Source organism: Ailuropoda melanoleuca, chromosome 2 (genome assembly GCF_002007445.2).
Source record: "Ailuropoda melanoleuca isolate Jingjing chromosome 2, ASM200744v2, whole genome shotgun sequence".
NCBI classification, from domain to species: domain Eukaryota; kingdom Metazoa; phylum Chordata; class Mammalia; order Carnivora; family Ursidae; genus Ailuropoda; species Ailuropoda melanoleuca.
The window spans coordinates 87,550,568-87,618,649 of record NC_048219.1 but is presented as its reverse complement, the minus strand read 5'-3'; the positions used below and the strand labels follow the sequence as shown (position 1 = coordinate 87,618,649).

Genomic DNA, 68,082 nt, shown 5'->3' with positions numbered 1-68,082 from the left:
ATCCGTCGCTTCTTTACTCCTGATGATTCCTTGGAGATCTCAGAGTCATCACCAAACACTTCCTAAGGAAACCCAAGACGAAAGAAGAGTTGTCTCCCTGCCCATGGAAGAAGGGAAGAATCATCCTAGTCCCTGTCAGCATTTTGTGGCTTTTCCCAGAGTCCTCTAGACCCTCCACCAAATGGACCATTTCACCCAACTTCATCATTCTCCTACTCCAGTCAAGCAAATTTCATCTTCATGTCCTTATAAGTGTTCCCATCTCAAGGTCTTTACAAATGCTACTGCCTACATTTATAATGATTTCCCTCAACTTATCCACACCCTTATTCCAAATCCTGCCTGAAACTCACCTCCTCCAGGAAGTTTTCCACATAAATAATCTCATCCCACTCTGATCAAACTGTTGTTTCATATCCTCTTAGCACTTAAGACCTGGGTTCATACTACATAAAATTACACTGCTGATATTCTGCTTGCCAAGTGTTAAGTCTTTCAATGTTAGTACTTTCTCCCAACTAGAGTCTAAGCTCTTCCAGGACAGGGGTTTTCTCTTTCTTCTTCAGTATTCCCCAATAACACTTGTTCTCATCAAACAATGGGAACTCAAATATGTTGACTAATTTGCAAGGTGAATTTAACAGGACCAAGAGTGGCCAACTGGAAGGGACAATGGGAAAAAGCAAATGTACACACCGGTGGTAGGCTTTGGGTGACATCCCCTCTTCACTAGGAGGGCTCGTGTTTTGCAAGGACATATCCTCGGCCAGGGGCGAGCGCTTCCTGGAACTCCTACAGTTCAAGAAAAAGGACTCTCCCATAATATATTGTGTGGGGTGGGGACTTGAATGGACCAAAATGGGACCCATATCCCAAGGCTATCTAGATACCTCCTTCAAGAAACCATTTTTATTAATCCCACCCAATGTAGTCACTTCATTCACAGCATGCCTCAGCACTTACACAGCCACATGCCCTATTATAGCATTAGCTTCACTCCACAGATCTGTGTATATTGTGGGTCAAGCATTCCCCCTTAAACACAACAAATTTAACATCAGTCTGACTCTACAGTCAACTCTAAAATGTATATGAAACTGCTACTTAGATTTTATAATTTGTGACTGTATTTTGTTGTGCCCCACCTTAAATTGCAAATTGCTTTCAGGCAAGGACTATTTCTCATTCCTCTGAACACCTTACAATGCCTTCAACACAAAAGGCACACGGTTCTCTACTTCTCTTGGTACCATAGCCTGGCCAGGGACCAAGCAGACATTGCTTATTCACTCTCTGTGCCTCAGGAAAAGCAATAGGATAGCCGAGGTATCAAATACACTTTGGAAGGTTTGATGGGAGTCACAGAAAAGACTTTTTTTAATGGAAGAGACAGAAAAGAGATAGAGAAATCAGCCACATGAAGCGCAATATTGAAAGATGGCATGACGAATCAGCAATTACCAAATAAAAAGGGAAGGAGGTAAGACAGTAATGATGGTCCTTTTAAGTACTCCACTCATGGAGCCCAATGACCAACAATATGCTATACAGCAAACAGTAGGCTCTCAAGACACACAGTAAATAATAATTTTTCTTAGGTATCCCATCTACAGGTCCATTTCAGAGAAACCTCTAAAAGGAGCAACAATGAGGTTTACAGCAGTGAAATCACATTCTGAATCAATCTATTAGTTATCAAGTAATCCAAATAAAACCTTAGAGCAATCAATTTATAGGTAGTAGCAAGGGGGAGGGCGGAGGAGATGTAGGGAAACCTAAGAACCAAAAACTCCTAACTGTACATGAAAAAGGACAAAGCTATCAATTGTTTCCTTGGAGTATTTCAACCCATGAACTTCGGTAGTTCATCACCACAGGACGGTGATAATACAAGTTCACCTCCTCTCCTTTAATGTCTAAGTACCTCTCTTGAATATTATGTATTCTAATAGTGGATATCAAAGTGTGAGCCAGGTAAGCTCAGCAACTTTGTTACCATTTAAAACACTGTCAAGCTCATCAGATAGTTAACTGGAACCTACCTTCAGCTCTCTTTTTCTGCTCCTGTCACTGCTAGACTTGGAATGTCTAGAGCTTCGGCCTTCCTCCACAGCCTCAAACAGTTTGTCCACAAATCGGAGAGTAGAATCATCAAGAAAAGGTTTCAGATGATCTGACAGGAAAAAAAAGATGTGGAAGGGTTGAAAAAGTAAGAGTACTTGTCCAATACGAGGCATATAATAGACACCAACACTGAAATTTTATCCCTAGGAGGGAGAGAAATGTTTTCCTAAGTTCTTTGTAGGATTCCCATAAATCCTTTTACATTGAATGACCTTACCTTTTGAGGTAAAAGTACTGTTAGAATTTTTTGCAGTAGGAAGTAGCATAGCCAGAGCAACCTATTCAGGTTGAGTATCAAAGTTTATGATGAACAGGGTGCTTGGGTGGCTCAGTTAGTTAAGCACCTGCCTTTGGCTCAGGTCATGATCCCAGGGTCCTGGGATTGAGTTCTGGGTCAGCAGGCCCCTGCTCAGCGGGGAGTCTGCTTTTCCCTCTCCCTCTCCCCTTCCCCCTTGTTCATGCTCTCTCTTAAATAAAATCTTTAAAAAAAAGTTTATGATGAATAATCACCCTAACTCTTCCCAAAGAACAAGCTATAGGAGACTACCATAAACAAAGTCTACCTTCCACCACTTTTTTCATGTTTTTTTTCCCCAGAAAATCTGGTATCAATCTGAATGGAATATACCTATCTACTTTAGCATATTCCTTAAGTAAATATAACTTAGCTAATTCAATGCATTGGTTAAAGGAAGTTAGTCTGAGGTTCGAAATAGATCACAAATGGGGTGCCTGGCCGGCTCAGTTGGTAGAGAAGGCATCTCGATCTCAGGGTCATGAGTTCAAGCCCCACGCTGGGTATAGAGGTTACATTAAAAAAAAAAAAAAAGTAAGTCATGAGTAGTATAAAAAATAAGAAAAAAAGCAAAATTAGTCACTTCGGCTATTTCCATTATAATGCAAGAGAAAATAAAATGTGGCTTGATCTTTTCAGATACTCGCAACAGAGATTTGGGGAAATTCAAAGCAGTGTTTGGGATCACACTATATGTTAAGTCCAAAGATTCATCGAAGGACATACCAGCTGCCTTCTTCTTGTCCATGCCCTTCCCCACACAGTTCAGTGCTGCTGTGACCACTGTGGGCTCTGAGAAGCCCAGCACCCTCTTCACTGTCTTCTCTATCCATGGTTTCAGCTCATCCAGCTCCCTCTTAGACAGTGCCATTCTTCAGGAAAGGGAGCGTAGCTCAAATGGATTCAGTACTGCACCTAAAAAGAAACCAGGAAAAACCTCTTTTAGAGGGTAGGAAAAGACCAATCCAGGCAATGTTTGGTATATCAGGAATGCCATCTCCACCCCTATTCTCAATCAGGCAAGTGCACTTCATTTCAAACCAAATACTTTCCCTAAAACCCATATTTCAAAGCAGAAAGAACCACATTCTGTTTGTAACCCTAACTCAGTATCAGTGGATCAGCAAAATCTGTGGAATAAACAAGGAAACCCTAGGAATAATCTAGTCTGAGAAATGAGTTCTACCTTCTTTTTTGATCCTGTCATAACAAGGACTGGAAAACATATAACCTGAAAACAAGGCTGAAAAGTCCACCCAGAGACCAGCTTTTCTATTCCTCCTGCTTCTAGGCAGGCAATTCCTTAACCCAGCCTAGGCTTGTAGGTTTCCCTTCTTCTAAGGGATGAATGAAAAAAAAAGAGGGCTTATCCAGATCAGTCATCCTATATTAAAGCTCATAATCCAGGGCGCCTGGGTGACTTAGTCGGTCAAGCATCCAGCTCTTGATTTTCGCTCAGGTCATGATCTTGGGGTTATGGGATTGAGCTCCTCGTCAGGCTCCACCCTGGGTTTGGAGCCTGCTTGAGATTCTCTTTTTCCCTTTCCCACTGGCCTTCCCCCGGCTAAGAAAAAAAAAAAGCTCATAATTCTGGGGCGCCTGGCTGGCTCAGTTGGTAGAACATGCAACACTCAATCTCAGGGTTTTGAGTTCAAGCCCCACATTGTATGTTGTGTGGAGCCTACTTTAAACAAATAAATAATTTAAAAAAAAAAAAAAAGCTCCTAATCCTTAAGAATGTGTCACATTTCTCTATAGTCATATTCATCCCTGTGGAAATTCTGTACCCAGATCATTTTCTCTCATGTTCTACAGGATCTGTCAGCTGACTTCATAAAACTAATCCCTTAGCTCAGAAAAGAATACCCTAATTTTGTATGTACTTTCTCTCTCTCCCTTTTCATCTTTACACTTCTACTTTTTAGCTTACCAGAGAAAACACTATCATAAAGGACCTTCTACAACAAATCTGTTATTTAATGCAAGTTAGTATAATTCTTCAACATTATTCATGTTTATATTTTGCTCTCCTACTTAAATAGCAAAGCTCATGAGCATAGAGAAAATTTTGTTTCTCTGATTTTCTCCATAAGTGCCTAAAGTCAATAAACAGCACTGACCTCAATTTCCAAGCAAACTTCCTTCCAGCAGTGCTATAAATCAGGGTCTCTGGGAGTCAATCTTTCAAGATGTTTTAAGACATCTTTTCTCCTAAAAGATAGTCTGATTAATTTCTACTTTCTAGGGAGGTTTATCTTCTGCAAGACCTGTTGCTAAACAGTATATTTAATTTTGGTATAACCACAGGAAACTAACAGATTAAAGTCATGAAAACAGGAGTGAAAGATTTTGCGACTCAGGGACATGCTGTATGAATACTTCTGTGGCAGCTCTTCACCTCTCATGAGATAGTATAGCCTATAAATTTGTACATATTAAATGTGCATTACTCAAAAAATGCATACTCAGACACCAAAGAGAGGGAAGAAAGAGCTCATGCTGAACATTTGGAACACTGAACTCTATTTACCAGCTTTGGGGCAAGTAATTCCCCTGTGCCTCAGTTTACTGATCTTACAAAATGAGGCCAATTCCCATACCTAAATCATCCTTCATCATTCAATAAATACTTATTGCATAATTACTAGGTCTCAAGTAGTGCACTGTGCGCTGAGGATACATACAACAGTGAACATAACAGACAATCCTCGCCTTAACGGGTCTTATCTTTCACTAGAACTGAATCATGGGATAGAAAGTGTAAGCAATTTGAAAATCCAAAGCAACAAATGAGGTGCCACTCTATCAGATGAAAAGTGTGCCCAAGTACCATGTTAACAAATGTATTCAACTTCGACCCAATACTCTAGGACACTAAACAGCCAGTGAGCAAAAAAAAAAAAAANGAGAAAAAAAAAAAAAAAAAAAAGTTTCCAACAGTAACTAGCTTTGTCACTTGACAATAACTGCCTGGGGCGGGGCGCGGTGGGGTGGGGGTGGAAGAAGAGGAAGGCAGAAGATCTCTGAATGAGCAGGTAGCAGAATCCAATTTTCTGAAGAATTTCCTTACTCCGTGCTCTTCTTTGCTGTAACCCGAGTTTCCCCCCTGCAACCCCCATTCTTCTGTTTGCTCTCTCCCTATCTCCGACCGCCTCCCTACCCCACCTCGTTCTCCCCAAACTCATCTTAGAGCTAGTCTCCCCACCCCGTCCTTCCCGCCCCCGCCCTTTTCCTCCCTATAATCTCACTCCAACCCATTCTCCCTCAGAACCTTGTACTTCTTTCGGCTTCCTTCCCACTGAGCGTTCCCGCCTCGGTCCTCCGCTTGGGCTGAGCCCTGGCCCTTGCCGCTCAGACCCGAGGATACCCTCCGAGGGCCCGGGGCCACTACTCACCTCACAAACTTCAGCCCCTGAGACGGAGCCCGAACGTTACACCGGAACCGGAAACCCTCCGATCGCCCTACGGCCTGCCGTCGCTACCGCCACAGCCGCCGCCACGCCGCGGTCCCCCGACATGTGACGGGGAAGGGCCGGGCCACCGGTTCGCGCAGCCGTAGTAACCACTTTCTCCTCGGCGAAGCGCATGCGTGCCGGAGCTGTAAAGTTTGCGCATGAAAGTTCCTACTTCTTTAGGTTTCTCCCGCGAAATCTGGTAACTAGATTACTGCGAAGTTAATGTTGCCTGAAGCAGAAATTGGGCTGCTTGCTGTACTCGTAGTGCGAATAAATGCGCTAAAAGCGGAGCTTCTGCGTTCGGGTTAAACGAGCCTATCTGGTAGAAACTAAACCATCTGAGAATCGTTTGTTGCTAGCATTAGCCACCCCTCTTTAATCTTTCTCCCTTAAGCGTGGTGCCAGAGACCACCAAGAAAAATGACGAACACAGGAGGACTCTGAAGATAGCAGCCCCCCGATCTGTGCCTAATATTTATTGTTTCATTCATTCACTGACGTAATACTTGTTGACTGCCTACTATTATGTGCCAGGCATCCTCTGAGAATCTATATTGCTTAATGATTAAGACCATGGGCTTTAGGGGCGCCTGGGTGGCTCAGTCCTTAAGTGTCTGCCTTCGGCTCAGGGCGTGATCCCAGGGTCCTGGGATCGAGCCCCGCATCAGGCTCCCTGCTGCACTGGGAGCCTGCTTCTTCCTCTCCCACTCCCCCTGCTTGTGTTCCCTCCCTCTCTCTCTGGCTGTCTCTCTGTCAAATAAATAAATAAAATCTTAAAAAAAAATACTATGGGCTTTAAAGTCAGACTGCCTAGATTTGTATTCTAGCTCTCTCACTCATTAGCTGTGACAATAGGCAAGTTACTTAAGCCCTTTTTCCTCACCTATAAAAAAAAATCCACTTCATAGGGCTGCTCTGAGGACCACAAGAATGAGCACAATGCACTTAAAACAGTGCCTCTCAGGGTTCAATAAAGCTACATTATATATAATAATAATAAATTATCTAAGTGTGTAACAGACATTTCAAATTTACATGATGAAAACCAAGCTCCTGATTCCACCCCCCCCCCAAGAACAGCTCCCAATCTTCATCCTCAGTTAATGGCACCTGTATTCTTACAGTTATGCAGGCCAATAATCTTGGAATCTTCCTGGACTCCTCTGTTCCATTGGCCCTACTTTCAAATATATACAGACCCATGTGCATCTCACCACCTCCACTACTCTCATTTTTATGCTTGGATTATTTTAGTAGCCTCCTGCTTTCTCTCTTGCTTCCACTCTGCCCCTCTTTAGTCTCATTACCTAAGCGTAATAAGCAAATTATCTAGTACTAGAATGGCAAGTACTATAGAGATCATGTAAACACATCAGAAAGGTCATTATCCTCGTGCTTAAAACCATCCCTTGGCATTCCATATCACTGAGTAAGATGCCCTACAAAATGCCCCACTCCGTTACCTCTGTGATCTTATCTACTATCACTCTTCCCCTCACTCATTCAGCTCCAAAATCCTAATCCCTTTTGTTCCTTGAGCATGCCAAGGATAATTTCACCTCAAGGCCTCTGAACTTGATGCTTTCTGCCTGGATTGCTCTTAATCCAGATACAGGATTTGCTCCCTCCATCCCCTTCAGATTTTTATTCAAATATGACCTCAGTGAAGCCTTCCCTGATCACCCTATTCAATTCTGAAGACTGTTTGACACTCTGGAGTCCCGATTTTTTTTTTCCTTTTTCCATAGTACTTATCATCACCTACCATACTGGTACTAGTTTATGTTTATTCCTTATCATTTCACTCCCTCTGGTAGAAAATAATCTCCTTAAAGAAAGGAATCATTGTCACTGATATATCCTAAATGCCTACAGAAGCAGCCGGCACAATTAAATAAATAAATATTTGTGTTTCAGCAGCGTAAATTCTGTTTTTCACCTAAGGAATGGAAATGTCTTAAGGCATTTTGTGTCACATTGTCTTTGTATCTCCAGGACCTAGGATAGTACCAAATAAAGTAAAGGCTCAACAAGTGATGAATGAGTAAGACCTCCCCGAACTGGTTCTCTCATTCTATCAGTAAGCCTGTATTTTTTCCTTTCTTCAAAATGAGGCTCTAAACTTTACTGACCCTTTAAACCACTGCTTCTGAAAAGCATGTATGTGGGCAAAGTATAGCTTGGAAAAAACACACCCACTATTATGGTACAGTTTCATAGATGATAAACTATTCTGCTGTATCAGATTACAAACTACAGAAACTAAAATTCCAAGGTGTCTTCTCAGAGGATAGGCTAACCAGAAAAATGCAGTTATTCTCTGGGAGGTTATTAGAATGTCCCAGGTTAGTTAAGATTTTTGTTTCTAAAGGCTGGCTTTAAAGAAGTGTAAGAAATACATACCAAGACCCACCTTCCCTGATGGTGCAGCATGACATAATGGAATAAAGCTTGGTTTTGAGTAACAAATTGAAGGTGCTCCAACATGTCACTCAAGTTATTCATGCCTCAGCTTCCCCATTTTACCTATAGCACCTAACACCAATGTCTCTCAGAATATTCACTCAAAGTCTGCTGAATGGGTTAATGATTCCAACTCTGCAGATTTTTAAGTTTATTCTGTTTCAGTGCTTTTAACTATCTGGGTTCAATTCCCCAGAGGGAAATGTTTTCTAGGAACTGATTTTGTTTCTAATGCTTGGAATTAGCTGTGTTTAAATCCTTAGTCTCCCAGTTACTAGTTATGATTCCTTCAGGTAATTAACTTTTCTGAGGTTGTTTCCTCAATTATAAAATAATAACATTCTCTACTTCAAAAGACCATTGTGAGGATTAAATGCAATGTATAATACACAGTTACTGTGGTCCCGGCATAAAGGACAGCCATGTAGACCAAACAAAACAGAATAGAGAGCACAGAAATAAACCTCACATAATGGCCAGTTGATTTTTGATGAGGGTGCCAAGACTATTCAATAGGGAAAGGACAGTCTGTTCAACAAATGGTGCAGAAAAAACTGGGTATCCACATGCATAGAATAAAGTTGGACCCATTCTGCACATCATATACAAAAATTACACAAAATGGATCAAAGACCTAAACTTAAGGACAAAAACTATAAAATTTGTAGAAGAAAACAAGGGAAAATCTTCATGACATCAAATTTGGCAGTGATTTCTTGGCTATGGTACCAAAAACACATGTAACAACAGCAAAAAATAGATAAATTGGACTTCATCAAAATTAACACTTTTGTGCATCAAAAGACACTATAAAGAGAATGAAAAGACAATCCACAGAACAGGAGAAAATATTTGTGAGTCATATATCTGATCAGTGATTAATATCCCAGAGTGCATAAAGAACTCCTATTGTAACTCAACAACTTACAAAAAACAACCCAATTCAAAAATGGTTCATGAAGGACTTGAATACACATTTCGTCAAAGATACACAAATGGCCAATAAACACATGAAAAGATGCTCAACATCATTAGTCATCAGAGAAAAGCAAATCAAAACCCACAAGGAAAAAAAAATGCACAAGGAGATATCACCTCACATCCATTGGAATGACTACCATCACAAAAATCTAAAAAAAAACAGGGGCACCTGGGTGGTGCCCAGTCAGTTAAGCGTCTGACTGTTGATCTCAGAGTCGTGAGTTCAAGCTCCACGCTGGGCTCCACGCTGCGTGTGGAGCCTACTAAAAACAAACAAACGACCCTCCTCCCCGAAAATAACAAGTGTTAGTGAGGATATAAAGAAACGGGGGGGGGGGGGCGTTGGGAGAAACTAGAACCCTGTGCACTGGTAGTGGAAATGTAAAATGGTGTAGCTGCTATGGAACACAGTATGGTGGTTTCTCAAAAAAATAAAAATAGAATTACCATAGGATCCAGCAATTTTCCTTCTGGGTAAACACCCAAAAGAACTGAAAGCAGGGCGTCAAAGAGATATTTGAACACCCATGTTCACACCCATTATTCAAAATAACTAAAAAGTAGAAGCAACCCCAAGTGTCCACTGACATATGAATGGATAAACAGGGCGCCTGGGTGGCTCAGTGAAGCGTCTGCCTTCGGAGTCCTGGGATCCAGCTCCCTGCTCAGCGGGGAGCCTGCTTCTCCCTCTCCTCTCCCACCCCAGCTCATGAGTGTGCTTTCCCCCTTGAGCGCTCTCTCTCTCAAATAAATAAAATCTAAAAAAAAAAAAAAAGAATGGATAAACAAAATGTGGTACATATGTACAACAGATTACTCAGCCATTAAAAGGAATGGACTTCTGATACATGCTACAACATGGATAAACCTTGAAAATATGTTAAGTGAAATAAACCAGACACAAAAGGATAAATATTGTATGATTCCACATACAGGAGGATCTAGATAGACAAATAGAAAGTAGAATAGAGGCTACCAAGGGCTGTGGAGAGGAGGGGTGGGGAATTATTGCTTAATGATGACTGACTTTGTTTCAAGTGGTGAAAAAGTTTTGGAAATAGATAGTTGTGATAGTTACACAACATTGTGCAAGTACTTAATGACACTGAATTGTACACTTAAAAATGGTTTAAACAGTAAATTTCACGTTATGTATATATTGTTTCAATAAAGAAATAGTACAGTGCCAAGCACACAGTAAGACTCAATTGATCATTGCTACCGCCACATGTTCCTTCAAGAAGTATTTATCGAGGGGTGCCTAGCTGGCTCAGTCAGTAGAGTATGTGACTCTTGATCTAGGGGTTTTAACTTTTGAGCCCCATGCTGGGTGTAGAGAGGCCTTAAAAAATCTTAAAATTTATCGAGCATTTATTTTTTTAAAGATTTCTTGATTTTGGGGGTGAGGGCAGCAGGAGAGAATTTCAAGCAGACGCCCCACCAAACGTGGAGCTCAATCCCAAGACCTGATGATCATGACCTGAGGCTGAAATCAAGAGTTAGACGCTCAACCAACTGAGCCATTCAGGTGCCCCATTTATTGAGCATTTAAATGCTGGGCACTGGGAATATAGTGGTTCAAAAGAAAAAAAAAAAAAAAACCAACCCAACAACAACAACAACAAAGACCTCCAGGTAACTGAAAATCTAATGGAGAGAGAAAGGCAAATAAGCAATACATCACAACAAATTACAGAAATAAACTATTACTGGGTCACCTGGGTGGCTCAGTCAGTTAAGCAGCTGCCTTTGGCTGAGGTCATGATCCCAGGGTCCTGGGACCAACCCCCACCTCAAGCTCTCTGCTCAGCAGGGAGCCTACTTCTCCCTCTCCCTCTGCCCGCTGCTCCCCCTGCTTGTGCGCTCTCTCTCCAATAAATAAATAAATCTTAAAAAAAAACTACTATTATAGAATTAAGCTAATAAAGATAAATTCAAGACACAAAAAAGAGAATAGAAGAAGAAATGTTGGTAAAGAGATCAGGGAAGTCATCTCAGAGAACATCCAAACTGAGAGCTGGTATACAGGCAGAGAGAGAGAACAGCATGTTCCAGAAGTACATCGGAGGGGACAAGCAGCTAGACAGAAAAGCATGATTCAATCATGAAAGGCCTTAAATGCCATGCTAGTAGTTTGGACTTTATCTTGAAAATAATGGGGTGGGCACCCGGGTGGCTCAGTCAGTTGAGTGTCTGCCTTCAGCTTGAGTCATGGTCCCAGGGTCCTGGAATCAAGTTCCGTATCAGGCTCCCTGCTCCTGGGGAGTCTGCTTCTCCCTCTACCCTTCCCCCTTGCTCGAGATCTCTCTCTCACTCTGTCTCTCTCAAATAAATAAATAAAATCTTAAAAAAAAAAAACCAAAAAAAACCCCAATGGGAACCAATTACCTACTTAAGCAGGGAAGTGAAATGATCAAGGTTGCATTTTAGAACAATCATTTCCACCTCAGTGTGGAGGGACTGAAGGCCAGGCAACACTGATGCAAAATGGTTAAATGACTGTTGTAATCCAGAGTTGTAATCCAGAAGGGAGCTGGGACTCGGGTTGTAGGCATTTAGTCCTCAAGACAGGAATTAAGTGAATGCTAGTGATGGCTGAGTGTGGAGGAGGACTCAATGATCAGGCTTCTGTCTGGCACAACTGAGGGATTATTGCTAACATTTAAATTCTGTGTGCCAGAAACCATGCTGAGCATTTGACATGCATGATCTCATTTAATCCTCACCACAAACCCCTATACACAATTATTCTCATTTTATAGGGAAACTAGATTTTATGTTAATTTGCCAAGATCATGATTAAATCCAGATATAAGTAAAAAACTACATGTGTAAGATAACTGGCACATAGCGGAAGTCCCAATATTTTCATCGCCCTTCAAACACCTACATTTAACATATCACTCCATTATTTATTTTGTCAGTATTCAGTGAGTTACTACTCCTTAATGTTTTCAGTTAACGTAGAGACAAACTCTCATCTCATACTTAATGTACTTCTGAAAACTTTAAAGTACAATGTCAAAGTTTCACAACAGAGTCCCAATTTAAAAGGGATACCTGTTTCCAGAGCACTAAACATTATAAGATCCTTAAATTATGATTGGAATGGACCTGTCAGAGGAAACCCAGTGGACACCTAAGAAATGTCACAGGTGCCTAAGATCAGGCTAGGAGGTACCGCCATCTATCATTCTACAACTGAGTCAAACACTAAACCACCCCTCTCTTGAACCCAAGGCAGGGATAGAAGGACTGGAAATTCCTATTCATTATATAACCATGAGGTACCTTCTAGCTTCTCAGAGGAGGGAGTGGAGGTCTTTTTCCCTGCCATGACAGCACAAACTGACTGGACTTCAGGCAACCAGCCAATTACCATACCCTTTATACAAGAGGCCTCTCAACTGGCTATGCCCTAAAACCCATCACTGTTCACTGCTCTGGGGCACATGAGCAATGGTCAGGAAAATGACTAGAGCAAGCAGGGGATAATTTCAGAGATGAAAGAAATTCCAGATCTTAAGCCACCCCTTGGTATTTCGGAGGGAGCCTAGGAACAACTGTAATCTCAGAGGAATACTGCCAAGTAACAGGCGTGGCTCTACCATCACAAACATCCCCTACCATTTTGGCAAAGGCCAGGCCTTTACTCTTCAGCAGTAGCAACTGGCAGGAGGTGAAACAATGCCATGGCTCGAAGTCACTCAAAAGTGATACATTAAAGAAAAAAATTCAGAGATTGAAAAGGGATTCAGAAGTATCAATGTCTAACTTGAAAATGAGGTTGTACAAAGGTAACAAAATTGAACACTGTCTGGATATAGAATTTCTCCAACCACAATGTAAGTTTCTGGAAGGCAAGGGCCAGATCTTCTATTTCTAAGCTACTTCTATGCCGTGCCCTATAGTATGCTTTATTCACCATGGGCTTTACTGATGAGGGTAAGAAAGATGATCAAGCCCTGAAAAGCAAGGAACCGTGATTCCAGCATCTCTTCATGCAGGCCTGCCTATCAATAAGTATGATAACTGTGAAAGGGAGAAACGATATTGAAAAGACTAAATTAAGACCAGAGAAATCGGATTTCACGCAGCTATTCCACAAGGGGGCAGTGTTTGGACACTAGTAACCAGGAGAGCCAGGGTGCTTGGCAGTCCGCTGTTATGTCTTTTTTTTTTTTTAAGATTTTATTTATTTATTTGACAGAGACAGCCAGCCAGCGAGAAAGCGAACACAGGCAGGGGGAGTGGGAGAGGAAGAAGCAGGCTCCCAGCGAAGGAGCCTGATGTGGGGCTCGATCCCCGGACTCCAGAATCACACCCTGAGCCGAAGGCAGACGCTTAACAACTGAACCACCCAGGCGCCCCTGCTGTCACGTCCTTTTTAAACACCATACTGAGGGCTGGAGCCTGGGTGAGGAGAGAGGGGCTAGTCACTCCACCTACCCACTGTGTTCTCCCACAAGGGATGGCACCAACTCTCCTTCTGCTAGCAGTGTGGCTGTCAGGGGAGCAAGGCCAAAGGAAACAGTAGGAAAGGAAGCAGAGAGGCTAGTCTTCCCACAGAGATCACATACCCAAGAATGCCTGTTGAGCAGAAGTAGGGGTGACAGTGGGGACCTCTGCCTGGAAACCACTTTGACTAGGATGGGGCAGGGGTTCTCAAACTTTAGCAGGCACCAGAATCACCTGCAGGCCTTATTAAAATAGATTACTGATGGTGCGCCTGGGTGGCACAGCGGTTAAGCGTCTGCCTTCGGCTCAGGGCGTGATCCCGGCGTTATGGGATCGGGCCCCACATCAGGCTCCTCCGCTATGAGCCTGCTTCTTCCTCTCCCACTCCCCCTGCTTGTGTTCCCTCTCCCGCTGGCTGTCTCTATCTCTGTCAAATAAATAAATAAAATTTAAAAAAATAATAATTACTGGGCTCTAACTCCAACTTCCAATTCAGAAAGTCTAAAGTAGGTCCCTGAATTTGCATTTCAATCAATTAACTGGGTGATGTTGATACTGCTGATCTCAGGACCACACTTTGAGAATCACTGCTATAAATATTTCTAGCCCTTATATCTCTTAATACTCACCCATTCTTTCTTTTCTACCCTCCACCTATTGCTTTATTTCTTCTCCACTATCCCTTCATTAGCCTCCTTTAGGAAAACTAAAGGAAAGACAGAAAACAGGAGTGAATGTTAGATTTCTCTTAAGGATTCCTCTGGATAAGGATTCCAGCACTCTAGTCTGGTTGATGGATGTTTCAGTAGCAAAATTCATTCCAAATACAGATGCCTCTTCTTTGATCTAACAGTTGGTGTGAGGGGACAGTTCAGTAAAGAGTAACAGATGCTTTTCCAATAATGTCTTGCTTTGGGTTTCATAAGAATTGAGTAGGAAGTGGTAGATATGGGGCGCCTGGGTGGCTCAGTCGGTTAAGTGTCTGCCTTTGGCTCAGGTCATGATCCAGGGTCCTGGGATCAATCCCCGTGTCGGACTCCCTGCTCAGTGGACAGCCTGCTTCTCCCTCTCCCTCTACACCGCACAGCGCCCCCCCCCCATCACGTTCTCTCGCTCACTCTTGCTTGCTCATGCTCTATCTCAAATAAATAAAATCTTTTAAAAAATGGTAGATATATTCCACTACATTTTAGAAAAGTTCCTCACCTCTCCTAGATTACTTAAAAACATCTTATTATAGCTAAATATATATAAAATTTGCCATTTTCACCATTTAAGTGCACACAGTTCAGTGGCATCAAGTACATTCATATTGCTGTGCAAGTATCATCACCATCTGCCTCTAGAACTTTTTCAGCTTCCCCAACTGAGATTCTGTACCCATTAAACACTAATTCCCCATTCCCCAGTTCCAACCAGCCCTTGGCAACCACCACTCTACTTCTAGACTACTTTTTGACTTAGTTTCTCTTTCACATAATAAAAGAGAGGGTCCATTGCTAACTACAGGATTGCTTCTATATATACGCAGGCCTTCTTGCATATACGTGATTGAATTTATTATGAGAGGTAAGAGAAAATGGGATTGGAGGAAGGAAAGAGATAGCTGGATAGGGATTTTCATACTGGGCCTACTATCCACAGGCCTCAGCAGCCCTGCCATGGATCCGGCCGATTCTTTCGCATTAAGAAGTTGATCTTTCGAGCCATTTCCATGTTGTAGATCCGCCGACAGGTTTCATAGCTTTCCCGCTGTCGTCGGCGACAAGGCTTTTCATAGTACCGCCGTCGCTTAATGTCCTCGATGAGCCCATCCATGGTGAGGATTCTGTATAAAGGGAGGCGATAAAGTTAGAAACCTGGGCTCATTATTATTCTTTTCCAATTCCAGAGATGGCCAGAAGTCAACTGACCAAATGACTGGTGTCTATAAAAATTATAAAATGAAATGGTGGTTGCATAGCATTAATTGCCTACCTATAGAGGCCCCAAATAGGAATTTGTGGGAAATAACAAAGCAGTTAATTACACAGTCCTTGCTCTTGGGGGATTTATAGTCAGGGTCAGGTTTTCAACCTTTATTCTCCCACAGCACACCTGAGGGATGTGACACAGTCCTTAAGAACAGTGGCTCTCTATGGCAGTGATTCTCAACCAAGGGATCATTTCAGAATCCTCGGATGGGGTCATTCATTTGTAGTAGGAAAAACAAATCACTAGGGGTGATTCCTACTTGGTCCTTAGTGGTAAATGCTCCCCCATCCCTATAGTTTAACTGATACAGCTGAAGTCTGTAGGCTTGAGATATCCCTGGACCTACTTAATACAAGGAAAGAAGAGGCCTTTATCAAACCAATGATACAAATGGGAATATCAATAGCCTCACCCAACAGTTCCCCAGGTACCACATGCTCCAACCACACTACCTTGCTGACTATTTCCTGAACACACTCTGATACCAAGTCTTTACTCACGCTGCTTCCTCAATCTAGAATGCCACCTCCACCTCCAGTTGCCAACCTTCTGAGTAAAATTTTCCTCATCTTTTTGATGCCAAACCTAGATGCCACCTCTCCAAAAAGGTTTCTCATCTTCTTAGAGAAAATCATTTCTATTATTGTATACCTACTTAGTAATTATTTCATTCCTCCATTCTGTTAGTTATTTACACAAATGTCTCCCTCATTAGACTGAAAATCCCTGAAGGAAGAAACCATGTTTTATTAATCTTTAAGGGTCTATAAAATTGAGCTCGCTCTGTTTTTTCCTGCCTACCCAATTCCTTGCAATGCAGTTCCTCTTGCTGGATATTTTTTTTCTTTTCAAATTTTTATTGAAATCCTAGTTAGTTAACAATTAGTATAATATTGGTTTCAGGAGTAGAACTTAATGATTCATCACTTACATATAACACCCAGTGCTCATCACAAGTGCCCTCCTTAACGCCCATCACCCACTTAGCCCGTTCCTTGCCCACCTCCTTCCATCAACCCTCAGTTTGTTCTCTATTGTTTAAGAGTCTCTTATGGTTTGCTTCCCTCTCTCTTTTTCTCCCTTCCTATATGGTCATCTGTTTTGTTTCTTAAATTCCACATATGAGTGGGGGTGCCTGGGTGGTGCAGTCGTTAAGCGTCTGCCTTCGGCTCAGGGCATGATCCCAGAGTCCTGGGATCGAGACCCACATCAGGCTCCTCCGCTGAGAGCCTGCTTCTTCCTCTCCCACTCCCCCTGCCTGTGTTCCCCCTCTCGCTGACTGTCTCTCTCTGTCAAATAAATAAATAAAATCTTAAAAAAAAAAAAAACTTAAAAAAAATTTCACATGAGTGAAATCATATGGTATTTGTCTTTCTCTGACTGACTTATTTCACTTAGCATAATATGCTCTAGCTCCACCCACATCATTGCAAATGGCAAGATCTCATTCTTTTTGAGAAACACGCCCCCCCCAATCTTCTTTATCCACTCACCAGTCCATGGACATCTGGGCTCTTTCCATAGTTTGACTATTGTTGATGATGCTGCTATAAACATTGGGGTGCATGTACCCCTTTGAACCTGTATTTTTGTATCCTTTGGTTAAATACCTAGTAGTGCAATTGCTGGGTCATGGGGTACTCTTGTTGGATTTATAACACATCTAACTCAAACTTACCTCTTTGTTCTTCCACAAAGACATTGGAGCTTATTCTATCAACTACTCAATCCGTAGGCTCCTGAGAACTCTGGCTCCAATCTGTAATTTGTTGCTTCCTCTTAATCCATCACCAGTTGGTCCTAAGGAGGTCTAGAGGCATCTGCTGCTGTTTCCCTCCATTTCTGGCATTGTTTACATGGCCCCTTTCCTGCTCACTCTTTCTTTCATTACAGGTAAAAAGTAAGTCACAAACACAGTTGGAGATAAGGAGGTTAAGTGGAAGAAGGGGGATAGAGGAAAAAGAAAATCAAAATAAGAGAAACCACCAGCTACTTCTGCTCAGTGAGAAGCCCTATTTGTTGCTGCTATGTTATACCACAAAGCCCGAGATAACAACTACAGACTGAACGTGAACTTGAAAAGATGTGAGCTTTGGGTAAATTACGAATGTGAATAGACATGGGAATCACTGTCCTATGGGATCCCCTCCCAGGTTCCTGCTATTTAATATCAAGAATGCTTTATAGGCTCTAGAAAATCATATTGGTATAAATCAGTTTGTCTAGGTGTTAGTGGTAGGAAGATAGGAGGCAAGGGAATTGCTGCAAATTCCCAGAAGCAGGAGAAGCAGGTAATTCAGGATCTATTGGAACACAGTCATGCCCAGAAGTCATGTGGATCCAACATCAGAATCTTATGATAGAGAAGTAAGGCACCGAAGACTAAAAGACTCCGCATCCTAGCCCACCTTTGCTACCCTTATTCCTTAATTTACTCTTAAATGTTGGTATCCCTCCAGATTCCTTTTTTTTTTTAAAGATTTTATTTATTCTTTTGACACAGAGAGAGAGACAGCGAGAGAGGGAACACAAGCAGGGGGAGTGGGAGAGGGAGAAGCAGGCTTCCTGCTGAGCAGGGAGCCCCACACAGGGCTTAATCCCAGGACCCTGGGACCATGACCTGAGCCGAAGGCAGATGCTTAATGACTGAGCCACCTAGGAGCCCCGTATTCCTCCAGATTCTGAATAAAAACCTCCTTCTTTCTGGTTCTACATGACTTCCTTAAACTTTACCAGTGAGCCTCAACACTAATGCACAATGAAATCATCCCCTAAAAGGTTTTAAAAAAGTACTGCTTCCTGGGGTGGGGCCTGGATGGCTCAGTTGGTTGAGTAGCCAACTCTTGGTTTTGGCTTGGGTCATGATCTCGGGGTCCTGGGATCAAGCCCTGCACCAGGGCTCCATGCTCAGTGGGAGTCTGCTTGGAGATTCTTTCCTTTGCCCCTCCCCCCACTTGCACAGAACTGACACGTTCTGCACACACTCGCTCGCTCTCTCAAATAAATGAATGTTTAAAAAAAAAAAAAAGTACTGATTCCTGGGCCCCATTCCTCAAAGATTCTGATTTAATTGCTCTAGCATAGAATTACGGAATTATTCTAGCACTAGAAATGTTTGAAAAGACTCCCAGGTAATTCTAATACAGAGCCCCACCTGAGAACTGACACAGACACTGCTGACTCCTGAATCTTTACCTCTAGTCCCAACCTTACCTTAGTTAGAGCTAGACTGTTATTTCCAATTGCCTCAAAACCTACAAAGACCATGATCTGTGATCAGTGATTATGACTCACTGAAAACGCAGATGATTTCTGAGAAATAAAGTTCTGTACATTTAAAAAACATTTAAAAAACAAACACACAAAAAACCCTACAAAGACCAAAGTTATTGTCTAATAAATAAATAAAGTTCTGTACATTTAAAAAACAAACACACAAAAAACCCTACAAAGACCAAAGTTATTGTCTCCTCCTAAAATCTATTTTTCCTCCTCTATACTATTAATGACATCACCAGCAAGCTAAAAATATCAGCATGTTCCTGGACTAGGCCTTCTCTTTTATTTCCTACATCCACACTCACCATATCCTATAAATTCTATAACCTGAGAATTCTATAACCTTAGATCTCTTCCTTTCTCCTTTCCTATGGCCACAGCTCTAACTATGGTCCTTATCTTGTACTTGGATTACAGAAATAAACTTTTAACCGATCATTTAATCAATAAATGTTTATGGAATCCCAACTTGGTACCAGACGTTGTGTTAAATGCTGAGGACAGAAAACAAACTTAGACATGGTTCCCTACCCTTGTAGTCTAGTAAAAAAGATAATTATACCAGAATTACAATAGAGTGTGATCACTCCTTCCTTCGGTTCCCAAAGCACAGTGGTCCTCAAACTTCAGCCTGCAGCCATCTCCCGAAAATCCCATTAAAACACAGATTGCTGGAGTGCTTAAGTGGCTCAGTCGGTTAAGCACCCGACTCTTGATTTTGGCTCAGGTCTCAGGGTCCTGGGACGGGGCCCTGAGTCAGGCTCTGCACTCAGCACAGAGTCTGCTTGAGGTCCTCTCCCCTCCCCCTCCCCCTGCTCGCATTGTCTCAAATAAATAAATAAATAAATAAAATCTCCCTTATTGGGGTGTGTGCTTTCTAAGGTTAGAAATTATTTTGTATTCATTTTTTTAAATGAATTCATTTTTATATTTAACATAAGGCTTGGCAAAGAGCGTAGTATCTGTAAATATAGGATAAAAATGGATCTTCTAGGTGACCAACAAATGTCCACAGCTCAGTGGATGAAGTGACTTTATAAAAGACACAGTTTTGGGGAAAAATAACTCAGAAAGCCTCAATAATGTTACCTTTCCTAAGATGGCACATTAGAGTTTAGACAGCATTTTCACATTCATGATCCTAATACAATCCCATAAAATTAAAGAAGCAGGCAATGTCATCTTTTTACAGAGTAGGAAGCAGAAGTCCAGAGAGGATAACCTGCCCAAGATCACAAAATGGAGCTAGAAGTAGAATCCAGATAAAAAGATGGGAGCCAAAAAGATATGGCACACTGTGGGAAAGGAATGATCCAAAGATTTAAGCCTTTGTCTAGATCTTGTTTACTGCTGTCTAATAAAGGCCATGTTTTGGACTAGTCTAGTACATTAGATAACAGAAAAGTCTCAGAAAGAAAAAGATCGGATATATGATATAAAAAGGACATGGAAACTGGGTCTGAGAGAGACTATTAAAAAAACAGGGACACTGGATATGACTTCACTAGGAAGAGGATCCTACTGGAATGACAAAGACTGTTTATTTTTATTTATTTTTGACAAAGACAGCTTAAAAGTGCGATGAAAGAAAACTGCAAAAGGAAGAAGGAGTTTAGACATATACTCAGTTAGGTATCCTACTGGAATTTTAGAGTTTGAAACAGAAATGATCACCTTACCAGGTGCCTGGGTGGCTCAGTTGGTTAAGCGTCTACCTTTGGCTCAGGTCATGATCTCAGGGTCCTGGGATGGAGCCCCACATCAGGGCTCCCTGCTCAGAGGGGATCCTGCTTCCCCTGTCCCTCTGCCCCCCTGCTCATGCTCTCTCACTCTCTCTCTCAAATAAATAAAATCTTAAAAAAAAAAAAAGTTATCACCTTACCAAGTAAATGCCTGTGTGGTCAGGCAAAAAAAGAGCAAAACAGAGATGCCTGGGTGGCTCAGTTGCTTAAGCATCTGCCTTCGGCTCACGTCATGATCTCAAGGTCCTGGGATTGAGCCCCTCATCGAGGTCCCTGCTCAGCGGGAAGCCTGCTTCTCCCTCTCCCACTCCCCCTGCTTGTGTTCCCTCTCTCACTGTGTCTCTCTGTCAAATAAATAAATAAATAAAATCTTTATTAAAAAAAAAAAAAGCAAAATAAGAGAAAAGTAACAGAAGGATCTAAGAGTGGAGGAAGGGAAAGAATGAAAAGATCATGGTCCCCAACATAATGATGGGGTTGCTAAATGGTGTTCCGGGATGGTTCTAACTACTCTAGTTCACCCTTACCCAGTTCTTTCCAGTTATCCTAAAAAAGCACAGATTACCTTCAAAAACTCCAGAGTCCCTATAGTAGAGGCATCTACTCAACTCACTTCTAATAAAAAAGGATGCAGAAAGAGCTTTGTAGAACGAATGAAGTAAATAGAGAGGTGTTACTAATGATGCTTCTGCTTCCAAAGGTAGTTCAAGGACTAGCAGACCAAGAGCTTTAGAGTAAACAGATCAGCTTGGAGTTTGGGCGCTTGGCAACCTAACACTGAAGGAGAAATCAGCAGCCAATTTTAGTTAAATTTATCAGATTATGTAAAAGGAGCTGAGCTGCCTGGGCTGGGGGAGGTTGGAAGTGGCAAATTCACATGTCAGCGTAGCCAGCCTACGTCAGGATAACATATGCACAAGGACTCACTGGGCCCAGAAGCTCCCCTACCAGGAATAAAAGAAGTCACCTGGGCACACTTTCAGTGTGCTTGCCTTTCCTTGCTTGGGGGCCATCCAATCATACAGGGCTTCCTAACAACCCCCACTCTCCATCTCCTCATCCCAGGGCAGGAATGAGGGCCCTTGGTTATATAACAAGCATTTTGTGGTGGTCTCATTGGCTGTTTCCTTTTTAAGACTGTCTTTGTGCTCCGAACACGCCAAAGCTTTAACCAACTCCCTCTTATCTCATTTGCTCTCCTGCCTACTGTTGTAATTTAGGACATGCAACTAATTTTTAAAATACCGACCATCAGAAAGCTGGGAGAGACAAGGGGAAGCCCAGGATGTAATACAGAATACAGAAAAGGTGTAATACATAAAAGGTGGCCAGAGAGGACATTAAGAAAAAGCAGAGAAAAATAAGAAAAGTGCATCAGAAAACGTGTTTGACAGACAGGAAGACTACGATACTCCAGAACTAGCTGGCTCACATTTTCATGCTTAAAAGTCCTTGCCTAGGGGCGCCTGGGTGGCACAGTGGTTAAGCGTCTGCCTTCTGCTCAGGGCGTGATCCCGGCGTTCTGGGATCGAGCCCCACATCAGGCTCTTCCGCTACGAGCCTGCTTCTTCCTCTCCCATTCCCCCTGCTTGTGTTCCCTCTCTTGCTGGCTGTCTCTATCTCTGTCAAACAAATAAATAAAATCTTGAAAAAAAAAAAAAAGTCCTTGCCTAGAAAATTATTCTAAGAGCAAAATATTTGTCCATTTTCTCCCCCTGAAGCTAAAATACAATTTATAGTATATATATCTAATACTCCAATATTAAAAGGAAGAGAAATGTAGCTTCTTAAAGACTGAACACAAATTGACAAAGTTAGTATCCTCCTGAAAGACTATAAAAGTCACTACTGTAACACTTGCTCCAACCTGGCACCTTCCAACAATGTGCACTTCTTTTTTTTTCTTTCAATTTTTTTTTCAAAGATTTTATTTATTTATTTCAGAGGAGAGGGAGAGAGAGAGAGAGAAGAAGCCGGGAGGGGGAGGGGCAGACGGAGAGGGAGAAGCAGGCTCCCCTGTGAGCAGGGAGCCTGATGCAGGGCTCAATCGCAGGATTGTGAGATCATGACCTGAGTCAAAGGCAGGTGCTTATTAACCAACTGAGCCACCAAGCACTCCAACAACATGCACGTGTTGCACTGCTTTCCTAGATAATCCCAGCCACAAAGTATGAATTTTCTAAATTCATAAGGAAACCGAAGAGACAATAGCACTTCAGTCCCTGAGTCTCTGGGACTTGAATCTTGTTGTATATTTTTCTTTCCAACCATTCCTCTTCCTTCAATCACATTCCTTCCTTTTTAAATAATATATAGTTTTTCCCCAAAAGCTATTCCTAAATTGGTGTTTTAATCCCTGAAATGAAGAAAAAGTAATGCCACATTTCTTTTTTCTGTACAGATTTATTGATTTATTTTGGGGGTGGGGAAGGAGAGCGAGCGACACCAGAAGTGGAGGGAGGCGGAGAGGGAAAGAGAATCCTCAAGCCGACTCTCCGATAAGCAAGGAGCCTGACATGGGGCTCAATCCCAGGACCTCGAGATCATGACACGAACCAAAATCAAGAGTCTGCCACTTAACCGAACAAGCCACCCAGGCCACCCAGGCTCCCAGTAATGCCACATTTCTTAATTAGGACACTTGACAGTGTGCCAAGGGTATAATCAAGAGATAAAAGTCTCTGGATAAATTTGATGCATTTGCCCAGAGCACCAATTTTAACTTGAACAGGGGTGGAGGTACTAGCCCTAGAACAGATGCAATGGCAATGAATTAAAAAAAAAAAAAAACAAACAAACTCCTAAAATCTTAATTAAAAAAAGAGAGACTTCAAAGAGATTCTTATAGTAGCAGAACTCCTATAGTTCCTTCACTCTCCTTTGCTGTTAAGGATACTTTAGTGGAAAGGTTGACAAACACTAAAGTAAGAGATTGAAGAAGATAAAGAAACATTTACATTTATTAAATAGACATTTACTGAGAGCTTTCTATGCGCCAGACGCTTTGGCAAATGCAAGGGACATACAAATGAAAATGCACAGGTCTCTGCTCTTAAGAAGGTTATTACAATACTGGGTCAACATTAAAATCTCCCGGGACGTTTTTAAAAAAATTTTTTCCAAGATTTCATTTATTTATTTGTCAGAGAGAGAGACAGAGAGAGCACAAGCAGGGGGAGCAGCACGCAGAGGAAGGAAAAGCAGGCTCCCCGCTGAGCAACGAGCCGGAGGTGGGACTCAATCCCAGGACCTGGGATCATGAGTCAAAGGCAGACGCTTAACCGACTGAGCCACCCAGGCGTCCTCATGGGACATTTTTAAAAATGCCGGTCACACACCACTGCCCAGACGTGGTCTCAGGCTGGGCCCTGGCATCAAGAGTTTTTTTTTTTTAAAGGTTCCCCAGGTGATTCTAAACTGGTAGCCAGGGTTGAAAACCACATGGTGTCACACTGACCAGTCTCCTGCTGTTTCTGACTAAAATTAACACTTATACCTAGGAAAAAAGTATGCATAAACTGCCCTTCACGTACGAAAAGAGAATCTTAAAAGAAGTATGGGGATGCTGTTTAACAAAAAGAACGAACGAAAAAGAGAAAGGGAAAAAAAAGACAGAGGGATGTAAAAACAGATTCCTAAGAACGAGAACTGAGATAGTACCAGGCCAGGCCAGGTGGCAGAAAGAATCCAAACGTGCCTCACCTTCTGCCATTTATTTATTCTTCCCTCACCTGCCACCCACTTGCACCTGGAATCAGGAAGGATTTTTAGAAAAAAGGGAAAAAAGGAAAAAAACAGGAAAAGAAAAACTCTAATGTTGATTAAAATAAAAATATATTGGATTTTGGAAGATGCAGATATATAGAGGTTTGGTTCTAAGTTAATTAGTATGACCCCAGGCAAAGACACCAGAAAAGTCTTCTCTCAGGAGGTAGAAGTCCTAATGTTTTCTTCAGGTCTGACATCAACGGAAAGAGAATCAACTCCTTCAGGCAGGAATTAGAAATATTTTGTTTTATCAGGTTTTAAATTTTTGTAACTGGAAATGGAAATGAAAGAGCAGAACAGCGGCGCCTGGTGGCTCAGCTGGTTAAGCATTTGCCTTCAGCTCAGGTCATGATCCCAGGGTCCGGGGATTGAGTCCCACATCGGGCTCCCGGCTCAGCGGGAAGCCTGCTTCTCCCTCTGCCTGCCGCTCCCCCTGCTTGTATGTGCATGTGTGAGCTCTCTCTCTGTTAAATAAATAAATAAAATCTTAAAAAAAAGAAAGCAAGCAAGCAGAGCATACAGAGGGAATAAATGCTATTCTTTCAAAATGAGATTAGCAACAGGATAAATAGAAGAGCCTTGGTTGGAAAGTATCACTGTCCATAAGAAAAGTCATTCCAGTATCGGCAGAAAATTGGATCATCCTGACAAAATAAAGCTTAATTTTCTCATTTTTTCATCTCCAGGCCACCTTGAGCATTAACCTAATGATCAAGGAAGACAGAGAAAAAAACGCTAAACTCTTAATCATTCAAATAAAAAAAAATAAATCACCCACAAGCAAAACCAAAAGGGTAAAACTTCCTTACAGTTAACTTCCAACTTACGATCATAGCTACCACTATGCCTACCATGTGCCAAGCACTGTTCTAAGCAATTTAACCGTATTAACTAATTTAATCCTCACATCAACCCCAAGAGGTAGGTACTATTAGTTCCACTTTACAGATGAAGAAACTGAGGCAGAGAGAGACATTAAGTAGCTTACCATAGATCATGCAGCAAATAAGTTGCAGAGCTGAGATCTATCTGAACCTGGCAGTTGGCTTCAGGGTCTGTGCTTTTTTTTTTTTTTTTTTTTTTTTTTTTTTTTAGATTTATTTACTTTATAGGCACCCGGGCGGCTCAGTCAGTTGGGCGTCTGCCTTTGGCTCAGGTGATGATCCCGGGGTCCTGGAATCGAGCCCCGCATCAGACTCCCTGCTTGGCGGGAAGCCTGGTTCTCCCTCTCCCACTCCCCCTGCTCAGCCCTCTCCCTCCACCTGCTGCTCCCCCTGCTTGTGCTCTCTCTCCCTCTCTATCAAATAAATCAATAAAATCTTAGAAAAAAATAGATTTATTTGAGAGAGAAAGAGAGAGTGTATGCAAGCAGGGGTTGGGGGGGTAGGGGAGAGGGAGAGAGAAAATCTCCAGTAGACTCCCTGTTGAGCGCAGAGCCTGACTCGGGGCTCGATCCCATGACCCCAAGATCATGACCTGAGCTGCAATCAAGAGATGGTCATTTGCGGGGCACGTGGATGGCTCAGCCACTAAGCGTCTGCCTTCAGCTCAGGTCATGATCCCGGGGTCCTGGGATCGAGCCCCGCATCGGGCTTCCTGCTCCATGGGAAGCCTGCTTCTCCCTCTCACACTCCCCTTGCTTGTGTTCCCTCTCTTGCCGTCTCTGTCAAATAAATAAATAAAATCTTTAAAAAAAAAAAAAAAAAAGAGATGGTCATTCAACCGACTAAGCCAAACACTCAGAGGGTCTGTGGTCTTATATTCAAGCCATGACTTTGGTCAAAAGTATTAAAGTTGTAGCTACTTTCTTGATACAAATATAAGAAATGGTTCAATAAATAATCCTGCACGACAAATTGTTTTTTCATTACTTGACAAAGTAGCTCATTTCTTAAAAATCAAATTTTTGCTTGTATGTTATTTCCAATTTTAGGAACAGGGGAGGTTAGGGAAGCTAAATTTGTTCTACCATCAAGTAACAGCTGGTCTTTGACATGCCTCAGTAATACAAACATCTCAATCACCCTGGCGAATAGACCCACCTAAATCCACCAAAATAAATCATACAAAGACTTATAGGGAAAGATCAGAAAAAGGGTGGAGGAATCTGCAAGACTTCCTTTTCCCAAATTCAGTACTTCATCTCACTAGCTAATTCGCTACTGAGTCTACAAAGACATTCATTTTGTGCTTACAGGGGCAAAGAAAGGTCATTAGACATTTTGACCCTCTCACAGACATGCCACCAGTTCTGAAACAGGAAAGAGCTGGGAATGAGCAGTGATAGAAAAAAATGATATAGGGTATCTTACCACACAGTACCTAACTGATTATCTTTAGGGAACAGCTTCTGTGCAAGGATATGACTGGTATGCACAGACATAGAATGAGATAACGGGGCTGACCTAAGACCAGATCCTTTTAAAAGACACACATCTTGGGGCGCCGGGGTGGCTCAGTTGGTTAAGCATCTGCCTTCGGCTTGGGTCATGATCCCAGGGTTCTGGGATCGAGCCCCACATTGGGCTCCCTGCTTAGCAGGAAGCCTGCTTCTCGTTCTCCCTCTGCTCTCCTGCTCCTGCTCTCTCACTCTCTCTCTCAAATAAATAAATAAAAAATAAATAAAAGACACACAATCCATCTTGAGCCTGCAATTGCTTCTCAATTACACAGCTTCTTTTTTTTTTTTTTTTTTAATTTTTTTTATTTATTTATTTGACAGAGAGAGACAGCCATCGAGAGAGGGAACACAAGCAGGGGGAGTGGGAGAGGAAGAAGCAGGCTCATAGCGGAGAAGCCTGACGTGGGGCTCGATCCGAGAACGCCGGGATCACGCCCTGAGCCGAAGGCAGACGCTTAACCGCTGTGCCACCCAGGCGCCCCTCAATTACACAGCTTCTGACAGCATCTTTGCCCTCATTTACTATGGTCTTCTGCCACCCAACACTCCACACCTAAAACTCTTTGCTAAGAACTAGTTTCTCTTTCATTTACCCTCTCTGTCCCCAAGAACCCCACTAATAAACCCAATCAAATAAAGATTATTAACTGGAAAATGACTGTCGTAGTTGTCTACATTTCCAGAGGAACTAGTAAACAACCTAGTGACATAAAGCAAAGAACACTGCAAAGGAAAGGTGTGTTTTATGCTCTCCATTATTCAATAATTGTGTGATCCAAGAAATGTAATTTACATGTTCTAAGCTTCCCTCACTTGTGTAAAGCTACCATCTTATTGGCCTTAAGGCAGCTCATATATTCTCTTAAGATCTTTTTCATACAATTCTTTGATAATTCAACTCAACAAGCATTTGTTTCTTTCACACTGGGGAAAGAAAATGATGAAGCAAGCCTGAAAGTCAAAATCCTTACAACCAGTGGTAAGGGCAGACTAAGGAACTATTGGCCTAAGAAGGTATGAAGGTAGGGAATTCTTTATTACAGCCCTTCTACAACTCAGTCTAGCATTCAAAACCTTTCAAAACAGCTCTTCACTCCCAGTTCTTTTCCACCTTTATGTTTTTGCTTATGCTGTAACCTTCCCTTCTAAACCTGATACACTTTTCCATCGCTTGCTTGCTTCTCCAAGATCCCAAAACTGAATTCATCTTTCCATTAGCCCTGCCCTACACCCATCCCTCCCTCGACCTTCTCTTTATGATGTACTACGTTCCTGCTTCCCAGAAACTTTATATTTTCATTTTCCCTTTGGGTTCCTTAAGTCTTGGGGGATAGAATTCAGGCTCTGTATAAACAAACCTCATACAGTTAGGTTTTGGGGAAAACTTCATTTTTAAGATAATAAACTAAGGGGCTGAAAAGTTTCAAGAGACTGTGAATACCTGGGCTGGCGGGGGTTTGAGAACAATCTATGACAGGGGAAGGGAGAGAATAACCACCCAAGCACTTCCCAAGAGAGCTTGTCTAGGCACGATTCTCGTTACCTGTTCAGGGTCCGGTATGCACCTTCCATGTTCCCTTCCTGTACCATCACAGTTCTGGCAATGAACTTCAGATGTTTTGCCATTATCTTGGAATTTAAATCTTCACTCTGCAGGATCTAAAGGATAATGGATAAAAGGAAAGTGCAGAGACCAGGTAAGAAAGAGAAACACAGCAGAATGCACACCCTACCGCGTGGCTTACTCAGAGTCTGGAAAAGCAACGTCCCCAGGAACAAGGGACACAGGGGCACGTAGAAGTCTCCATAACCTAGAAAGCATAAGCTAATCATAATCAACACTGCCTAGTTCTCTTTGCCAATACAACCCTAGCATAGGGAAGAAAAGAGATGGTAGCAGGGCGTCATCACGGAGATGTACTTGGCCGGGCACGGGAGGATCCGGACGCGCCACAGGGTACTCCAGTTACCGCTCACAGCCCCAGGAGAGTCTGGAGTGGGCGTTGGGTACGAAGTCTTTCTCGGTCTTTCTCGCGCAAGCTTCTCTTCCCGCCACACCCGCCTTGCTTTCCCCATCCCCAAACGCTCACCCTACGCCCTCAGGAACCAGCCGCCGCAAAGGAGCTCGCGGCCGGAAGCGGAAAGACGTCATCTTCTGCGCCGCGTGAGGAAATCCAGGCTGGAACTAGAAAAACTGCTTGGAAAGCTGGGCAGCTTTCTTTCTGGCTGGAGTCGTTGGCTTCTCCACGACCCCCACCCTCACGGCCCCCGCCAGACTCCCCACGCCTCCAGCCCGGACTCTACACCTGACAAAGCAAGATATTCGTTGCCTTAAATTCGCCCGAAACAGGTTCCTCGTTTTCTCATCCTTCGGTCTTTGGGAAGGTCAGCGCGATTCCGTACCCCCTAATCCTATCAAATCTGTAATAAATATTTCAGCCCCCCTCCTTTTTTTTTCTGGAAGGAAAATGAGCGAAATAGGCAAAGCTTCCTGAACACGCTTCCTGTTTTCTCAAAGGACAGAGATTCTTTGAGATCTGCTCTCCGGAAAAAACAGCTTCACGCCTCTCATCTGCTTAAAAACTAAGAAACGAAAGGAACATACCATGAGTTTCCTGTAACATCATCTGTCCAGGCATTTCATTAAATAAAGTGAAATTACTAAACAAGGAATTGGGAAATGACTGCAGGTTTTAGAATTGAAGGGTTTGTTTTGTTTTGTTTTTAAGATTTCGTTCTTAAGCAATCTCCACACCCAAGGTGGGGCTCAAACCCACCACCTTAGATCAGGAGTCCCGTGCTTCACGGACTGAGCCGGCCAGGGGCTTGTACTGAAGACTCTTTAATGTCAACTTCTACCCCTTTGCCTCCCCCAGTAAGACCTAGTAGAAATATCTTCTTCATTTCTTCTTCACTGTGGAAACAGCTTTTCTTTTATTCGTATGTTACTTCTACATATCCATCTGTGGTTATTCACATAAAATCAGATCTAGTGGCTACTGGAAAACAGTAGAGGAAGGCTCAAAAGAAGAAAGGTACACAAGTACACAAGGTCCCGCATAGGGCACTTTGCTCAGCGGGGAGCAAAGTGCCCTATGCCTGCTGCTCCCCCAAGCTTATGGTCGCGCTCTCTCTCTGACAAATAAATAAAACCCTTAAAAAAAAAAAAAAAAGAAAGAAAAAAGAAAGGTACACAAACAGGTACATGTGTTATAAGGTAAGCCCGGTTCAAAGTACCAAAATAGAGCTAGACTGAGACATCATTATGCTTATTAACAAACTTTTATTGAACGCCTACTCTTTGTTAGGTTTTTTTGTGTCTTTTTTTTTTTTTTTTTAAGATTTTACTTACTTATTTGAGAGGGAGAGAGAGAGCGGGAATGCACAAGCAAGGGGAGGAGCAGAGGGAGAAGAAGATTCCCAGTTGAGCAGGGAGCCCAACGTGGAGCTGGATCCCAGGACCCTGGGATCATGACCTGAGCGGAAGGCAGACCATTAACCAACTAAGCCACCCAGACGTCCCTATTAGGTGTTTCTTTTTCTTTTTCTTATTAGGTGTTTCTGATACCATTCCAGTGCCTTGGACCACCAGAAGACTGTACAGTAGACATAAAAGTTAAATAGTAAAACAAGTTAGCATATGATAAATGCAAAATAAATTACATAGGCAAAAGAATAATATGATGGAAAAGCACTGGATTGAAGTCAAGAGATCTGATTTCTGTCCAAATTCTGATATTCATATGTCCTATGTCACTTAAACCAGTAGTCTGAAGTCTATTGTCTATAGGTCGAATCCAGTTCCACTCCTGTTTCTGTAAATAAAACTTTATTGGAACACAGTTGTGCTCATTTGTTTATATATTAGATATGGCTGCTCTGGGCAACAATGGCAGAGTTGGGTAGTTGTCCTCAATCACACAAAATTTGTCATGGGAAAAAAATTGTCATGGAAATCAAATGGGATAAAATATAAAATTATTTTTGAAATGAGGGAAATTAACAGTTTTGAGAGCTTGTTATATACCAAACCTTGTATGGGCACTTTATGTGCATAATCTCATTTGACGGAGTAAATGGCCAAAGACAGCTTATATATCATGTTAGTGGAGAGAATAATTAAGAGAAGGACTTGAGTGAGTCTCTTAAAGAAGGGTAGGGCTTAATTGATGGAAGCAAGAAAAGCTGGGCAAGGTGAACATCATGAACAAGAGTTTAGAGTTAAAAGTCTTACAGTGTTCATCAAGGGCAAATAAAAAAGGGAACAGAGGGATCAAGTAGGGGAACAGAAGGAGAAACAAAGACTTGACTAAAGGCTTTGAACTTCTCAAAGCACTGAGGAGCCATTGAAGGATTTGAATAGGAAATGACATGCAAAACACTGTTTTAGGAAAAGTAAACTGGTATCAGTGACAAGGGATCAAAGGTAGGAGAGACTATTGATGTAATTAAAGTTTAGGCCAAAGAAGAGTAGGAAGGAATGGTAGGAATTCTTCCTTAAATAGGAAGAAATGGATTTTAAGAGACATTCCAAATACAGAATAAAAAGGATTTGCTGGGACACCTGGGTGGCTCAGTAGGTTGAGTGTCTATCTTGGGTTCAGGTCATGAGCCCAGGGTCCTAGGATCAAGTCCCGCATCAGCCTCCTTGCTCAGCCGTGAGCCTGCTTCTCCCTCTGCCTGCCACTCCCCCTGCTTGTGCTCTCTCTCTGGCAAATAAATAAAATCTTTCATATATATTATATATATATATATCCTTTATAAATATATATAAAATATATATTATATATATTATATATGTAGTATGTATATATTATTATATATATTATATATATAAAGGATTTGGTGACTGAACGGCATCAACTTTTAAGTTTAGTTATCTAGAAAAATGACGGTAGCACAGATAGTGTTGACAAAAGAAAAAGAGTATAAAAAGGAAGAACAGGACATCTTTTTTTTATTTTTTATTTTTTATTATGTAAGTCACCATACAGTACATCCCCGGATTCTGATGTAAAAGAACAGGACATCTTTAAAGGAAAGATAGTATTTTCATTGGTGACCACTGGAAAAAGCACTAGACTGGAAACCCAGAGTTCTTTACCCACATTGTGGGTAAAGCCACCTAAACTTCCTCATCTAAAAAATTAGGAGTGTGAATGATACCTCTTGACTCTAAAATGCTGAAATTTTCAACAATATTTAGGTGTTAATAACATGTAAATAGAATTGTTCAGCAGAGATGTAGACTTTCAGTATGTCTTCTAGGGGAGAGAGTGGGGCTAGAGATGGGGATTCAGAAATCTTCAAAGTTGAGGCAACAAAGCCATGGAAGATGAAATCTTTAAATGAAGGAATGTAGTCAGAGAAGAGTAAAGGATCAAGGACTGAGCTTAAGGGAACACCCACACTCTAGAGCAGGCAGAAGTGGGGCCATTAAGAGATACAGAAGTTGCTGCCAGGTAGGTAAGAGGAGAATTAGGATAGTGTGCTGTCATGGGATCCAAGGGAGGAGAGTTTCAGTAGGCAGCATCAAGAGTGTCAAATGCTACAGAGAGCATGAAGCACACAGCCTTTGTGCTTGGCTCTAGCTACTGATTTGGTGGAAGCTACATTAGAGTACCTGATCCTGGGGGCCCCAAGGTGGCTCAGTCCATTAAGCAAGTGCCTTCGGGTTTGGGTCACGATCTCGGGGTCCTAGGATCAAGCCCCCTGCATTGCGCTCCCTACTCAGTGGGGAGTCTGCATCTCCCTCTGCCCCTCCCCCCTTCTTGTGTGTGCAACGCTCTCTCAAATAGATACATAAAGTCTTTTTTTTTAATTTTTAAAAAAGATTTTATTTACTCATTTAAGAGACAGAGAGAGAGAGAACATGAGCCAAGTTGGGGGGTGGAGAAGGAGGGCAGAGGGAGAAGCAGACTCCTGGCTGAGCAGGGAGCCCGACGTGGAGCTCAATCCCAGGACCCCGAGATCATGTCCTGAGCATAAGGCAGATGCTTAACCAACTGAGCCACCCAGGCGCCCCCAACTAAAAAAAAAAACAAAAAACAAAAACCTGATTCTGTGCGATAATTAGTGACTCTGGAAGTTGCACCAGAGTGATAGTAGCTAAGCTGCAGGAGGTATAAAAAGGCGGTAGAAAGTGTCAGAGTGGTAAAAAGGAGTCAGAAAGATGAGACTGTCAAAAATATGAGGAAAAGATGAGGAAGAGAACAATCAGACTCAAGAGAGGTTTTCCAGAAGGGGGAGACCTGATCCCACTTGTGTGAGAAATAAATATTATTTGTAGGAGAAATAAATAAATAAATAAATAAATAAATAAATAAATAAATAAATAAATAATTCAAGAACAACATGAAGTCACAAGACCAAGAGGGGATAAGTGATACAGCAAAAGTTCCAGAGGAGAAAGGTAATCAGGAGCACAAATGGAGAGGTTTGCCTTAGAAAGGAGGTCATGCTGGGCACCTGGCTGACTCAGTTGGTTAAGCATCTGCCTTCGGCTCAGGTCATGATCTCGGGGGTCCTGGGATCAAGCCCCATGTGGGTCTCCTTGCTCAGCAGGGAGTCTGCTTCTCCCTCTCCCTCTGTCTGACCCTCTCTCTGCTCATGCTCTCTCTCAAATAAATAAAATAAAATAAAATAAAATAGAAGAGAAAGGAGATCATACTCTCGGAAATCAAGAGACAATTATTCCCTGAGAACAGGGGACTTGAGAAATAGGGGAAAGATGTATAACTAGTTGTGAGAAACATGCTAAGTAGCCAATAAGCAATAACTAAAGTGACCTAGTAGTCTGCTACACTGCCAAGGCTTAAGATGGGAGCAAACATGGTTTTGGTGGAAACTGGGACAAATGAGTCCGAGTGATAAACAGAGAAGGGCAGATGCAGATAATTCATGGACTTCCATGTCTGCCTCCTGATAACACTGGGCAGCTTTCCTTAGTCTGCGTACATTTAGCTGCAGCCTTTTTTTTTTTTTTTTTGAGATTTATTTATTTATTTTAGTGGTGGAAGGGCAGAGGGAGAAGGAGAGAGAGAATCTCAAGTAGGCTCCATGGCCAGCATGGGGTTTGATCATGACCTGAGCCAAAATCAGGAATCGGATGCTTAAGCTTAACCAACTGAGCCACCCTGGCAGCCCTCCTGCAGCTTTTTGAATAAAGATGTGGTCTAGTGTCTGAGGAGACTCCCCATTTTGACAGTTCTAGGGCACCCCCTCCTCTTCAAAGCTGGCAAGCACAGTGGCTGTTCTGGCTCTTGTGTCCCTCCTCTGGCCGCAGATTAAATATGCACTTACCCACAAACATCAGCAGCTCCCACCAAAGCAAAGCAGACCCCAGAGCAGAAGAACCTGCTAGTCTGGGCCAGCTGGAAGATTATAAAAGGGAAAGGTACTAGTCTCTGAGGCTAAGTGAAAACACAAGCCCAATTCTGAACCCTGTTACCGTCCCACGGGTGGTCCCTGGGAAGCCAGCAGCAGAGTCTCATTTGTTCTCCACAAGATTTCTATCACCCCATCCAGACTTCTAACTTGGTGGAGCTCACTGTCACAAACATTCCTATCCCCTTTCTTCTTCTCTGCTGCTCAGAGGATCAACAGTGGTATTTGAAACCGAAAGTTTCAACTTCCTTCAATCAACAAATTGTTTAGGTATAAAATTTCTTTAATCAAAAAGGACTTCTCTTCCCTCAATACAAATACACACATTAAAAGTAAAAAATATATATGAGAGAAACATATATTTACACAAATTAGAAACTGCAGTCTCAAGTCCTGGATTAGGGGTTGAGAGAACGGACCTCAGGAGCAACTGGAGGATGGCTTCTCATCTGCTCTAGATGTCCCACAGTCATCTCTCTGGTCATGGTGGGTAGACCAGGACCGGACAGGGTACAGGTCCAGTCTGATGGCAGAGTTACTGGCAAACTGTGGCAATGAGGTCCCTTTCCAGAGAGTTTCTTAGGATCACCAGGGATGACAGCAGACGCTGTAGTAGGTGGAACTGGAGTGGCTGGGACAGAGTGGGTGAAGGGCTGCACTCCATGCTGAACAAAAAGGATGACACCAATGCTGGCTCCAGTGCCTAAAGGACCATGGCCAAAGGAAATGGTACCTGGGGAGCTGAGGGGAGGGTTGCAAATTGGAGCGGTGTGGATCCAAGTGAGGTGCATAGCTGGCCATTCAGTGAGGTGCCAAGGCTGTTTTGGTTTCAACAGTAGATGTCCTAGCTGTGTCTGGTCCATCTTTTCCATGGGAGGTGCAGGAGAAGAAGCAGCTAAGTAACCGTGGTGGCTTGGAAAATGCTAGAAGGGGGAGATAAGAAGAAAAAAAAAATGTGAGAGAGCTTTCAGATTAACTCCACTTGGTTGCTTAAAACTTTTCTTTTCTTGGGGACTCTGTTTGCAATGCAAACATACCTAGTTTTATGCAACAGCTCATTTTCTGCCAGGCCGTGATTAAAAGTTTTAGTCACCTAATTATACTTTCATTCACTTAACAAATAATTGAAGGCTTTTTATGTACCACACACTATATCAGGCACTGGACATCCAGACAGGCACAATAAAACAAACAGTCCCATAGGTTCTCACTATTTATAAAATAATTCATTTTAGAACTTCTTTTTTAAAAGTCTATTTTTAGTTGGAATCATCATTTCCCAATTTCTGTATTTTAAATTTTAAATTCCCTTTGTTGAGTTTCTTAAGAAATGTAAATTAATATGCAGGCAAGATCCTCCTGCTTATTTTTTTTTAAGATTTTATTTTTATTTATTTGACAGAGATAGAGACAGCCAGCAAGAGAGGGAACACAAGCAGGGGGAGTGGGAGAGGAAGAAGCAGGCTCATAGCGGAGGAGCCTGATGTGGGGCTCGATCCCATAATGCCGGGATCACGCCCTGAGCTGAAGGCAGACGCTTAACTGCTGTGCCACCCAGGCGCCCCCCTCCTGCTTATTTTTAAATGAGTTATTCCCACAGCAATAATAACTGTGGTTGATTGACTACAAGAAGGACTGTCCATTATCTATAGGAAATTTTACCCTCCCTGTCATTCAAGTACCCCATAAATACCCTATTATTTGAAGGCAGAAAAAAATAGGTCACTTCCACACTAGGTCTAAGAATCTATCCAGCACTCCTTCTATGGGTGCCCCATGGGTGCCCTCCTCCCCTCCCAGTGATATACTTTTTATGACCAGTCCTTGAAGCCCATACTTCCAGAGGGTTTGGTACAAGGATACTTGGGTCAGAGTAAAAAGAGGGAGAAGGAAGGAGTTTTAGGGCAACAGAGGAGAAAGGATTTATACAGAAAAGCTAAGGACTCTTCCTGCATGACTCATCTGGCCAGGTAAAAAGCCTTCTGTATCTGTGCAGAAAGCAGATAAACTCCAACATGAGGGACAGGGTTAAACTTCATGGAGTTCTTTGTAGTGATCAGAACAAAACAGAACAAAAACCATACAGGAATCAAGACAATGAAGGAAGGTGAGGCATTCCCTCCCCTGAAAAGAAACCTGTTTCCCAGAGAAAACAGAAGAAATACCCCATTTTTGCAGGTACACTTCGTTTCCTTATTTCCCCATCTCCCCCGCAGTTTTATAAGATCTTACCTTGGTCAGCTGGTACCTGCTACTACCCAGTGATGACTTCTGGGCAGTTATATGAGGAAACCAAGTCTTTAACATCCCTTCTACCTGCAGCAAGGTTCCTAGGTAACGTTCCCTGTTAAAAAGACATTCCTTTAAAAAGCCATTAAGTGTGAAAAAGCAACAAGACAGGATTGTAGATATCTCCTTTTTTATGAAGTACTGAGGAAAGGACCAGGGGAACTTACCCCATCTGTGGCTTCTGCAAAACACCGACAATACGCTGGATTCTATCCATTGCCACGCTCTGTTGGAAACTGCTCAATCCTGGGGTCAGGGAGAGAGAAGGACATCAAAGATTGAGATTCAAGAATTTAGTCAGGTAAAGGAAGGACAGAACAGGGTTAAAATAAATTCAAAGAAATTAAATCACAGAACCAGAAAAATAATAAGGTAGATGGTGAAGATTTAAGAGAAATACACATTTAAAACATTAAGAGGAAGAGATGAACCTAGCCCAGAGAATTGCAACTAATCAGATGATTACCTCTCTCAAATCGACCCATCTTCAGCCCATTCAGTAGGTCTGTGAGAGGGCGGATGAATCCTTGAAGCTCTTTACACTGTAGGAAAACAGGACAAAGTCTATGAGAGGACTGAAAATTGCCCATACAGTACTGTTCTTCCCCACCTCCAAATCTGGGAACCCACACTGCCTTCATAGGGTCCTTACTAGCCAGCTGGGTGCTAAGCCATTCCAGTATTGTCTCCTTTCCCCTGCTTTTCCTTACCTTCTGAGCAAAAAGCAGGTCTCCTTCTGTGATACAACCCTGGATGTTTACGTTGGTTTGTAATTCACCATCTCTTGATCTTTTGACCCCAGATCCTGCCATAGGAGAGGCCAAGCCCCGCTGTTTCAAGTGAGATGCTGTACGTTGCTTGCTGGAAACCTTGTGCCGTTGCCTGCAGCGGATAGGACCAGGGCTGGGCCGAGAACCTCCCCTCTGCCCAACAGGGTCTGACCTGGGGCCATGGGTCCCCTTGTCCTCCCCTTCACTATCGGAGGGGAAGCCAATGTCACTGTTCACTGGGGACGTGGAAAAAGAGGAAGAGAGAGAGTAGGAAGAACAGGAAGAAACGCTAGCTGGAGAATCCATAGGTTCAGAAGCAGGGGCTGGAGAGCAACGCCGGGAGCACCCAAAGATCGGAACCTGCAACTGAAGAGCAAAGCGAGGGAGTTTGTAACCTTAATCTGGAAATTAGGAAATGGACTGGGAGACTGGGGGTACTGTATGGGACGATAATACCTCTTCTCTCCTCCCCAGTATTACATGTCTCAGAGACAATAGAAAAACTCATTTCCTCCGCCTGCCCACCCTCAGTTAAGAACCTGGACTGCCTCTCTGGCCGCCACTGAACAGCTTCTTAGTCTGACAGAGACTCTGTTCTTTCCTCCCCTCTGTTCAGAGTAAATTACATGACTTGACACCTTCCCCCGACAGTTGTTCACCAGGTCTGTTCCCAGCCTGACCCCGCAGCTAGGGCTATTGGCGAGCCCTAAAACTCCGGTAACCCACCCAGTGATCCTGTAGGGACCACTCCCCACAGGGACCTCACGCCTCTTCCCAATCTTTCTGATCCGGATCCCTGAGCCGGGACCCTCTACAGTCGCGCCTGCCACGTGATACTATCCTTCCCAATACCACGATCTGCTTTCGGTCCCTAAACCTACTCCCTCCGGGTCTGATCCTCTCGCGCGAATCGCTTCCTTATCCTGCAAGCCTCCTCACCTGTGTCGGTCGGCTCAGCCCAGACTGCCTCCTGCTCCTGCTCCTTCTCCAACTCTGCGGGTCTGGCTGCCCACCTCCGCCTCTCTCCCACTGGGTCCCGCCCCTTCTCCCCCCCCAGACACGTGCGGCTGGGCACGTGCCTTCCCCCCTGCGTACACAGACCTCTCACCCTCATTGGCTATCTAGCCGGTGGCACGTGACTCTTGTTACTGAAGCTCACATCCCATTTGCTATAGCCTACAGGGGCTCGGCCAATAGAGACCCAGGTAGGTGACGATTGGCTGGAAGGGAAGCATTCCGTGCCCCGCCCCTACATGCGGCTTGCGAACCGGACCCGGTGATGAGAAAAGGAGGAGGATGGAAAAAGAGTGGAAAAGGGCGGAGCCCGTGGCTTTAAATAGAATGATGGTGGGCAGGAGACGTGCGGTTGGAGTGTGCAGACTGGTTGTGAGATCTGAGGCGCGCGTGTTGAGATGTGGGACTCAGGGCTCCTCCTCGGTAGCAGACCCCCCACTCGGCCCCCCCTTCTGTTTGAGCGCCGCCTCTCACGAGGGCAGCACGTGGAAGCCATCAGCGACTTGAGTTCGCAACGTGTGTGAGAGAATGTATGTATGCCACTGTGTATCCTCTCCCCCTCAGGGGCCCGGGGCCCTCGTGACTCTCGGGTCTCTGCTTCACGCTCTCCGCCTCCTCCTTCTACAAGTTGGGTGCCTCCTGCCCTGCTGGGTGAGGAGGGTGGGGACTGCCGCCGAGAACACCGCGTCCTCTCGCGCACTCCCACTGGGGCGGCTCCTCCGGCCCTTTCCTTACATAACCCGCCACGCACGTTACCAGCTCAGATGCCAGCCAGCCACAACTCTAGAGGTCAAAGCCGAACTCGGTTGTTCCTGACTTTTCTATCTGGGCTCCTCGCGGCCTGCGCCCCGAATTCTGTGATTCCTAGCGCAGGGACCGGAGTATGGGTAGGTCCCTGATTTCCTAGATTATACCTTTTGTCCAGCTTCATTTCTTTTATTTGTTCCCTGGAGAAGATTCGAAAGTCTTGGAAGGAGGGAAGGTGGCAAGTCCGGAGTTGAAAGAGTCCGGAATTTACTATTCAATGACCCTTGCAGTACTGAAAGGGGATAGGGGCTCAGGGACCGTGGGCTGATTGAGGCTGTGACACCGAAGAGACCGCAAGGGGGCAGCCCAGTTCTGATTAGGGTTTCGAGTACAGAGAGAGAGAATTAAAGTTTGTCCCTGCCTGCCCTAATTACGCGCTGGAAAAGGCGCATTGTTGGGGGTTGGGGGTGTAAGTGGAGGAGGGTGTGAATTTTTAAGATCTATTCGAAGTAGTTTTTAATATTTTACATATGCTTAACAATGTGCTTATTTTATAAAAAGAAAAAAGTGTTCTACATAAACCTCAACTCTCTTTTCCCAAACACACGGTCTCAGCACCATGTGTAATAAAATATTAGAATTAGTCGAAATTAACTGTCTGTTGGTGCTCTTATTCTTCACATTTCAGGTTTATTCACAGTCCTAAGTATTCCCTCTAATTCTACTGCCACCTACCTCCCTTTCTAATCTACCCTTCCTATCCCCATATCCTGGTGCTCTCTTTAGTGTTGTGAGATTAGAACAGACCCTCATGAACGAGTAGACAGTAACCAGATTATTTCATTTATTTATCTTCCAATTTCCTCTTCCCAAATCCCCATCCAAAGAGTTGTAGCAGCCTTCTTTCTCCTAAAAAAGCAAAGAAAGGGAAAAACACCAGGCTCAGGTGGCTCAGAAAGCCCCTCCCTGCCCCCCACCTCTATGAACACTCCCCAGATTTCATTCTCTTGACTAGACTTCCCCAATCTCCTGGTGGATGTGTCCCCTCCCCTCCTCACTCTTTCCTCTCCTAAATCTCTTCCCCCGCCCCCATAGTTATTTAGAATTCCAATTTTAAATTCCTTTCTTATAGCACAGGCTTCTGTTCCCTCCTTCTTGCCTCCACTATCTCTCCTCTACTTTAGGGAACCAACCACCACCCCTTCCGCCTCTAAACTTTGCCTCTTGACTCTGCCAGGTTGTAGGGCACCTCCCACTATGCCCTCTGGCAACTGCCATATCTTAAACCACCTCCTGGCTGGAACCAGCTTTGATTCCTCAAAGCAGACTGGAAATCTGGAGAGGTTTCTTCTCTGTTTTACCTGCTTCTGTTGTAGGAGGTTCTGAAGTCCTCCCAGTTCAGAAAAAGTAATGACTCTTGTTCAAAAAGTCTTTGCCTCAAATCTCCTACACCTCTTTAAAATTAGATAAGATTTTTCTAAATGGGACCCCTTGTCCCTTAAGCCGCTGAGAATTGACCAGGCTGGAAACACTAGCCAGAAATATTGGTTAAAAAAAATTACTTCACTGACTCCCCCAAGGCCAGTGGCTGCACTCTCACCTTCTACATGAAATACATCCCCCCCTGAACGAGGGCCCAGGACAGGAGGAGGGGAACAGGACTCTGCAGACTGGATACAGCATCATTCAGATCTGGACTCTGCTAAAATACAGACATTCCCCCACGGTAGGCCAGTGTCATCCTTCCTACCATCCCTCCTCCCCCTCTGGAAGGATAGCCATCTCTTTATACCAACCTTGGTCTTTCTTCTGAGCTTAGAGAAAGATCCAGCTCTCCTCCCCATAACTATGAGGAGTCCTTTCCTCTGTGCCTTTCAGCCTCCTGAGCATACCAGGGAGGGTCAACTCAGTTCGACAATGTGTATTCTTTATCTGTTATATGCAGGACACTATGCTTAGTCACTGTGCTAGGTGCTCCAATGGGGATGTAAGTGTGATTAAGACCTCACGCCTTTCTTCAGAGAGTTTACAATCTAAATGGAGTCTACTATATACTTAAATACCCTAAGATATTTCCCTGTCCTTGTCATCAATCACCAGATTTCATTCCTACTGACTCCTCCCATCTGTGTTCAACTATATTCAGGCTACACTTTGGTCCTATTGCCCTTTCTGGCTCCTGCTTCTCTTTTTTCATTACCAGATTTCTCAAATGATTGGTCTGTACTCTCCCTTCCCTTCTTCACAATGTACTCCTTCTCTAACTCCACAAAAACCTAACTTTTGCTCAACCACTCAATTAAAACTTCTTTCTTTAGAGCTAGCAATGACTTCCTTTTCTTTGGCCTCTTGGTCACTTTTTATTGATTATATTAAACTTTATCTTCTAGGGGCACCTGGGTGGCTCAAACAGTTGAGCGTCCAACTCTTGGGTTTAGCTCAGGTCATGATCTTGAGGTTGTGGGATCGAGCCCCACGTCAGGCTCTATGCTCAGTGCCGAGTCTGCTTCAGATTCTCTTTCCCTCTCCCTCACTCTCTCTCTCAAATAAATAAATAAAATTTAAAAAAATAAACTTTATCTTCTAGATTCTATAATACAGACTTGGCTATCTGCCTACCTCTTCAATCAATTCTTCTCCATTTTTTTGGTTGATTCCTCTTCCTCCTAACTACAGGCACAGTCATTGGCCTTTGGTCTTCTGTGTACCGGCTCTATTGAGCTTGTCTACTTTCGTAACTGTGACTTTGCACTTTGTAGCTCTGACCTAGTTCAGCTACCTTTAGGACACCATCAGAGGGTTGTCACCATAAATTCAGCTTGGCCAATACCTAATTTATAACTTCAATCCTAAACCACCACTCTGACCTTCCGCAGTTCCCATTTCAGTCGGCCATTTTCCCAGACATCCATTTTCAGAACTTGTAAGCTATTTCAACTCTCTCCTCATTTATTGTTCATTGCATCTTCTTCATTTATTTTTCTCCTTTCCATTCAAAATGCTACTTCCCTAGTCCAAGCCTTTAAGGGATTGTTTCCAGAATGATGTAAATCTCATGCATCTCTCCCTACTCCACTGCATCGTGCATACAACAAATAGTTCTTCTAAAATACCACTTTCAGCGGTCCTGGTTGGCTCAGTCATTGCCGACGATCCCAGGACCGAAGGCAAATGCTTAACTGACTGAGCCACCCAGGCATCCCATAATTGTTTTCATACTTTCATAACTTACTGCCACTCAAAAGCTCACCTATCCTTCAAATATCTTAAACACAGTCACCTTTTAAAAGTCTTCTAGGCAACTCCAGTGTATACTGATCTCTGTCCTTCCACTGACTAAAACACTTGGCTATGTCATATGCTCTCAAATTTATATGTAATTGGACATTGTTACGAACATTTTCATTTTGTTCTAAATGTTCTGTAAGTGGGCACTTGAGTTTTATAAATACTTTGAGGGCAATAACAACATCGTAGATTTCCTTTTCATCATCAGCACCATCCTTCACAGTTTTAGTCATAGGTTACATACACATTTAAGTACGATTGAACTGAAATTTAACTGCACCAAATCTTCCCAGTTTTCTGAATGCAAGGCTAGTATTAAATCTCAGTGGAGGGACTCCTGAGTGGCTCAGTCAGTTAAGCAGCCGCCTCTTGGTTTCTGCTCAGGTCATGATCTCAGGGTCCTGGGATTGAGACCCATGTCCTCTCCACACTCAGTGGGGAATCTGCTTGAGGATTCTCTCTTTCTCCAATCCCTCTGCCCCTCCCCTGGCTCTCTCTCTCAAATAAATAAATAAATCTTAAAAAAAAAAAAACCCAACTAAAAAAAATCTCAGTGAGAGGTATGATGGCCACGCTGAGCTGGACACTGTATTGCTATATCAGTTACTTGGTTTCTTCCTCCACCAAAGCCTGCTGTTTCAGCCCTCCCTCTGTTCTATGTCCCCAGCCCTGGGATCTGTCCTTGCCCTGCCCCCTTCACTACCGCCCCCGTCCCCCCATCCCCAATCCACTTACTGGTTCCACTGTCATTGGTTTCAATGTTCCAGGCTTCTGACCGTCTGTACCTTCTGTTTCATGACTAGTGGTACTCTCTGCTTCTTCCCTTACCTCCTTATCCAACCTGTTCTGCCCTCAGTAGGATCAAGAAACACAGAGTTATCATTGCTTCCACCCAACATCCTCAGGGATTCTCTATTTCCACTCCTTCTCTCGTGCACCACCCCCCCTCAAAACTTAAGCTCAGGAATCCTCTCTACTTTACTTTGCAGGGATTATGTACCCATCCCATTCACCACTTCCCCTGACTCAAGGACTGCCCCTCCCTCTCAATATCTTAGCAAGCCTACAGAGTTCTGGCTTTATTCTCTTCCCCAACTGTGGTTAACACTTCTGCTTTGGGCCTACTTCCAAGTTCCATTTCACCTAACTCATTTGCATTTCAACACTGCCCAGTTTCTCTTTAACTATTACCTATCACGATCCTCTTAGATGTAGAGGTCACTCACCAGTCTGTCCTCAGATTCAAACATGGAGTAATCAACAGTGAAATTTGCACCAAAGTCATCTGGGGAGGAGAAACAAATCAGTAGTGACAAACGAAAAAAGGTAGCAGTAGGTCTAGAAATGGAAAGAGGAAAAAATTGCTCAGAATACCTCAACTTGCACAAGTTATAAAATTTACTGGTGTAATCTAATGAACTTTAATGTTAAAAATGTTTGTGAATGTATCTGCATTTATATTTTCAACCTGGTATCTAAAATAATTTACAAATGGGAAAATCTTCAAATTGTTTCAACCAGTTTCCAAAGAACTGAAAATCACTAGCTTGAGAAATAACATTATGAGCCTTGTTAGGTCTTTGCTCATAGCCAAATTTCTCTCTGATCTAGTTGTTACAATTGCAAAGAGAAAGGCAAAGTCTCAGAACTAAGTATCCCCCAAACCTCTGTCCATCCTGCTATGGGTGAGAGCCTTATACATACTCACCATAATTGGGGGTGACTGTGTAATAATAGACAACCTGATAATAATCATCCTCTTCCAGGCCTTCTTCATCTTCATATTCTTGTCCTATGGGGACAAGGACTAGAAGTCAGGGGGGATCTGGAACTCCTTAGCAAGAGAAGGACACCTGAAGCTGACCTCAGCTCTGTAGATTTCTTTTCTCTCTGCCTCCGCTCCGAAGGTCTTACTATCTCACTGCCTGTGTACCTCTAAACCCTTCTCAGTCTTTGGGACTCCATATCTGTGATGAGGCCTGTTACTCCATGCCCTTTCAATTCAGGAACTCCTAGAGAGAAAACCAGTCCCTTCACATTCTGTAAACTCAAAATGAGAGCTAAAGCTAAGAGAGGTAGGAAACAGAGATGCCAGAAATGAAAAGCTCCAAATCGCCTCTCCTGTATTCTGCAGACCGTACTGGATTTGTGAGAGAACTTCTCTTCTCAGTGTGTCTCACACGTAACACAAACACACATCCTTAGGCTTTTGGACTTGGGTTTTAGTTCTGGATTCACTGCTAACTAGCAGAATAATCCTGAAGAAGCCACTTAACATCCGCTCTCTTAAAATGAGTCAGCTGGACTAAATGACCCATCTGCATTAGTTTTTCTTCCTTCCCAGGACTAAAAATATGTGCTTTGACATGATTAGATCAAGGACTCCAGGCCTCCTACTAAACACTTCCCTAAGCTCCTTGAATGCTCTCCCGAACCCCAGGCAATGACACACGAATCTGGAGGAAAAGGAAACAATGAGAGTACCTGGCCGACTAAGAACAAAAGAGGGAAGGAGCCAAGTTACTTTGGGGACTCTCTCCCTGAGGGAAGCCAGTTCTCCTCTACCCTAAAGGCCACCCCCCATTTCTGTTTCCTTACTAATATAACAGTTTTTCTCTGGCCCTCTGCAAAAGAAGATACCCTGGCTTTGCTCACTAGTTTCAGACCGCCCCGTCTTCCAAGAGCCCATCTCTCTTCCCCACCCTCCTCTCTGTAGTCCCTCTCCATCTTGTTCAACTCTGTGGTGATGGAAAGCTGAGGTGACTCTTGTTAGCACCTCCATGTGTCTGGGGCTCCATCCGCATCAGCTGTCTCTGCTTTGACAGGACTCTGCTTTCTTCTCCTTCTCCTGGCTCGACTTTCCTGATCCCTCCCCCTCCACCCTAACACCGGACTCTGGCACAGACCAGTGTTATCGCTCCCCACCAAATTGCGCCTCTCACCCTCTCCTCATTTTTCTTTTCTCCCACCCCACTTATGATAGAAGACCTGGCCCAAAAGCTCCGGGAGAGAAATGAACTTACCCAGGATAAGTGGCACGGCAAGGATGGCTACGAAGAGGACATCCATTGTGGATTCTGCACTATTGCTGTGAAAGTAAAAAAGGAAATTACAGCATTTCTCACCAAACTTACCCCGCCTTCTGCCCTCCTCCAACGCTGCTCCAACTCTTCTCCCAGGGGGTAGAATTCCCCACCCACTTGCTGACGGACTAGACCATCAGTTGTGACTGGTCAGCCAGAGCTGCCCAGATTAAGAGAGGCAAAGTGGGTTTTGATGCGAACGGGTTCACTGAGCTCCCCCAGCCTGGATTAGATCCATTCAGGATCCCCGCTGCCACTACCAAAACAAGCAAACAAGCAAAAAGCCAAACCAAAACAAAAAACCCTAGCGTACCCAGGAGCTTCCCGTCTCCCCTCCTCTCCTTCTTCCCTCCTTAGTCCTCACAACAAGCTCACCCTCCCTCTCACTGTCCCTAACTTACCATCACCAAGCGAGATGAGGCTTATTCACAATGTCTCTTCACAAAATGTTCTGAGGAAGGGATGAGCGTTTTTTCTAGACCGAAAAAATTCTTTCCCTCTCCTCTGCCTATCTTGGACTATAAAGTACAGGAGTAATATTAACATCATTGTCTGATACTCAAAGCACTTACTGCATTACTTCTGATAAAAATCTCTCAGCCGAGGCTAGTTATTTCCTCTCTAGTAAGTACTGACCTCACTTCATTTCTTTCTCTACTTTCTGGATACAGGATGGAAGAAGGGAGGAAACAGCCTCTTTCCCCCGTGTAGATGCCACCCCCTTCTCCCACTTTCAGTCACTTGGTATGCTCCCTTCATTCCAGCCCACAGGGAAAAAGTTCATCTCACTCTTCTCTCTGCTTTTATATTTCCCATTTTCATTTGATTCAACTCAGAAACATTTGGTAACGTATATGCTAGGCCTAGTCTGATAGGCAATTCAGGGTCCACCACCAAGGGAATAAGAATAGTTATGTTTTTTAAGAGGAAGTTAACAAATCTCTATTCAACAGCTACTAAGAGCCAGGCGCTATGAGTCTCCGTGGAACCACCTGTGGACAAGACAGGTTTGGCACCTGCTCTCATCAGTCAGAAGATGCTGTGGTAATAGTGCAAAGGAGAGACGAGAAGAGTTGTCTTACTCCTATCTCTTACCCTGACTCGGCCTGCTAGGCTCAGAAGCAAGACACACTGGAGTTTTGAGCACTGGCCAGTATGTTTCCACCCTCTCAGCCTTTTAGGGGGAGGATTTGCTTGGTGATGGTGATTTTTCATGTAAATCTATACAATCCCTTCCTTCAGCTCCTTTTAAGAATTTCCTGGAAAAAAAAGTAAAATGCTTATGTGGATGTACCCATACACATTAAGTCATAAATCACTTCCAGGAAGGAAAGGAAACCTGGTTCTCTTTGAACAATTTCTACGGTTTTTTGGTACTTTGATTAGTCTCTCAAAAAACAATTTTCCAGATTTCCTCACTTTCCCAACCTGGTACTCTTTTACCTAAATATCCTCCCTAAAGACTGACCCTAGCCCTATCCAAATGAGGTTCCAATACCCTCTTCTCCTACTTTAATTTTCTCTCACTCTAATATACACAACCACTGTGCCTTCCCCCAGCCTGAGGAAAAGACACCAGTGAGGTTCATTTTCAGAAAATAAATGGAGGAAGTATGACCTAAAAGGAACTGTGTGACTTGGCTGGTGTGTGTGTGTGTGTGTGTGTGTGTGTGTGTGTGTGATTTTCCTTCAACCTCATAGCTTGAATTGTTTTTTTTTTTTTTACAAACAGTCTTAAGTTCAAATCTTAACACCAAATCCTATGTAACTTCCTTCCTAACATTGCTCTCCAGGCTCCTATTCTCTCCGATTCTCTGGTCATGACAGATAAAGGCTTCATTAGCGATATACTCACTGAATTGCATGTTTCCTATACTAGCCTGTTGAAAGAATCTTACTTTTAAGTCTAACCTTCATCGCTTAGGCAGTAGCTCTAGCCCATTTCCTCTCATTCAAGTAAGAACAATACCCGTCCCTATCTCCCTGCACCCTCTATCCTGTGCTTTCTTTGTATTTATCCTTTAGGTTCCAACTGGATCTTCCCCCCCTCTGCAGCTCTTCAAGAAGACGTAGAATTGCTATCACCCTTCCGCCACAAAATAACGAAAGGAAGCCGCAGCCAAAGCCCAACCGGATCCAGGAACCCGGACCTGTCCCGACCCACTCCCTTCTTTGCCCGGCTCGAGCCACTCCCAGAACCCAGGTCGAAGGCTCAGTAGGCAAAAGGACTACAACTCCCAGCAGGTAGTACTGCCCTGCCCCCGCGGCTCCGCCCCCGCCTATTCTCCATTGGCCTTCCGGGGGTGGGGATTGGATGGGAGGTGGCCATGGGGCTGCGGCCCGGGTTTGTTCCCTCCTCGGCTTCCGTAGAGGAAGTCGCGCGGACCAGTATCTGGGGTTTCGGTGTTCCCCCCCTCCCCTTCCCCGGGGTCCGGGGGTGACATTGCACCGCGCCCCTCACGGGGTCGCGTCGCCACCCCAAGCGGACTCCCCAGCTGGCGTCCTCCCCCCATCCACCCCTCTTGGCCGGGCTTTCCACCCCGCCCCCAGCTGCCCAGCCATGGGGGCCGCCGTGTTTTTCGGATGCACTTTCGTCGCTTTCGGCCCGGCCTTTGCGCTTTTCTTGATCACTGTGGCTGGGGACCCTCTTCGCGTCATCATCCTGGTCGCGGGGTGAGTTGGGGGTCGACAAGACGCGGGAGGGCGCCAGAGAGCGAGAGATCCGGAAGGGGCTGGGCGAGCTTGGGAGCCTGAGTTGGGGGAGACAAGTCGGAGGTGAAGATTGGAAAGGGTCGAGCCAGGGGTTTAGATGATTTGCCCTTTCCCGCAGTTGGTTTCCGCCTTCCAGGGATCGCACAGATTCCTCCTATACTCCTCCCGGCGACGTCAGAGGAGGCCGAAGGCCAAGACTCGTGAGGGGGGTGTGCTGACCTCCGCCGGCCTAAGGCAGGATCCAGGAATGGATAGCTCTCCCTGCTGTGCGCGTACATTATGACTCTCCTCGCTCTGAAGACTCATTAATCAGATTTCTGTCCTTTCCCCTGCGTCCAGGTCCCTACATGACTTCTTTGGTGGAGACACCGATCCTGTCTCCTCCCAGTCTCCCTGACCATCCGGAAGTCTAACTTCCACTTTCCATGCTGCAGCCTTGATTGGTTCCCCTCCTTGATTTCTCTGGCTCTCCCTACCCTGACCTGTCTGATTGCCCTTGTCTTTCCTCAGGGCATTTTTCTGGCTGGTCTCCTTGCTCTTGGCCTCTGTGGTCTGGTTCATCTTGGTCCATGTGACCGACCGGTCAGATGCCCGGCTCCAGTATGGCCTCCTGATTTTTGGTGCTGCGGTCTCCGTCCTTCTACAGGAGGTGTTCCGCTTTGCCTACTACAAGCTGCTTAAGTAAGAGGATGGGATGGTTCGGAGGGGAGAAGGGCAGAGGATTGCACTATGAGAAGTGGGGCAGCCCCTGGGTGGTGGGTTTGGAAGAGGAGGCACTAAGGGGGGACGTTAGAGGGAAAGGAGCATTCCTGCCCTCCCTCATATTTCCCCTACCCCACCCCACCCTGCCCCATCCCAGGAAGGCAGATGAGGGGTTAGCATCGCTGAGTGAGGACGGAAGATCACCCATCTCCATCCGCCAGATGGCCTATGGTGAGCCAAGGGAGAGGGACTGGAGGAGGGAGTTGGATACCCCCCCTCTCAGGAAAGCCAAACACATCCACGTGCTCTAAGTGGCTGCTGCTTTTCCTTCATACCTGACTTCCAAGGAGAGGTGGTCTGGAGGGGAGAGTAGGTGTGGGGGAATTGCGACTGGGAATGGGGCGGGATCACTGGTACTCAAGCTGTAGAGATCTCTGACATTGATGAGACCCTCCTTCCCCCCAGTTTCTGGTCTTTCCTTCGGTATCATCAGTGGTGTCTTCTCTGTTATCAATATTTTGGCTGATGCACTTGGGCCAGGTGTGGTTGGCATCCATGGAGACTCACCCTATTACTTCCTGACTTCAGGTAAGGGTCTGCTTTCTCCCTTGCCTTCATGCCCCATCCATCCCTGGCCCTGATCTGATTTATTAGCCTTCGCTAGAAGACCCCTTTGGCTCAACATCTCAGGAGGCTGGGAGAAGATGAGGGATGTATCTCATCCCCATCTCCCTCCCTGCAGCCTTTCTGACAGCAGCCATTATCCTGCTCCATACCTTTTGGGGAGTTGTGTTCTTTGATGCCTGTGAGAGGAGACGGTACTGGGCTTTGGGCCTGGTGGTTGGGAGTCACCTACTGACATCGGGACTGGTGAGTTGGGGACAGGGGCCCGAGTTAGAGAGAAAAAAAATTTAATGGTGAGTGGGATGGAGGGGAGATATATTCTCACTTCTTAACATTTTAAAACATACCTAGGGAGGAGGCAGCAAGGTAAGTGTTTAGAAGTCTCCCACCTCAGCATCAGTTGTATAACCGGCTCTGGGGTTGCTCTGGGAGGAGTTTGGAGGGATTAGTCGAACTGTAATACAGAATGCCTGAGGTGAGCAGGACGGGGCAGAAACCTATGAGGGACTGAAAATCAAAGTCCTCTTAACCACTAGATGTTGGTGCCCCGAAGGGAAGGACTGGATGATTTGAGAGAGCCAACTGGGGGGCTGAGGGAGAGGTTTGGGTCAAAGGCACGAAGACAATGTGGGGATTAGGCAGACAGAGAAGCTAACTTCTTTTCTACTCTTACCCCATCCCTAGACATTTCTGAATCCCTGGTACGAGGCCAGCCTGCTGCCCATCTATGCAGTCACTGTTTCCATGGGGCTTTGGGCCTTCATCACAGCTGGAGGTTCCCTCCGAAGTATTCAGCGCAGCCTCTCGTGTAAGGACTGACTACCTGGACTGATCGCCTGACAGATCCCACCTGCCTGCCCACTGCCCATGACTGAGCCCAGCCCTAGCCCGGGTCCATTGCCCACCATTCTCTGTCTCCTCGTCGGTCTGTCCCACCACCTTCAGGGTTTTGCTTTGTCCACTCGTGACCTTTAGTCTCTAGGCTTCACCAGGAGCAGCCTGGGTTCAGCCAGTCAGTGACTGGTGGGTTTGAATCTGTACTTATCCCCACTATCTGGGGACCCCCTTGTTGTCCAGGACTCCCCATGTGTCAGTGCTCTGCTCTCACCCTGCGCAAGACTCACCCCCCTTCCCCTCTGCAGGCCGACGGCAGGAGGACAGTCGGGTGATGGTGTATTCTGCCCTGCGCATCCCACCCGAGGACTGAGGGAACGTGGGGGGGAACCCCTAGGCCTGGGGTGCCCTCCTGATCTCCTCGCCCTGTATTTCTCCATCTCCAGTTCTGGACAGTGCAGGTTGCCAAGAAAAGGGACCTAGCTTAGCGGTTGCTGTGGAGATGAAATTAATGGAGGCTCAAGGGTAGACGAGCTCTCAGTTTCCCAGTACCTCCTCCCCAGACTGGGCATCTTGGTCTTTTTCTCAGGTCTGAGGGGAACCATTTTTGGTGTGATAAAGACCCCAAACTGCCTTTTTCTTTCTTTCTTTTCTTTCTTTCTTTCTTTCTTTCTTTCTTTCTTTCTTTCTTTCTTTTTCTTTCTTTCTTTTCTTTCTTCCTTCCTTCCTTCCTCCCTTCCTTCTTTTCTTTCTTTTCTTTCCTTTCTTTCTCTTTGTTTCTCTTCTTTCTCTTCTTTCTTCTTCTTCTTCTTTTTTTTTTTTTTTGAGTCGGGGAGGGAAGAGGTGTGTTGGAATTCTTCTGACCTCCTTGAACTGTATTTTCCCTCCTCAAATTGCTCCTCATGGCGGGGCTTATATCTATCCACCTTTCCCCTTCGTCCTAGGCCTTGGGGAAAAGGAAGGAAGTGCATGTTTGGGAAACTGGTATTACTGGAACTAATGTTTTAACCTCCTTGACCACCAGCATCCCTCCCCTCCCCAAGGTGAAGTGGAGGGTGCTGCGGTGAGCTGGCCCACTCCAGAGCTGCATTGCCTCTGGAGAAGTCAGACTACCATGACGTCACAGGGAAGGAGGGCAGATTTTTTTCTAGTTTTTAATTGGGGTGTGGGGGGTGGGTAGGGAGGTTTTCTATAAACTGTATCATTTTCTGCTGAGGATGGCATGTCCCATCCTTTTAATCAAGGTGATTGTGATTTTGACTAATAAAAAGGACTTTATAATTGTGGGGGAACTTGGCTTTTAAGGGAGGGGATAACATGTTAATTGAGATTTCTGTCCTCCCACATCTCTTATCCAACCTTCTTCCATATCTGGCAACTTCTGATCCCTTTCACCGTAACTTTGGTATGAGGGCAGAAATCTGGGCTGGTGGTCTCACATGTCAGGAACTTTGGGTTAAGTATTTTTCAGAGGTGGATCTCCCCTTGCAGGACTGGGGTAAAAAGAGTTATTCACCCATGCTGCTTTCCCCCTGTCCTTTGCCCACCTCTGCCACCTGAGCGATTAAGGAACTCCCCCACTCTCAAGAGCCCCAAAGGAAGACCAGAGGTAGGATTAGAAACTTTAATTTCCAGATATATTGAGCCAAAAAATATAACCCCAACAGCAGCAACTCTTTTTCCCAAGGGGAGGTCCTGCACTATATCTAGGGAAAGGGACATAAAGGTAAGGGGGTGGAGGACTTTGGGGGTACATCCCCAGCTTCCCCTACAACTAAACACAGTTTGCCATCTTCATTGTCAACATAGTGTTGTCCTGACCTATATGTTTTGAGAAGTTGAAGGCTCTGCTCTTACTCCAGAACAAAAGCCTGTCCATGCCTCTCTGTAGGGGGTGTCTGGTGGAAGGAGGGCTGTCTGCCCACTACTCCTACAGTATTTTCTGGCCAGTCCCTGCACCTCATTTTAGAAGCTCCCTGACTGGCATGAGGGGAAAGCATCCATGATGTTGGTGAGGGAGTCTATGCCTCTGTGGCTCGTGCTGAGGTAAAGACCACACTTTTCCGGTTTCCTAGCCTCTTCTTCCTGGAAGGGGAAATGGTTCGTGGAAATGACTAGGGTCCTAGGTGAAACAGATTAAAGATGGAATAGAGGGCTTTTCAGTAGAAAAGAAAGGACCAAGGGAATGGAAAGTAGGACCTCACCGAATCTTCCTGGCGATGAAATAAACAGCCAGTAGAAGGCAAAGACAGCCAACCAAGATTCCCACTCCCAGACTCAGCATTTCACCTGGGAGAGAGAAATACGGAAGGTGTCATCCTAGGATTAATATAGATACTGAGACTTCCCTCACGCACTGTGGAGCCCCCCTCCCTCCCCCCACACCTGGTTCAGGCTGTCTTACCTGCAGTATACAACGATTCCGCTGTAAGGGAAGAAGACATGGGTCAGTGGGACTTGAGCTCCCCATGCCAGCTGGGAGCAGCACACTGCCTCTGTGCTGGGCGAGTTCATCACCTGGCACTCTGGGGGGGGCGGTATTCCCAGTCCAAGCAAGTCCTAGAAGCCCCTTCCCCTCCTAGCCTTCCTTTTCTTCCCAGGGGCTCCCTAGTTCCTGCCACTGAGTCCCCCAATTTCCCATCTCCTTTTCCAAGCTGTGTGCAGTCACCTTGGATGAAAGAAGCAAAGACTGTTCGCTGATTGAGAGGCTGGGGGGCTCGGTAGTTCTGTACCAGGAGCTTAGAGGGCTCCTCTTCTGTGGAGAACAATGTCTCCTGGAGCTCTTCCAGCTGAGGAGTAGAAGAGTGGGATGGGGGACAAGTGTCACTCACTTTGTGGAGTGGGAAAGAGTCTGAGGTTATGTCTCTGCTGCCTCACCTCCCCACCACTCACCTGTCCCATTGAAATCTGAGCCCTTCGATTGAAGACGGTCCAGAGCACACTCTGGTAGCAGGGGGGTGTGGTGAGGGAGCCATTGTAGCGGAAGAACTGGTCCAGCTGTGGGGGCAGCAGCTCTCCCACATTGAAGGGAGGCACTGAAGTCTTCTGATCTGGAGGAGAACAGACTAGGACTCCTTTCCCTCACTGTAGCCAGCTTACCTAGATAGGGCTCCCAGAAGCGGAAACCCCTGGCCCCTAAGTCATTGTCATCCTAGGCTTCATAGGCCTTTTGGGGGAAGTTCCCCCGAAGCCTAATCTCACAGGCTCACCTTTATGCCTAATTTCATGCAAGTGACTCAGAATGTGTTCATAAACTGGATTCTTGGTCTCACCCACCTGGAAAGGGAGAGAGTTTGGAATGAGTCCATGTTTGGAGTAAGACGTTCACACATGGAATAAACGGTCAGAGTAGGTTGCTGACTAGCCTAGGGAAGGAGAGCAGCAATAGACATGGGCAGAATAGGACTGAGAGGTGCAGAGAGAGTGGAGAGAGACCTGGGATGGACTGGGGGGCCACTGACCTCAATGAGGATGCCCAAGACAGCCAGGCCCTGAGGCTTTGAAGCGGCCTCACTCAAGCTGTCATAGGAATCAGAATCATAATGTACAATGTGGAGCTGAGGGAGAGGAGAGGGAATTAAATCATTTAATGTTTCTTCACTACCCCTTCCCAAAGGCTTTGACCCTAGCCACCACCACCACCTCCAGCGTGCCCTAAACCTGTCCCACAAAGGTTGGCCTTATCTTCCAAGTATGACTTTTCCCAGTTTCTAGATCCCTCCTTTCCGTGGCACCGACCGTGCCTGTCATTATGTCCCAGGCCAAGCTTTGCCCCCTGGTACCTCCGCAGCTGTGGCCTCGCTGTTGATCTGGTGCTCTGATCCCCCAAGGGATCCTGTCTCACCCCAATGCAGGTGGAGCTGGGCAGCTACGTATTTCCGGGGAAGTCCCTCCAGATACATGGTAGGGGGCAGAGAGAGTTGCACTGTGAGGAAAAGAGAGCAAGCTAGGGTTGGTGGATGAGTGTGGACACATTCCCACTGCTCCAATGCCACTGGTTCTTGGGAGACTCGACCAGCCTTTTCTGCCTCCCTGCCCCGTAGCACCCAGTCCTTCCCACCACTGCTTTTCTATCATATCTCTCCCCTTCTCAGTGAGGATCAAAATGAGGCTGTGACGCTAAATCCGCCCTGACTGTAGACATTCACTCCCCACCTTTGGCTTTAAGGAGCCTCATCCCCAATCTCACATCTACGAATTTGTAGATGAAGCCTTCTGAGAATTTAGAAGTTAGGCAAATGCTTCTTTCCCCTGACTCCTAATTGGAACTGGAGTTTACACCTCTTTGGAGCCTGGGCTTCTTACCTGTGTGGCCATTGTTGTGCAGGTCCAAAGGCTCAGTGCTAGGCTGGTCATATCCGTGGGGCTGCAGAGCGGGCAACTCAGGGTCAAAAGTCACACTGTCTGTCTGGATATTGATGGGGGATTGGGCATTGCTTCCACACTCAGGGTAAGAGGCTGGCCAGTGGTCTTGACCATGTGGGCCTGGTGGGGATTACCATGGAATTTGTCCTGCCCTCCAATCCCCAGCCACCCTTAAGGAACTCCCCCCCCCAACCTTGGCAAAGACCCCAGTCATACGGGGTCAGGTGAGGCAGGGGTCCCTGCTGGATTTGATGCAGCAGGACCCGTCGCCTTCCCTGAGGCAGTGATGACACCCCAGCTTTCCTGATAGATGAAAGTAGTGGCTTTTACTCACCTGTAGTTTGGGGACAAGAAAGCTGAATGAAAGGAAAAGGGGATGGATAGAAAACCTGCATACCTGGAGAGGTGGGACTAGAGCAGAAGCAGAAAAGCTGGGGAAATAAAATGATTCTAGAAAGAGCACGTCTCCTTGGGGGCCCCCCTGTGAAGTGGCCTGGGGATTCCATCCCCTCTGCTGACTTCCCACCGTTCATTTTTTACTCTCACACAGGACCTTGCACTGACTCTGGGATTTGCTTATTAGTCAGCAGTTCAGGGGAATTGAATCCACCTCCACCACGGTCACCACCTATCCTGCCAGCCTCTTCCTCACCCCTGACCTCAGGCTCTGTCCCAATTCCAGATGCAAGTAGGATCTATGAGGTCAGAAAAAGAGCCAGGAAGTGGACTGGCAGCGAAGCTCAGCGTTCCTTTCCCTACCTGGTTTCCTCTCCACGCCAGCACCCTCATTCCACACAGACTGACTGAGGACGTCTCTAGCCTTTCTGTTGAATCGGGGTGTGTGTGTGTGTTTGGGGGGGGGTGACAGAACTGGGCCAGGAGTCTTATATGTAAAAGGTAGGGCCTGGGGGCCTGCGGGAGGGAGGAGCTAGGGTCGGAAGCTACAGGGAGATCCCCGCACACTCGACAGAAGTCCTCCTGGCAGGTGAAGAGGTCCCAGTGTGAAAGGGGTAGCGGAAGGCCTCGGGCTCTGCGCTCACCCTCGTGTGTCCAGTGCTGACCTGCAAGGCGGAGAGAGCGCAGCTGCAGCCGGCGCAGCGGGCGGCGTCCGCGGCCCTCGGCCTCCCGCCGACACTCCTCCTGCCCCACCTCCCGCCGTTCTTTCTCCACCCTCCTCCCCAAGCCCTTCGCGAAGGAAGCCTTGAAATCCTACACCTCGGCGGAAAGGTCGGGGGGCCGATGTCAAATCGCCAGCGGGGCGGCGCGGGTGCGTGCTAAGGAGGGGGAGGGGGGCGAGGAGCCGGAGCCCGGAGACTAAAATAACCCGGGCCGACTGCGCCGCTGGCCCCGCCCCCACGGCTCTCCTGCCGGGGCCGCGCCGGTGCGATGCTCGCGAGCCCGGGGCGAGGTGTGGGTGTGGAGGGGAGGGCCTGGAACAAGGCAGGGGGAAACAGGTGGTGGGGGGCGATGGTGCTACCAAGGGGAGAAGGGCCATCCCTCATAGGCTTTGAAGCATCGTGTCGGGCGCGTGAGGCGAGGCCCTTAGCTGTGAATTAACACTGAAGTTCCCCCTCGGGTCCTCGTAGCGCTGAAGGAAACTTTCCCCATGACCAGAAGCCTCTCCTCTCTAGGTCCCCAGATGGCTAGGGAAGGTGGGAGTCGGGGCAGGGTCCCCGCCACGTTGAGGGTGGTGGGTGAGCACAGGCACCAGGCTGGCAGAGACAGGCTGAAAGTGAAGCATTGTGTGTGGGAAAGAGAGCTGCCAGCTGGGTCACATGCCAGGCTCTCGTGCAGTCCTGTCTCAGGCTGGAAGGCTGGCGGTCTGCGGGGCCAGTCTCACCCAGGGCCAAAGGGCTTCAGCGGGAAAAGGAAGGCCTTCCTGCACGTTTTCTCTGTATTATTCCAGTTCTAGTTCAAATTCAAGCTCTGGGGAAAAAAATTCTAAATTCCTTCGTCTGTCTCTCTCATTCCCTCAAATCCCTCAGACTTCTGAGATATCCTTGATCTCATCCTTGGGCTCTTGTTCTGACCCATCCCTTGGTTCAGACAACTCTGAAAAGCAGCCCAAGGGGAAGGGCTGGAGGCAGCCTCTCACCAGTGCCATGGGACAACTTGAATTCCCTGGTTCCGTTTGGGGCAGGCTGACAGCCTTACCTTCCCCTCCCACCAAATCCCCAACGGGCTGATTCTCCACCTCGTCCTCTTTTTTCCCTGTTTTTTTTTTTCTTTTCCTTTAGATGCACTTTCCAGCTCTCCATTTGGCTGGCCCCCTCACCCATCATCCCTGCATTCCGCCTCTGTTCTCCAGGCCCTTCCCCTCCCCCTGCTCTTCCCAGGGATCTTTACCACACACCTACTGTCTACGGGATACTGTGCTAGACATAGGAAACACAAAAATGAGGGGTAGGGGTCCTCGGGACACTCTTGGGAACACCGAAGCCCGTTCTCCAGAGTCCTCCTCATCTCCTGGGAGCTTCTGAAAGTCCTTTGTAAGCTGTAAAGGGCCCGACAGTGTTGACTATTATTGCTACTGCTTTTAGGAAGAAACTGGGAAACCAGTCGCCTCATAGAATTAAGAGTGGACATTGGCCATGAGATTTGTAGTTGGGGATAAGAATCTAAGTTAGTCAGGGGGTGCGGGGGGGTATCCCACCCACCCACATCAGTCCTCTTTATTTTTTTAACTCCATGCCTCCTTGGCTCCCTAGTTGAGGGAGTTCGGAAATAAAGAAGGCCTGGGAGGGTTGCCTGCGACTTAGGGCAGTGCAGGAAAGAGTGCGGAGAGGCTCTGTAGCCTGCCAGGAGATTCCCGCAGTGTGTGTACACATCCCGCTCCCCAGCCCTCCCCCCCAGTCCCACAAACAGCAAGGCTGGACAGGCAAAGCAGGAAGAAGGGACGTGCTCTTCTCGCCACTCCTCTTTCCCCACATCCCTGAGTCTATTATTCAAGCTCCTAGGCTTCCTTTTATATTCCCCTCCCCCCATTAAGCAAACCTGGCAGCATGTGGACATCAGCACAGACAGACACACAGGCATCCAAATGTACCTACCCGCTTCTGCAGCCAGGATCCAAATCACCTCCAGCAGCAGAGTGAAGACCAACATGGTATCCCTGGAAGATGCAGGTCCTGGGACTTTGGGGACTTGAGGACTAGGGTTGGCGGAGAAAGAGTGGGGTGGGGGGGAAGAGGGAAGGAGAGGGAGGAAGGAGGGGGGAGGGACAGAGAGAGAGAGAGAGAGAGAGAGAGAGAGAGGAGTTTCTTGGAGCTGAGCTGATTGTATTTCTCTCTTTTTCTCTTGCGGTCTCTGTGTCTCTTCAGGCTTCCAGGGGATTTGGTTTTCAGTAGGGTACCGTAATGTTTTGGGTCCCTGGGACAAATCTCTCGCTGCCTCGCTCTTTTTTAATCTACCTCTACGGTCTTCACTCCACTTGCTGGCCAGCAACCTCACAATTGCCTCCTGCTTTTAAGGTGGCTCTGGATGAGTGTACGTGCTGGGGGGGGGGGCTGCCTGGGTTGCTGGTGAACAGCTCCTTAAATAGCCTATTAGGCATGCAGAGCTGGAGCGTGCTGCGGGTTCGCGGGAGCCCTGGCCTTGGCTCAGGAGCCCAGCTGGGGTGAGCTCTTCCTTCCTCTGCTCTTTGCAAGGGCACTGTCCAGGTGGGTGTCCCCTGGAGTGGGCCGGGGGCACGGAAGGAAGGCTTGGGGGTCCAATCCAGCCCCCTCAGGGGGACACTGTGTTCTCATTCCCCGTCTGGCTTCTCCGAGGAGCAACTCCCCTGGGTGGCATGGGGCAGTGGGTGGGAGGACCTTTTCCCTGTCCCCTGCAGGATTTGAGCTGCCCCGGAACAGGAAGAGTCCAGAGTTCGGAGACAGCAGTTGGGGACTCAGGGTGCAGGTGGAGGGTAGAAAGTCAAGCGCTAAAACCTAGCTTGTGGAAAATAAAGAAGAGAAGTGAGTCAAGAGAACTTGCTTGGAGCCATCTCTTCCTGCGCCTGTCACCAGCCCTTCCCATGGTGAGGCTTGGGTCCACGTGCCTGTGTGGCCGGGGTGGGGGGGTGGTTTTGTTTGCTGTATAAAGCCCATTTGTGTGCCCAGCGGGGGAGGGGCTGCAGCAGCACCATGGAGAGACAGCGGCTCCAACTGCCAGACCCAGCCACCTCCCTCCCCAGGGAGCCCAGATCTAGGGCGGCTTTTGTCATTGAAGAGGACACTGACCCCTGGCAGGGAGACCAGGGCAGGAGGAGAGATGGGGAGACCTCCGAAACAATCATTACCACCGTAAAAAAAAAAAAAAAAAAAAGGCAGACTCTAGAGAAAAGGAGGGGAGGGAGCAGAGAGAGACCATGTGATCTAGTTGGAAGTGGGGCCCAGGGTCTTCCCTCCAGCTCAACAAAGGGCTGAGGCCGGACACGTGGGACTGAGTGAAATCTGCCACCAGGGAGCTGGATGAGTGGAGCATAGCGGCTGCTGGGTCTCAGGAATGTGGGCTGGTGCTTGTTTGCCCACGGGACTGGAAATCCCGATTGGAATGTACATCCTAAATCCCTCGGTAGAGAATGTGAAACACACAGATAGTTTCAAGCCAGACACTGAGACCTCTTTCTCCTCCGTGTACCTCACCAGGGTCACCGGCCCTGAGGATGCACCCATCTGAGCTCCCTCTGCGCTCATCCCTCCTGCCAAGGAGCAAGAAATAGCCAAAACAAAGGGAGCAGAAGCTAAATAAGGAGCAGGAGAAAAGCCGAATGAACAGAGTAATGCATGAGCTCCATCCTCAGGGCCTGCGGAGGCAGGAGCGGCCCTGCCTTTCTGGCCCCTGTGACTGATCTGCGAAGCAAAACCGTTTGGCAGATGTCATTTCCTTTTCCATTTTCTCATCACCCTCAGAATTATTTTTCCCTTACAGGCGCATTTTATGTTTTGAGATTCCCCCAGAGCCCCACCCCTCTCATCTAAGAGGAAAAAAAGGCATGAAGTGTAAACTAGACATCCTGGGAATGAGGAGAGTTAACCCAGAAAAACAGAGAAAAGAAGAAAAGCAGAGACATCTATTGCATGGGAGGAAAGAACGGGCCTGGACAGAATGACCTCTGCTAGGTCAGAGTTCCCTTCCGGCAGCCCGGGCTGTAATTCACCTTCCCCGTGCAGGGAACATGTCTTGCCAGGCGCCACCTCCTGGTTGTCTCATGAATTTTTTTTTTTTTTTTTTACATTTTAAAAATTTTCATTTAAAATGTGTGTGTGATTGCTGCAGGGAAGTGTTTCGCCGCTGGTGGGATTTGGGATTTTGCCTACAGAAATAAACATTGTTTCACAAAAATGTCTTAGCCCCATATCAGCACTTTACCACTTCTGAATGAGCAGCCTCTCCAGGCCCTCGTGCTTCCCAAGCGGACAAAGGCCTTAGTTTCTGGGAGGGAGGGAAAAAGGAGGCAAGCACCCTCCTCCAGGCCCTTGCCTTTATTTTGATCTTTGGCTCTACTATGGATATATCTATTGTCACCAAGCTAATTTGGAGTAGGTGTCAGGAGGACCCTTACATGTTAAAACAAAACAAAATAGCATCCCACCCCCCAATCCCTTCACCTTAGTAGCTACTCAAACTCTGGCACCTTTGTTTTAATTCCTACTTCTCTCTCCAGCACAATCCTTACCCCATAGTTGGCCAAACCCAAGGCATTCCACTGCCTTCTGGCGCCATCTCCTGTCCTTTCAAATGCAGTGAAATGTGCACAGGCCAGAGAATCAAGTGTCCAAGTGTGGTGGCTTTTGGTTTGCTTTTTCTTAAAAGGTCCTTTTTATTTTATTATTGTATTTTTTTTACATGAGTAATCTCTACAGCCCACGTGCGACTCGAACTTACAGCCCCAAGATCAAGAGTTGCATGCTCTTCAAACTGAGCCAGCCAGGCATCCCGTTAAGAGGTCCTTTTAAAAAGGATATTTAGGGGGCGCCTCTGCCTGCTGCTCCCCCTGCTTGTGCATACTCTCTCTCTGTGTCAAATAAATAAATAAAATCTTTTTTAAAAAAAGAATATTTAAACTCAACAAATGTCCTAAATAGTCTAAAACACCTTCCAGGAGCCCACTAAGTACTCTGAGCTTGTGTGGTGGTGTATACAAGAGTTCAGTGTGGGAGGGAGGCAGATCAAAAAGAAAGGAGGAGCGCCTGGATGGCTCAGCCAGTTAAGCATCTGCCTTCAACTCGGGTCATGATCTCAGGGTCCTGGAGTTGAGCCCCACACCCCCCCCCCTTAGGCTCCCTGCTCAGTGGGGAGTCTGCTTCTCCCTCTCCCTCTGCTCTCTCTCAAATACATAAATTAAAACAAAACAAAACAAAACGAAAGGAGAATGGCCAACACAGGAACTTACTCAAGCAATACAGTTGGTAACTAATTACTGAGAAAAGAGAATCAATGAGGAGACAATTAGATGGAATTCAATTTCCTGAAAGAGCAAGCAACTTTGTGCCATGAAATAATGTAGACCCAGAGATATTCTAATTTGGTAGATAATCACATTTATTATCAAACCCTTGTCTCCTAACACGAGTACCGAAGCCCCTTAAGCAAACATAAGAGCTTCAAGAATTGAAGTCAAAGTAAAAAAAAAAAAAAATTAAAGTCCAGGTAATTTGGGGGAGGGGTGATCAGAATTCTGGATCATTTTCTCAGCTTTCCTGTTCACATTGCACAACAAATGCAATGTGAGACTATTATAGACAGAAGACAAGTTTGTGATCTGGAATCTTTCAACTTTAATTAAAAAGGAGTAATTGTGGGGCACCTGGGTGGCTCAGTGGGTTAAGCGTCTGCCTTTGGCCCAGGTCATGGTCCCAGGGTCCTGGGATTGAGTCAGGCACCTGTCTCCCTGCTCACCGGGGAGCCTGCTTCTCCCTCTCCTTCTACCCCTGCCACCCTGCCCTCCCTCCTCCCCCCTGTTCGTTCGTGCTGTCGTGTGCTCTTTCTCAAATAATAAATAAATAAAATCTTTAAAAAAAAGGGAGTAATTTTGTGTCCTGCACTGATTCCATGCCCAGATCACTGCCTGGTACATACATATTTGCTTGACTGAACGACTAAATCTAGTCACTGGAACATTTATTTACTTTCTCTCTGTCTTTGGTATTTTGCAGAATTTTAGACCAGAAGGGTTCTCAGGCGTCATCCCAACTTCCTTGTTATACCGTAAAGACAGAGTTTTGAGGGGCTTGGGATTCTCTCATGGTTAGACACATAGCAGTTAAGCTGAACCAGAGCAAGGGCACAGACACCATTGGACTTCCTACGATACCACTGGTTCTCAAACATCAGTGTGCATCAGAATCATCTGGAAAGCTTGTTAAATTACAGATTTCTGGGCCTCCCTCCCATAGTTTCTGATTCTGTAGGTCCGGATTATGTCCAGAGAACTGCATTTATAGTAGGTCCTCAGGTGATACTGATGGTCTGAGGGGACCACACTTGAGAATCAATGCCCTATACCAGCGGGAGTAGAGGAGGTATTAGGGAGTTTGCCATTCATGGTAGGGCTTCCAGCCATCTGGAATTGTTATCTGCAGTCATCTATATGGAGATGAGCCACAATACCTTCACTAGTATACAATCATATATTGAGGACTTCTGGATACTAGTCACCATGCCGTGCCCTAGAAACAAAAAATTAACAAGAGGTAATCCCTGACCTCAAGAATTGCACAATCTCTTAAGGGCTCCAGATCCCATACCCCATTACTAGGCTGCAACACTGAGGAGTTCTAAATGGTAGCGCAAAATGTTATGGGAATCAAAGAGGATGGGTAACTAGCCTTGAGATTTTCTTTACCTGATAGCAACAATTTTTCCACAGAATGGGAGCAGGTCCTAGAGTTCTATGTAACAACAAAAAATTCCAGTCCGAGGCAGGCAGACTCTTGCTTCACTGTCTGGAGATTTGACACCAAAGGATAGGCTATGTCAAAGAAGGATTCTCTTTATCCCATTTTATAAATTGCTTCCTCTGCAAGAAGGAAGGAAAAGGGATAGCAGGGTGCCCTAGAATTGCAGTTATTTGTTCCATCTGCTCTGATGACTGCCTCTTTCTGCCTGTCTTCTTCCTTTTCTCCTTATTCTCTACCATTCGTCTAACTCAAAAGAACATTGTATATCAGCCCAAACAAAAGACGTTAACACTTCTACCACTTCCCTTCCATGGTGAGAAGATTCTAGTTAAAGATATTTTTTGTTTTTGAAGGAACTATTATGTCTGAATCACTATAGGAATAAGAATCAGTGGATAATATAGCATAATCTTGTTATAATGGGTTGCTTATTACTGGTTTAAATCATCCCCCAGATACAAAGTCTGTTCTCAGATCAGATTGCGACAAACGATTTGGATTTTATTTATTTGTCAGAGAGAGAGCGAGAGAAAGAGAGAGAGAGAGAGTGCACAGGCAGGGGGAGTGGCAGGCAGAGGCAGAGGGAGAAGCAGGCTCCCCTCTGTAGCTATACATTTTTTAAAAGGATGTGAGTCTTAAAAGGTAAAGTGACTTGGCTGAAGTCGTGGGACAAAGAATCAGGTTCTGACTGGCCCCTCACTCAAAACATGTTAAAATACTTTAAAAAACAAAACCAAAAACCCTTAAGGAAAACAGAAGGTTTTTTTTTTAAGCTTCAAGTCATTTCTAAGGAATATCTGCAAAAGTGAAATGCAGCTATTAATGGGCTCATAGATCTTGCATTCTTTCTACTATTCTACTATTCAATGCACTTATTATTTCAGGTATTACATATATTTTAATTAAGTAGTACTCTCACAGGCTGGTTACAAATCCATTCACGTTGGGAAAAAGTGACTTTTTTTGCTCCTTTAAAAAAAAAATAAAAAGGAGGGATGCCTGGGTGGCTCAGTCGGTTAAGCCTCCGACTTGATCTCAGCTCAGATCTTGATCTTGGGTCATGAGTTCAAGCCCTACTTCGTGGGCTTTTTTTTTTTTTTAATTTTTAAAAGATTTTATTTATTTATTTATTTGACAGAGAGAGAGAGAGAACAAGCAGGGGGAGTGGCAGGCAGAGGGAGAGGGTGAAGCAGGCTCCCCTCTGATCAAGGACCCCGATGCGGGGATGAGGGGCTCAATCCCAGAACCCTGGGATCATGACCTGAGCCGAAGGCAGACTCTTAACCTTCTGAGCCACCCAGGTGTCCCACAAGCCCCACTTTGGACTCCACTCTGGGCGTGCAGCGTACTTAAAAACAAACAAACAAACAAACAAAGGAAATAATTACTTGGGGTTGGCTTTAGAATGGTAGAGAACATCGGATCTTAACAATGGCTTGTCACTTTTCCTTTTAATTGTTATTATTTTATTATTTTTTAATTATACAAATAATACCTGATGAATTCAGGGAAAATAGAAGATTCAGAAAAGAAAGAAAATTAAATCACTTAAAATTCCTTCAATTAGAAATAGCCATGTTAATATCCTGGTATTTTACAAACGTTTTTCTATGAAGTTACATCTAAATGCATACATTTTGTGGCACCAGGGTGGCTCAGATGGTTAAGCGTCTGCTTTGGGTTCAGGTCATGATCCTGGGGTCCTGGGATCGAGCCCGGCATCTGGGTCCCTGCTCAGCGGCGAGTCTTCTTCTTCCTTTACCTCTCTCCTCTGCTTGTGTGCATGCTCTCTCTCTCAAATGAATAAATAAGATCTTTAAAAAAAATAAGTGCATACATTTTGTATGTATAAGTATTGTACTTTTTACAAAAATGGAACCATACTATACACATATTTGGCCCATAACCTTTTTTTCTAACATTATTTTGTGAACGTTCTTCAATGTCAATAAAAAGGTATCCCTGTTTTTCTTTCTTTTGCTTTAATAGATGACTTGTTCCTTTTTTTAATTACAAAAGGAATGAGACCTACATATTAAATTATTGAACATATAAAAAACCCTGTATATATTCATATTCACTAGAACTACAAAGTATTATCACTATCAGAAATTCTTTAATTATAATTTACATTCACTTCTTCCCCTACTAATCTTATATTTATCAATATTCTTTTTTTTTTAAAAAGATTTTATTTATTTATTCGACAGAGAGACAGCGAGAGAGGGAACACAAGCAGGGGGAGTGGGAGAGGAAGAAGCAGGCTCATAGCGGAGGAGCCCGATGTGGGGCTCGATCCCACAACGCCGGGATCATGCCCTGAGCCGAAGGCAGACGCTTAACCTCTGTGCCACCCAGGCGCCCTTATCAACATTCTAACTAAGCAAAACATAGTAACCCCGCATTTGTTTCTGGAGTTACTCTAAGCACCAGATACATTTGAATTTTCTGGTAGTGAAATATTTATACTCACAATGAACCCAGTCACACAAAGAAGTTCGCTATGAACCCACTCTTCCCTTCTCTGTCATCAGTTTAAACTTCATAGTATTGTATAGAAATAACCTGGTATATGTAACCAATTCTCTGCCTTGGGATCGTTAGAGTTTTTTTTTTTTCCAGTTTTTATCTATAACAGTATTTCAATGAGAATATTCTTGTTCATACATATTTACACATTATCCAATTGATTCCTAGAATTGCAAGAGCATCTATGCTTTTTCTTTTAATTTTTTATTATGAAAAAGTTCAAACTCAACCTTTTTTAAAAAAGATTTATTTATTTGAGTGAGAGAGCCCATGGTGGGGGTGGGCAGAAGGATAGGGAGTGAGAGTCTTAAGCAGACTCCACGCTGAGCATGGAGCCTGATGCAGGGCTCGATCTCCTGACGCTGAGATCAGTACCTGAGCAGAAATCAAGAATCGGGTGTTTAACCAACTGTGCCACCCAGGTGCCCCCAATCCTTTTTTAAAAGTCACGTTTATGGAGGTATAACTTACATACAGTAAAATTCATCCTTGCTAGTGTATAGTTCTATGTGTTTTGACAAATGTATACAGTCACGTAACCACTGTCGTAATCAAGATACAGTTCATCACCCCCGCTGCACTGTAATTCTCTTGTGCCCCTTGTAGTCAGCTTCTCTTCCCATACTCATCCTTTGGTAACTACTGATCTGTTTTCTGACCCTATAATTTTGCCTTTCCCAGAATGTCTTATATATTAAATTATACAGTATGTAATCTTTGGAGTCTGGCTTCTTTCACTTAGCATTCATTCATGTTGTTGCATATCAGAAATTTGCTGCATTTTATTGCTGAGTTTTTCCACTCTATGGATGTACCACAGTTTGCTTATCCATTTACCGGTTGAAGAACATGTGGGTTGTTTCTAGTTTTTAGCAACCTAGAATCAAATCACTATAAACATTTGAGTACGGGTTTTTGAAGGAACCTATTTTTTTATTGTTCTTGGGTGGGAGTAGTAGTGGGAGTGAAAACCCCGTGCTGGGTTGTATGTTAAGTGTATGTTTAACTTTGTAAGAAACAGCCAAACTGTCATAGTGGTTGTACCGTTTTTCACTCCCACCAGCAATGTGTGAGAGCTCCAGTTGCTCCAGCATTTGCCATTGTCAGTTATATATACATACACATTCATATACATATATATAGATTTATGTACATAAAGCAAAACAAAACAACAAAAAAGTAGCCATCCTAATACATTCTTTTTAATTTGGGGTGTGCACCTTTTCTGCACCTTTTCGGGTTTTTTTTTTTTGCTATATTTATTGTAATATTGTTCTCCATAAAGGTTGTACTCCTCCAAGGGTATATACATCAGTTGTCACTCTTTCCTTCTTTCTCTGGAGAGATAGACAAAAGACCCTACAATTGGTGTTCCACGACTAGGCAACAATTTAGTATTTTTCTCTCCCTCGTGACCTTTTAGTTATTTCACAGAAATAAAATTCACTTGTATCATGGTTAAATTTTTGTACAATGAATCCCATCTTTTTGTGGGTTTTCAGTATAAAGTGAGAGATATGTTCAATTGGAGGAAATTTTGGTTTAAAGGTGAGTAAAGTCTACATTAGTGAGTGTAGCAAGCTCTTCAAAGACACGTTGTAACAATGAAGAAGAAACAAAAAAGGCACAAAAATGAAACAACAAATAAAAAGACACATCTTGAAAGTAAACCCACCATTTTGTAAGAAATAATAACACCAAAATAATTTATACTAATGCAAAATACTGCTTGTCAAAGCAGCTCGAATAACCAAGCAGGAGAAAACCTGAATTAAATGGACCTCATTGCACCAGTCACCCAGTTTCTATCAAATTTCTATATATTTCAGTAGGATTGCCATTAAACTCTTGGATTAGTAAGACTTCGTTCTTGGTATTTTGTAACAGCTGTTGACATGATTGAACTAAAGTTAAACGGAAACCCAAACACAGCCTTAGCAAAAATCCAGACTGTATTAAGAAATAAAACATACTTACTCAAACACATGGCAGAAGCATATACCAAAATCCCGCCAACAGGCATTGTCCATTGAATAAGCTTTCTATCTTGTAACTGTGAGTTTGGATTTGGCATGCTAAACCTCTCTATAACAAAATATATGTATATTCTTATATTTTACTACAGAATAAGAAAAGCAAATGTTGGCTTAAAGACAGCTTAAACACTCAGTATATTTTCTTGTCTTTGTAGAAGGTCCACAAGTCAGTTCTTAGCTACCTCATGTTATTATTATAATTATTGTTATTGTTATTATTTTTATTTTTAGAGAGGGAAGGACGGGGGAGGGACAGAGGGGGAGGGGGAGATAGAGAATCTTAAGCAGGCTCCATGCCCAGCTCAGAGCCCAATGCAGGGCTCAATCTCACAACGGTGAGTTCATGACCTGAGCTGAAATCAAGAGTCTCACACTTAACTGACTGAGCCACCCAGGTGCCGCTACCTCATATTAATTTTTTAAATTTAATTTTTAATTTTATCAAAGTGGTACAGGTACATAGTTTAAAAAGCCAAATAGATTGCTAAAAGTCATAACACTCTATCCATATCCAACTTGTACTTTCTCAATCACTGCAACTTTTTAATGGTTTCTTGCAGTCTAGAACTTCAAATTTTCTTTCTTTTTAGAAAAAAAATTATTTTTTATTTATTTGAGAGAGAAAGACAGCACAAGCAGGGAGGAGAGGAAAAGCAGGCTCCTCGCTGAGCAGGGAGCCTGATATGGGGCTTGATCCCAGGACCCTGGTATCATGACCGGAGCTGAAGGCAGACGCTTAACTGATTGAGCCGCCCAGGTGGCCCTAGAACTCCAAACTTTCAAAAACATGTCTATACTGTTATTTTTGGATCTTTCTTTCTTTCTTTCTTTCTTTCTTTCTTTCTTTTTTTTTTTAAGATTTTATTTATTTGACAGAGATAGG

At 44.8% G+C, this 68,082-nt stretch overlaps 6 protein-coding genes and 1 long non-coding RNA gene across 22 annotated transcripts in view; 2 read left to right on the top strand and 5 right to left on the bottom strand.

Annotated features, from left to right (window-relative positions):
- PRPF3 (pre-mRNA processing factor 3) overlaps positions 1-6,420 on the bottom strand; it is a 22,078-nt gene extending 15,658 nt beyond the window's left edge. For 2 of the 7 annotated variants that reach the window (XM_034654206.1, XM_034654207.1), the window contains exons 1-3: positions 3,146-3,290; positions 2,043-2,173; positions 1-62 (exon numbers count right to left, since the gene is read on the bottom strand). The exon at positions 1-62 is cut by the window's left edge and continues 85 nt beyond it. In XM_034654206.1, the coding sequence (XP_034510097.1) occupies positions 1-62; positions 2,043-2,173; positions 3,146-3,290 (338 nt within the window). Of the gene's footprint in view, positions 63-696; positions 793-2,042; positions 2,174-3,145; positions 3,335-4,539; positions 4,631-5,690 lie in introns of those variants that run through there. The other 5 variants (XM_019799785.2, XM_034654205.1, XM_002919309.4 and 2 more) reach the window with 5 other exon arrangements.
- An 8,893-nt stretch (positions 6,421-15,313) lies between these two features.
- Positions 15,314-29,162, bottom strand: MRPS21 (mitochondrial ribosomal protein S21). Of its 4 annotated transcripts, none has more exons than XM_011225169.3 (3): positions 29,031-29,162; positions 28,484-28,599; positions 15,314-15,604 (listed from the first exon to the last, which is right to left on the bottom strand). In XM_011225169.3, the coding sequence occupies exons 2-3, from the start codon at positions 28,564-28,566 to the stop codon at positions 15,424-15,426; spliced, it is 264 nt and encodes an 87-aa protein (XP_011223471.1). In that variant the 5' UTR covers positions 28,567-28,599; positions 29,031-29,162; the 3' UTR covers positions 15,314-15,423. The 4 variants fall into 4 exon arrangements, with proteins under 4 accessions (XP_011223471.1, XP_019655347.1, XP_019655346.1 ...); XM_019799788.2 differs by having other exon boundaries at positions 28,911-29,041; XM_019799787.1 differs by lacking the exon at positions 29,031-29,162 and adding an exon at positions 28,862-29,024.
- Positions 29,163-34,591: 5,429 nt separating this feature from the next.
- Positions 34,592-38,406, bottom strand: CIART (circadian associated repressor of transcription). 2 transcript variants are annotated; one of them, XM_002919326.4, is made up of 6 exons: positions 38,325-38,406; positions 37,326-37,751; positions 37,082-37,157; positions 36,783-36,861; positions 36,559-36,670; positions 34,592-35,249 (listed from the first exon to the last, which is right to left on the bottom strand). In XM_002919326.4, exons 2-6 carry the CDS (start codon positions 37,689-37,691, stop codon positions 34,725-34,727), a joined length of 1,158 nt encoding a protein of 385 aa, XP_002919372.1. In that variant the 5' UTR covers positions 37,692-37,751; positions 38,325-38,406; the 3' UTR covers positions 34,592-34,724. The 2 variants fall into 2 exon arrangements, with proteins under 2 accessions (XP_002919372.1, XP_019655348.1); XM_019799789.2 differs by having other exon boundaries at positions 37,326-37,497; positions 38,325-38,398.
- A 1,560-nt stretch (positions 38,407-39,966) lies between these two features.
- C2H1orf54 (chromosome 2 C1orf54 homolog) lies at positions 39,967-47,833 on the bottom strand. 5 transcript variants are annotated; one of them, XR_004623412.1, is made up of 8 exons: positions 45,919-46,258; positions 45,458-45,522; positions 44,143-44,226; positions 43,661-43,719; positions 43,170-43,280; positions 40,943-41,078; positions 40,747-40,848; positions 39,967-40,055 (listed from the first exon to the last, which is right to left on the bottom strand). XR_004623412.1 is itself a non-coding variant. In XM_019799794.2 (8 exons), exons 3-7 carry the CDS (start codon positions 45,501-45,503, stop codon positions 40,750-40,752), a joined length of 399 nt encoding a protein of 132 aa, XP_019655353.1. In that variant the 5' UTR covers positions 45,504-45,522; positions 45,919-46,035; positions 46,613-47,833; the 3' UTR covers positions 39,967-40,055; positions 40,747-40,749. The 5 variants fall into 5 exon arrangements, 3 of the variants coding, with proteins under 3 accessions (XP_019655353.1, XP_019655354.1, XP_019655355.1); XM_019799794.2 differs by lacking the exon at positions 40,943-41,078 and adding an exon at positions 46,613-47,833 and having other exon boundaries at positions 45,919-46,035; XM_019799795.2 differs by lacking the exon at positions 40,943-41,078 and adding an exon at positions 46,613-47,833 and having other exon boundaries at positions 40,747-40,845; positions 45,919-46,035.
- Positions 47,834-47,905: 72 nt separating this feature from the next.
- On the top strand, positions 47,906-51,673 carry APH1A (aph-1 homolog A, gamma-secretase subunit). The gene is made up of 7 exons (XM_002919313.4): positions 47,906-48,190; positions 48,740-48,910; positions 49,089-49,162; positions 49,397-49,519; positions 49,674-49,801; positions 50,240-50,363; positions 50,698-51,673. Exons 1-7 carry the CDS (start codon positions 48,078-48,080, stop codon positions 50,760-50,762), a joined length of 798 nt encoding a protein of 265 aa, XP_002919359.3. The 5' UTR covers positions 47,906-48,077; the 3' UTR covers positions 50,763-51,673.
- Positions 51,674-52,007: 334 nt separating this feature from the next.
- Positions 52,008-58,254, bottom strand: CA14 (carbonic anhydrase 14). 2 transcript variants are annotated; one of them, XM_034654203.1, is made up of 12 exons: positions 58,165-58,254; positions 57,805-57,905; positions 55,795-55,815; positions 54,695-54,874; positions 54,172-54,314; positions 53,851-53,946; positions 53,599-53,665; positions 53,282-53,454; positions 53,058-53,178; positions 52,794-52,814; positions 52,594-52,678; positions 52,008-52,474 (listed from the first exon to the last, which is right to left on the bottom strand). In XM_034654203.1, exons 2-12 carry the CDS (start codon positions 57,857-57,859, stop codon positions 52,411-52,413), a joined length of 1,026 nt encoding a protein of 341 aa, XP_034510094.1. In that variant the 5' UTR covers positions 57,860-57,905; positions 58,165-58,254; the 3' UTR covers positions 52,008-52,410. The 2 variants fall into 2 exon arrangements, with proteins under 2 accessions (XP_034510094.1, XP_002919360.1); XM_002919314.4 differs by having other exon boundaries at positions 53,282-53,439.
- Positions 55,651-60,587, top strand: LOC117801045. The gene is made up of 3 exons (XR_004623413.1): positions 55,651-56,021; positions 57,744-58,769; positions 59,380-60,587. It is a non-coding gene; the product is annotated as an uncharacterized LOC117801045 (long non-coding RNA).
- Positions 60,588-68,082: the final 7,495 nt, after the last annotated feature.

Bases quoted from the DNA above. Each gene is read 5' to 3' on its own strand.
- APH1A (XM_002919313.4), top strand. From the start codon at position 48,078: ATGGGGGCCGCCGTGTTTTTCGGATGCACTTTCGTCGCTTTCGGCCCG. The intron at 49,163-49,396 runs GTGAGCCAAGGG...CCTTCCCCCCAG, and splicing joins CATCCGCCAGATGGCCTATG to TTTCTGGTCTTTCCTTCGGT. The intron at 50,364-50,697 runs GTAAGGACTGAC...TCCCCTCTGCAG, and splicing joins TATTCAGCGCAGCCTCTCGT to GCCGACGGCAGGAGGACAGT.
- C2H1orf54 (XM_019799794.2), bottom strand. From the start codon at position 45,503: ATGGATGTCCTCTTCGTAGCCATCCTTGCCGTGCCACTTATCCTGG. The intron at 43,281-43,660 runs GTGAGTGACCTC...TACTGAGGGCAG, and splicing joins TTGAATCTGAGGACAGACTG to AACAGGTTGGATAAGGAGGT. The intron at 40,849-43,169 runs GTAAGTGGATTG...TCTGTATTTTAG, and splicing joins AACCAATGACAGTGGAACCA to CAGAGTCCAGATCTGAATGA.
- CIART (XM_002919326.4), bottom strand. From the start codon at position 37,691: ATGGATTCTCCAGCTAGCGTTTCTTCCTGTTCTTCCTACTCTCTCTCT. The intron at 37,158-37,325 runs GTAAGGAAAAGC...GTTTTCCTACAG, and splicing joins ACCTGCTTTTTGCTCAGAAG to TGTAAAGAGCTTCAAGGATT. The intron at 35,250-36,558 runs GTAAGATCTTAT...TCCCCCTTCTAG, and splicing joins GCAGGTACCAGCTGACCAAG to CATTTTCCAAGCCACCACGG.
- MRPS21 (XM_011225169.3), bottom strand. From the start codon at position 28,566: ATGGCAAAACATCTGAAGTTCATTGCCAGAACTGTGATGGTACAGGAA. The intron at 15,605-28,483 runs GTAACGAGAATC...CCCTTTATACAG, and splicing joins GCATACCGGACCCTGAACAG to AATCCTCACCATGGATGGGC.
- CA14 (XM_034654203.1), bottom strand. From the start codon at position 57,859: ATGTTGGTCTTCACTCTGCTGCTGGAGGTGATTTGGATCCTGGCTGCA. The intron at 54,315-54,694 runs GTAAGAAGCCCA...TTTTCCTCACAG, and splicing joins GCACAACAATGGCCACACAG to TGCAACTCTCTCTGCCCCCT. The intron at 53,947-54,171 runs GTACCAGGGGGC...CCTCTCCCTCAG, and splicing joins GCGAGGCCACAGCTGCGGAG to CTCCACATTGTACATTATGA.